Consider the following 60,948-nt stretch of genomic DNA (forward strand, 5'->3'; position numbering starts at 1 on the left):
ACGCTCCACATTCAAGTGGGAGAAAAGACACGCAGATAAGATTCTATTTGTTTCTGTGAGTCTAATGTGAAGCTAAAACGAAAAGAGCCAGAGGATGCTAATTTGGCAAGGATTGGGAACCCTGTCACCCGGGAATTTGAATTGGAACCACCTGTTGCACGCACGCCTTTGGAATCCACAGTCCCAGCCCTGGGCGTCTGCCCAATGGGGGTGTCCGCCGAGGGACACACGGAGACACACATTCCGAGGCGCGTGAGGGATTATAGTCCAAATTGGAAACTTCCCAATCGCCCATCAACCATCTAACGAATGAAGTAAATTTTGCTCCAGTCGCTCCGTAACATACTGTTTGTGAGCACAAGCACTTAACGTGAGATCCGCCACCTTAACGAATCGTAGATGGACAATACGGTATCGTTACCTGTGGGTACAACTCTATAGCCGGTCTCTGGACCTTACGCACCTGGTGTAACCGGAACTTGGTACCCGCAGCCCTGGGCAGCCCCCACTGTCCCCTCTGTCCAGCAGCTGGCCTATTTTAGATTCCTCACCCAGGGGAAGCTGTGCACTACGTGTCCTTCTCTCTGGCTCCTGGCACTTAGCCTACCGTCCACCAGTTTCATCCATGTTGCCGCAAATGGCACAATTTCCTCCTTTGAGGCTCCTTAATCCTCCATTTGTGTGTACATTGCATGGCCTTTATCCACCCGTCTCTCGAACATTTTCCGGGACAGCCCACGTTTTGGCCAAAGCCGTGTTTTAAACAGGGAAAAGCTGGTGGGGAAGGAGCCCAGATTCACCCACGGGAGCATGGGTCACTGAAACGCGTCTCCATAGTAAATACTGAACTAGTTACGTAGTCAACATGGTGCAAAGCACGTATAAAATACGGGGTAAAAATGCCGGTTGGTGACAGCACCATACGGTACGCCATTTATGTAAGTTTCCAAGGCTTCCACTGATACTATATATCGGTTCCGGTCCAATCATGTGAGGCTGGAACTTACAGACCGCAAGGTCACAGGAATGAACAACTGGGGAGATACAGGCGATGGAGAGAAAAGGAGCCTTAGCTGCTTTTGTAATTTTATTTCTCATTTTTATAAAATAATTTTGGGAATAGCTTTGGTAATATTTATATTATTTTGTATCCTTCTAAATGTATTACATGTTTTTTAAGAGCTTGGATGTCACACAGTGAACTAGAGGTGGCCTGTTAATTTTTAACAATCAAGTTGTCAAAGTCCAGAGATTTCATCATTGAAGCGTCCGGGATGAAATAATTGGTTTCCCGCAGATTTGGCCAGCCTTTCACAGCAGGAGAACAAATATTTATTTTTATGAGACGTAGAAGTCCTTCAACATTATTCCCATGGGAACAGCTCTCGAGGAAGACCTGCCGTCTTCTCCTGGAATCTTTTCTCAAAGACTTCAGCTTGGGTCACCGTGAAGTGACTTTTCCAGTCCCCAGCAGTGCCTGAAAAATGTAAAACAAGACTCAGATCAGAATAGGGGCAGGTCTCAAGTCCCCAACGCATCTGCTCGGTAGTTAATGTCGCAGAATGACCAGTGGGCCACTGGTGGGCCTCTTCCTGCCTGCAGCCACACCTGTGCGGTGCATTCCCACTTCCCTCCATCTGGAAACGATCTCCTCCATTCTCCTCTCTCCCAGCCTACCCTGCACACGCACCACTCACCGACAGTAATGCAGCTCTCATTCAGACGCATCTAGAATCTGGCCATTTCTCACCACCTCTCTTTCCACCACCACCATGGCCCACGCCAGCACCATTTCTCACCTGGACTAGGAGGGTGTTAGACTTGTAATGAGTCTCTCCGTTTAGGATCTTTCTCCTTTCTAAGTCGTTCTCAGCATGGTGGCCATCTGATTCCTCCAGAGCAACAAGTCACTTCCTGCTCAGGTTCTCCGAGGACTTCTGGGGTCAGTCGGAGAAAGTGCCACGGCTTCCAGGTGGCTTAAGGTGACTCGGTCCCTCTCATTTCTCTGACTCCGCCTCTTATGACAGTCCACTTGCTCACGCCACTCCCTCACGCTGAGTCTTCTGATTTGGCCCCCAACCTGCTAGGCACCGCTCCCTTCTCAGACGGTTTGCAGTTCCCATCCTTCTTCCTGGGGTGCGGCTCGTCCGGGAATAGCCCTGTGGTGCCCGTTGGCTTCTTCCAAGTCTTCGCTCCATTGCGGTTTTCTCAGTGGGTGGCGCGTATCTCCACTGTGTGTTTTAGGAAGTCATACACTTTGCTTTCTGAATCGCCAAAGGCTTACTGTTCCGAGGCACGGACGCACGGCGTGTACTCCAATGTTTGTTGGCAGGGTGACGGCAGAATCGGGGATGTTCTATTATTACCCCGTTGCACACACAGGTGAGGAGACGGAGGCCGTGAGAGGCTGCACAGGTAGAAAGCGATAGAGATGTGGATTTGAAGCCAAAGATTTGACACCAGAAGCCGTACTCTTAATTTATGATCATATTATTATTTTGCAGGTCCTATAAGTGAATACTTGGGCATTATATTAATATGGTAACTAATTTAACACGTTAGTTAAATTAACATACAACAGAATGATAGATACTTATATATAAATTAGGAATATAAATTATACACTTATGTGCATAGAAATAATTGAGCAGAATCTCTGATAAATAATTGCTGTCCTATACGCATGTGCTGCCACTCTCGGGCTCATCAACATCATTACTGGAACAATTCTTATTAGAATCGATTTCCTATGCTCACGTGTCCTCCATAACACGCCCGACTTGTCGTAAGCCACAAGCAGCTCTTGAGGTACCAGAATCTCGGAAAATTCAGTATGGCTGCCCCGGAGGAAACATCAGCCGAGAGAACGATTCTGGGCAGGCGAACCTGAGAAATCCAACAAGTTGTCTGCTTCCAAAATGCGATGGTATGAAAGGCACAGGGTAGACAGTCCCACTGCAAAAGGGAGAAATCAGAAAGAAGAAAGGCATCGTGGGTCCCAAGCCAATCCAATCTAGCAGGTCATAGCCCATTAAATTAAAAATTTTTTAAATTAAAGTGTAGTTAGCATGTAATATTATATTTGTTTCAGGTGTGAGACATTTATATATCTTATGGAGTGATCATGGCAAGTCCCGTAACCCTCTAGATTTCTCTTAAAGGTGTTGTTTGTGTATTTTTGGAGGGAGGGGAAGGGAGGGGGGAGGAGAGGGAAAGAAACGTCGATGGACTGGATATACCGCAGTTGCCTCTCACACGCCCCCAGCTGGGGCCTGACCTGGCCTGCAACCCAGGCGTGTGCCCTGACTGGGAATCGAACCGACCACCTTTCAGTTTGCAGGCCGCACTCAATCCACCGAGCCACACCAGCTGGGGCTCCCTCTAGATTTTAAGGATCGGGAATTCGCCTTTTTGTCCCGCTGCTCTGACCTTCTGGCCCACTGGGGTGGTGGCCCGCATCCCATCTGCCCTGAGGGGCAGCCCCCACCATTTGTGGTCTCTTGAATCATTTACATTCTTCCTTCCATGGGTCATCCTGGACGGTCTTGAATTTCAGGGCTCTGGGAATTTCAGGCTCCTCCTATCCGGTGCAGGGGACACTCTTCATTCACCTTTAGCCCAGAGGCATGGATGTGAGTAATCGCTCACCACAGTGTCTGACAGCAACACCGGCTCTCAGCTGCGTGCAAGGTCTCTCCTCTCTCCTTTGTCCAGCTGAGTCATTGTTTACACACGTCCCTGTGCAGGCTGGGACTTTGTGCTAACTCAGCAACGCGGCAGCACCAACACGACCATCCCCACTCCTGTCCTCGCCTCCCTGGTCAATCCCAGCTGGCAAGTCGGCAGGTGTGGCAAGTTCACCCGGACACTGTGTACAGCGGACACCCCCACGCCAGAATCACAGGAGACAGAATCTGAATGGCCTGCAAAGTCAGGTGACCACTCCAGGTCTAATCAACCCCCTCCAAGTGTCTGCAGGTCACACCAGTCCTTGGAAAAGAGACCCCCTGATAAGAGTATATGAAGAGCCCTGGCTGGCGTAGCTCAGTGGATTGAGCACCGGCCTGAGAAGGAAAGAATTTCTGGTTCGATCCCCAGTCAGGGCAAATGGGTTGCAGGCCGGGTCTCCAGGGAGCTCACGAGAGAGGCAACCACACATTGATGTTTCTCTCCCTCCCCTTCCTCTCTGTCTAAAAATAAATGAATAATACAATCTTTAAAACAATCACGTGAATTCTCTGGGGGGATGAGCAGTTAAAGTTGACAAGTTCAAACACTCCCTGGTCCCGACTGTTAGTGCCCTACTCTGAGCACAAGAATGCCCTGTGCGTACTCCGCTGCCTTCTGAAGGAGGGCCGTTTTCATTGGCCCTTTCGAGTAAGTGATCCCTTCTTCCCATCTAAAAGCCAATTGGGCGGGAGAAAGTAACTGGATATCTTGTTTTCCCTTCATGACCAGGAAGGGGCTATTCTTGAGGACTAAGTTAACTTCTTCTGGTTCTAATGTCTTGCCCAGGCATCGGCAGATGTTCTGTAGAGTGCTTCTTGTGTCCTGGAAGAAGAAAATGCCAAAGAGAGGGTAGGGAAGGGAAAGGGCGAAGGAAAGGAGACGGGAAGGAGAAATGGCAGGAGGAGGAGCAGAAGGAGGGAGAGGAGGAGAGGGAGAGCACAGAAGTGTGGAGTTGGACGTGACCAGGAGGGAGAAAGGGAAGAAGGGAAACAGAAAGAGAACAACTATGTAAAAGGCCGAGTCCACATGAATTTCCCAGTGTAACTGAATTCGGGACACCTTGCCAGTAAAATATAGGGCGGCGTAGGTTTTCTTACGAGACTTTTAGAACGTCGTCTGGACAAGTACGAGGTGGGTTAAGCGAGGGGAGGTTTAGGGAGGACTTGACAAAGACGTAAAGGGTTGATTTCAAATGCTGAATGTCCCATCAAGGAACATGGTTCGTCATAAGGAACATTTGAATACCAATGGAGGTTTATGAGATCTTTTTTAAAAGTATATTTTATTGATAATGTCATTAAAGTTGTCCTGACTTGTCCTCCTTGCCTCCCTCTACCCAGTGCCTCCCACTCCCTCAGGCAATCCCCCCACCATTGTTCACGTCCCTGGGTCGTGCATCGAAGTTCTTTGGCTTCTCCATTTCCTACTGCACTTTACACTCCCACTGGCTCTTCTGTAACTGCCTATCTGTTCTTAATCTCCTCACCTCTTCCCCCATTCTGCCCCTCTCACCTCACAGCTGGCAACCTTCCAGTAACTAACTTCTTTTCTCTTGCTGCTTTTAAGAGTTCCTCTTTCTCTTTAACCTTTGGTTTTGTAACTATGATGTGTCTTGGAGTGGGCCTCTTTGCATCCATCATAATTGGCACTCTCTGTGCTTCCTGGACTTGTATGTCTATTCCCTTCACCAACTTAGGGAAGCTTTCTTTCACTGTTTTTTCAGAGAGATTTCTATTTTCTTGCTCTTTCTCTTGTCTTTCTGGCACCCCTATGAGGCAAATGTTGGACCTCTTAAAGGTGTTCCAGGGGATGCTTACAGTGTCTTCAGGTTTTTTGGATTCTTTTTTTCTTCTTGTTGTTCTGATTGGTTGATTTTTGCTTCCTTATGTTCCAAATCATTGATTTGATACTTGGCTTCATCCACTCTACTGTTGTTTCCCTGTATATGGTCCTTTAGTTCAATTAGTGTATCCTTTGGTTCTGACTAGGTCTTTTTTATGCTGCTGGGGTCCTCACTGAGTTCCTGGAGAATCTTTATAAACAGCATTTCAAACTCTGCATCTTATAGATTGCTTATCTCCGTTGCCCTTAGCTCTTTTCCTGGAGGTTTGCATCTTGGGGGCAAGAGGTGGGTCAACCATGGGGGTGGGGCAGAATCCAGGAGTGCGCACAAATACCTTAGGTGTGTCTGCATACATGCGTTTTTGCTTTTCTTTTTGTTTTTGCATGTGCTAATTAAATGTGACCCTTCTCAGAAATGAGACATTACTCGCTGGCAACAACTCATCATTAGCGGTCACCTGGAGCTTTTCTCATTCTAAACAACGGAGTTAGGGAGCAAAAGTCTCCCAAGGACCCAGAACCCGCTGGAAACAGGAAGTCAGACCTCCTCCGCCAGGCGCACAGCCCAAACAGCACGCGGAAAATCTTCAGTTGTTGCTAAAAGTCCCTCTTCTCACGCCTTTTAACCGTTCATTAGTCTGGCGTTGCCAAGCATTATTTAATTGTTCTCTTGCTCCCAGACATGAATTAACTCAATGAACGCAGTTCACTGATATGTCGAAAAATGTATATTTGTGCCTGTTCCCAGTGGACAGGAATTCTCCCAGAGCAATTTTTTCTTTTGATGATAAATCTGTTGGGACAAAGATACTATCCACAGCTGATCCTTCATCCCCCCTTAACTGACTCAGGCTCCCACATCCCTGAAGAAATTCCTCCACCAGCCTACACTCCATGGATGGGAAGCGAAGGCCACTCCCTCCTCCCGCACCCCGCCGGGTCGGCACGCAACCCATTGCTCTCACCCCGATCAGCCCAGTGGACAGGAAAAGGAGCGTGACGTCCGCTTTTCCTCGGTATTGCTACATGCCCCTGCCGCAAAAGCCACCCGTTTAAAGCACGCAATTCAGAGTTTTTCAGTTCACCCGCAGAGTCTCCCATCCACCACCACCAGCAACGATAAGACGTTTCAGTCACCCCAGGTAGAAACCCAATCCAACCACACCTGTCACCAGTTACTCTCCACTTCCCCTCCCCCCAGCCTCCGGCAACCATTCCCACCCCCGCCTCTAGGGAGTTGTCCCGGGATTTTGTGCGAACAGAGCCGGACACTATACGCCCTTTTGTGGCCTGTTGGAAGGCTCGCCCGCCTTGCGGAATCGGTCAGCATTTCGTTCCTTTTCATGGCTGACTAATATTCCGTTGCACGAATACACGAGGCTTGGTTTCTCCCTTCCCCAGTTGATAGTGGTTTGGGTTTGTCTTTGCTTTTCTGGCGATTGTGAACTGTCAACTTGTCCATCCACCCACACCTTTCCTGGCCGATTACAGGGCTGCACTCCCGAATCCCCGAGGGCTTTCCCGCCCCTCCCCCCGCCCAGCCTGGTTACAGGGTCATAGGCGTGTCAACCTGTTTGACGAGAACTGGCCATGGCTTGCGGAATTTGCCAGCATAGAGCGTGAGGTAGCGGGCCAAAATTAGGAGCGAAATCTCAATGAACATGTCTGTATGTTTTATTCAGTTTGAATTTGATCTCCCGGGAGATCTGTAGCTCGCCGACGGTGAGCCTTGTGAGCCAGGCTTAGCCTGACAAAGGACCCCTAGGCCCCACCAGGGTCCTGCCACAAGATGAGGTCGCCTAGGGGTCTGGCCAGAGCAGATTCATCTCCGCTGTCTTCCTGATAGTCGTTGGCGGACGGACGCGGACAGATACCACCAGGTCCCTCGCAGAAACAACCCACCCTCCAAATATGACAGAGGGAGGTTTACTGGCGCCTCCCCACCCCCTCAGCCGCCAAGCCCAGGGTGGACCCCTCTCCTCATCTTTGCCCATCGAATCAGCACAACGTTACACTTAATCTCCTTTCGACAGCAGCGAGAGGGGGCCTCTCGTCACACGTTGCAGACCACGGAAATTGCTCGGTTTTCCCGCGTTGCCATCAGGGCCCGCCTCGGGTCTGGCGACCAGCGCGCTCCCGAGAAGCGGGAGAACCGTGGGAGGACCTAGGAAGGCCGCCCTGAGCCGGGAAGCCGCGGTTGGGCGCGGGAGGTGACCCCAACCACCAGATCGCTCCGCCGCGTCTCTCTCTGTACTTGAGCCCTAGTGAGCCGCCACTCGCACCGAGGATAGTAAAAGTCCCCAGGGGGTGAGCGCTGTGAGTTGAACTGTCTCCTGACCCGAGTCCCCAGCAGACCCTGGACAGGCGAGGAGCCCGGCCTGACGTTTCCACGCAGGTCTGCACCGCTCGCAGGGGCTGGAAGCGGTGAACAGAGACACACAGACCAGACCCGGTTCATTCGTTCACGGCCGACATCGGCTCACTGTCCACCTGGCCCCCTCGCACCGCCACCGGGGAGGAAAACCAGCCCCTACGAATTCACGCCACGGTCAGGGCCAGTGTGTCTGAACCCGGGCCTGGGGACGACCGGACACCAGCGTGGAGAAATGCCCGTGGGCTCTGGGCACCTGGGAGGAGGCTGCTGGGTGGTGGGGCAGGTGGGACGCCCAGGACTGGCCAGGGAGAGGGTGAGCCCGCGGCCCTGGCTGGACCCCGGGGGGGTCGTTTCCAGCAATGCCTACCCCCCACCAGGGAATGGTTAGGTCCCCGCCACTCCTCACCCCACCTGACCCCACCCTACCTTACTCCACCCGGTTCCGGAGCTACAGCCCCAGGCTATCTGGCCTCTCAGGTTCCAGTCCCCAAGATAGGCCCCACACACAGTAGGTCCTCAATAAAAGGATTAGTCCAGGAATGCGTCTCCTGAGGGGGCGTGGCCAAGGGTGAAGGTGGTTTCCGAGGACCCTGAGGTCCCACTCGGGGGTATTTAAAGCCCAGACCTGGAAGACAGAGCATCAAACACGGCAGACTCAGCAGCATCCAGGATGCAAAACCCAGGTCTTCGGAGGGTGAGTCTGGGTCCACCGAGGCAGGAAGGGAGAAGAGGCGGAGGGCCGAGGCTGTGCCAGCGGGCTCTTGGGCGTGCAGAAGAGGACCCCTTGTCTGGGAGGGCCTAGTGAGTTTGGGGCTGGAAGGATATTTGGGAGCAGCGTGATGAGAATAGGGCCTGGATCCTGCGGCCTCCTGCACGTGCGGGAGGCTCCCTGCAGCGAGTGGAGGGTGGTGAAGCGATTGAGGCAGGAACCCCCTGGCGCCAGGCTGCGTGAGCCTGGGTCCCCGATGCTTGTGCGGGCTGCGAGCGCTGTTCTTGCTCCCATTTTGAAGATGTGGAGACTGAGGTGTAGATGGGTGAGGGCAGGGGCAGGAAGGTGGAGGGTCTGGGCGGCTGGTCTGGATGCCAGGCTGCACCACAGCGCGGCCCCGACCTTGGCCTCGGCCCCCACTCGCATCCTCACCTGCAGTTGAGGGCTGGCCCAGGTGGGGTGGCCTGGGGACTGTCTGTGAGGCTCCTTTGACCCCGTTTTCCTCTTCTTCCAGGCTTCTCGCTGCCCCTAAAGCCCCCAAAGCGGCGGCGACAGCAGCGCTCGGTGTACAGCGTGGTACAGCGGGATGAGCTGGAGAGGTTCTTCCAGAACAACCATTACCCGTCCTACGAAGAGCGCGAGACCCTGGCGGCCAGGCTGAACCTCCAGGAACAGCAAGTGCAGGTACCTCCCGACCCAATCCCAGGGCTTGGAGACCACAGGCCGCCTGCCCTCCCTCTGGGCTGCAGGTGGGGCGGACGAGGGGCCAGAGAGCCCAGTGCTGCCCGGGGTCACCCCGGTAGCAAGGGATCACCCGTGTGGACCCAGGGCCCAGCCCCGAGCCCACCTCACCCTGTGTGGTGCAAACCGGCCAATGCAATTATCCCAAAGCGATGCCCCGGAGTCTCCCCATGCCTGGGCCTCAGGGCCTCTCTGAACCCGGGGTGCTCTGGGGCAGACCGCGTCCTGGCCCCTGGGTGTCCCCGCCTGTGGCCACTGAAACCCAGAGCCAAATGCTGGGTCTGGGGTTGGAGGGAGACGTGTGAGGCCACATGGCCCTCCTCACCTGGGCCGCCTCACCCCTGGGCACAAGTGGGTCCTCCAAGGTCCTGTCCTCTTACACCTGCTCCTGTCCCCTCTCACCCCAGGTGTGGTTCAAGAACCGCCGGGCCAAACAGACTAGGCTGCAGGGAGGAACCAGAACCAGGCAGCCAGGCTCGAAAGCCCCCACCTCGTCCCAGGGCCCAGGAGTCCCCGGGCCAGCACCTGCAGCTGTGGGTCCTGGGTTCCCAGAGGAACCGGCACTGCCCTCAGGTCCTGGGTTCACTGAGGACTTGGAGTCCCTTTGGGACCTTTTGTTTCCCGAGGATCCCGAGTCCTCCGGGGGCTCTATGCTTCCTGGGGGCTCAGGTTTCCACAACACCTTGGGAGGTGTCGCAGCAGCAGAGACCAGTGCCTCTAGCCCCCTGCAGACCTGGGGGGCTCCTGCCCAGGACGCCCAGATTCCGGTCCCCGCCGCATCCACTCCAGCTGCATCTCCAGCTCCAGTTCCAGCTCCAGCCGAGGTCCCAGTCAGTGCTGAGGACTCAAACGACGGGGATCTCTGGCAAGACCTTGATCTCATGAATCTGCTTTCCCTGTAAACGAATTGAAGGGACCCTCTTCCTCGCCTCCTCCGTCCGGGAACCCAGGAATGGACTCTGTGGAAGGGAAGGACTCCTACCCCAGGATGTCCTGGATCTGACGGGGCATCTGTCCCAGCGAAGTCCTCCAGACCCCGTGGGACCAGAAGTGACCAGGGTGTCTGTTCCAGCACCGTGGGCCCAGGCGGGTGCGGGAAGCAGGGCTCGCGGGGCTTGGTGGTGGGTTACTCTGGTGCAGCGTGAATCCACTTGTATTTCTCTAACTTTGGGAGTTAGAGATCCGCTGCTGAGATTTACAGTCTAAGTATCACATTCAGCTCTTGCTGGTGTGGCTCAGCGGTTTGAGAGCCTTCCTGCCAACTGATGGGTGGCCCGTGTGATTCAGTGTCAGGGCCCATGCCTGGGTCGAGAGCCACGTGGGGACGTACAGGAGGCAGCCCACCCGTGTTTTCTTGTACAAGGATGTATCCCTCTGGCTCCTTCTCCCTCCCTCCCCTGTGTGTATAAGCAAGTAAATAAAATCATAAAAAGAATTTAAAACCCAATCTAAGTGTATCGTTTCTTTCTTCATTAGAATTTTACAAAGGTTCCCTACAAAGTGTTTTGATTTTAATCGTCATGGGCTTAGGCACAGATTTATGTGGGTTCAGTTCTAGCGCTGGATTATTGCCTGACTTTTTGGAAGGTATTTTCAAATACGCCCTATTTATAGGACTCAGTTGACCGACTTTGTTATCAGTTGATACTATTATTTTGAGGCAGGGACCTGACTCCAATTGTTCAAGTGCTAATGGCTTATCTGGACATTGTGGGGGGATTTATGATTTGAAAATTAATAAAGTGCATGGTTACCTTGTAAACACTGTTTCCTGCAGGGACTGCGAGTTTGCCTCCTCCTCGGGTACCCCCAGTCCAGCAGGGGGGGAGCGCCCCTGACCCCTTGTCTCTGGTCCTTTGCCTCACCTCCCGCTTCCTCTGCCGCCTCCTTGTGGCCGTGCTGGCCCCTGCGTCTCCCCCAGCCGGTTCCCTGACCCGGTCCTGGTCCCACACAGCAAAGGCTCCAACCCTCTCAGGCCAGGCCAGCCTCTTCGGAGCACAGAGACAATTAGATCAGATTTTGGCGGCCGGTTTCGGGCGCACTGCGGGCGGGGAGTGCTGGGGGTGCGGGACGGGTAGGCGGACTGGCGGGATGCAACGAAAGCCCCTCCCGCTTACCGGAGAGACCCAGGTAGGGTTGCGGGCGAGCGCGCGCACGGACTCACGCGCAAGGACACACACCCACACACACACACCAGTAGAACCACAACTCCATTTAGACCCTGACATCGTAGGAGGCGCAGGAAGAAATCTAAGAATTTCCCATCTATCCCTGCAGAGGGAGCTCAGGTGGGGGAGTCCTTGGGGAAGTTCTTGGGGGCAGGAGGTAGGAGATGAGTTTCGGATTTGCACCCTAGGCAGAGGCGGGGGTGGGGGTGGGGGAGGGAGGGTAGAGCCCACAGCTGGATGCAGATAGGCAACGACCAGGCGTGGATGGAAACCGGATTAATTTTCTAAAGAATGGAGATAGAGTTTGCAGAAGTCCGGGCTGACCCAGTAGAAAGTGATTGGATTAAGTGAAACAGGGTACGTTCCCTGCTCATCTTCTCAGTTCCGTTCCACCTTCTTCCCCACCCCCCCTTGCCCTCCCACACCCTTTTTCTGGTCCCGGCATTCTACCAACTCCTAGGAAGCTCCACCCCAGCTCTCCTCACAAGCCCAGGCTGTGCCCCGACCATCCCCAATAGCAATACCTGGGCTTCTCCCTCAGTTCAGGTCTTAAGTTCCCCATAGCTGTGTCTTCCAGGGTAGTGCCAAAGCAAGAATTTCTCTTTGCCTAGCTGTAGCAAAATTAATTAAATAATTTAAAAAAATTGCTCCCTCAGTCACATGGCTATGGGCTCCCCGTTGAACTTGCTGGCGCCTACCGGGGACCCTGCGCACCACACAGGTCCGTCTGTGATGGTACCCACGGCAGTCCTTGCAGACCTATTGGTGGTCTCCATGGCATCCGTGGTAAAGATGTGAATCTGTGCGTTTTGCTGTGGAGAAAGTGAAGCTTTTAGACTCAGGGCGTATAGGAAGAGAGTTCATTGTACCTTGAACGCATGGGTGAAGTCCAAGCTTAAGGCCGTTCTGGGTGAGTGGGGTGGAGAGGGCAGTGGTGCGGGTAGAAGGGTCCTTGCCTGGTCAGACGATCAGAGAGGGGAGGAGGAAGCCAAAGGGAAATCCGAAGAGCCCAGGAATGAGGGGGCAGAAGGGGCCAGAAGGGTCTCTGAATTCAGCAGGTCCGAGTCAGCAGAAATAGCTAGGGAACAGCGTGGTATGGACTGGGACCCGGAGATAGGGGGTGTCCCACTCTCCAGGTGGAATGAATCTGGACCAGACTGTAAGAAGGCAGCCAGATCCGAGGGACTGCAGGGCCAGGCAGGCAGATGATCAGCTTCTAGCTTGTGTTTCTCGGATGCAAAGATGGCAACTGGAGAAAATTGAAGAGGCAAGCCGATTTCCAGCAGTGACAAGTGGAGTCTTTGAGTGGCGCCGAGGATAGAGAGCTATTTGAAGTAGACAGAATCACTGTTTGAAATCCAGGGGTGCTGGCTCTCATCCTGGTGAGGGGGAAGGTGTGCATTGGACACCTCATCTGGAGTCTGCTCACAGGTGCCCCTTCCAAGCAGACGTATTACCTGGCACCTCCAACTCCAGTCTGCCAGGCCCTTCCCTAGAGGACGCGCACCCCACAGGGGGACCTTCACGTTTAGCCATTTGCTTCGTCTCTGATGCCGTGGGCCTCAACTTTGTCTCCTGCCGTTTTAACATTTTTATGCCCCAGGCCGGTTCAGCAGGGTCTCTGGGAGTGAGAATGAAGGGATTCATTCCTACATGCAAACCTCAGTCACTGCTCTGCTGAGGAGCAGATGGACTCAGTAGACACAGAGCTGTCAGCATGAAGACCACACCAAGAGTGGAGTTTGTGAATAGAAAATTCAAAATTGCTGTATCTGGTTATCCTTGTGCAGAATTCACACACACACACACACACACACACACACACACCCCACAAAAAAATTTAAAAAAAGGGAGAGAGAGGCACACACACAAATTAAATGCCAAAAAAGAAAGATTTTAAAAAATGGGTCCCAGCTGGTGTGGCTCAGTGGGTTGACTCCCGGCCTGCAAACCAAAGTGTTGCTCCTTCGATTCCTAATCAGGGCACATGCCTGGGTTGTGGGCCTGGTCCCCAGTAGGGGATTTTGGAGAAGCAACCACGCATTGGTTTCTTTCCCTCTCTTTCTCCCTCACGTCCCCTCTCTCTAAAAATAAATAAATAAAATGTTTAAAAATGGCCATCGTTGTTTTTGTAGTAAATGAGTACACTATGTGCCCATAATTTTGCTTGTAAAAAGAAATTTAAACCGTTGTTTGACTCTGTACTGGAAATTCTGCTAAATAAAATGCCTAATAGAAAATAACCCTGAAGTAGTGGAATTTCAAAATTGTTGTTGCCGTGAACACATTGCGAGAGATACAGCTGGGTCAGATGAAGATGTGGTTCATTCAGGGGAACCCACAGGGCCGGGAGATACCGGGTGTCCCCATACCTGTGGTAATGCTTCTGGACCACTAGGGGGCATCGCCACACCACTGCTCCGGAGCCGGGGACCTTGGGTGGGATGGGAGAGACGCTCCACATTCAAGTGGGAGAAAAGACACGCAGATAAGATTCTATTTGTTTCTGTGAGTCTAATGTGAAGCTAAAACGAAAAGAGCCAGAGGATGCTAATTTGGCAAGGATTGGGAACCCTGTCACCCGGGAATTTGAATTGGAACCACCTGTTGCACGCACGCCTTTGGAATCCACAGTCCCAGCCCTGGGCGTCTGCCCAATGGGGGTGTCCGCCGAGGGACACACGGAGACACACATTCCGAGGCGCGTGAGGGATTATAGTCCAAATTGGAAACTTCCCAATCGCCCATCAACCATCTAACGAATGAAGTAAATTTTGCTCCAGTCGCTCCGTAACATACTGTTTGTGAGCACAAGCACTTAACGTGAGATCCGCCACCTTAACGAATCGTAGATGGACAATACGGTATCGTTACCTGTGGGTACAACTCTATAGCCGGTCTCTGGACCTTACGCACCTGGTGTAACCGGAACTTGGTACCCGCAGCCCTGGGCAGCCCCCACTGTCCCCTCTGTCCAGCAGCTGGCCTATTTTAGATTCCTCACCCAGGGGAAGCTGTGCACTACGTGTCCTTCTCTCTGGCTCCTGGCACTTAGCCTACCGTCCACCAGTTTCATCCATGTTGCCGCAAATGGCACAATTTCCTCCTTTGAGGCTCCTTAATCCTCCATTTGTGTGTACATTGCATGGCCTTTATCCACCCGTCTCTCGAACATTTTCCGGGACAGCCCACGTTTTGGCCAAAGCCGTGTTTTAAACAGGGAAAAGCTGGTGGGGAAGGAGCCCAGATTCACCCACGGGAGCATGGGTCACTGAAACGCGTCTCCATAGTAAATACTGAACTAGTTACGTAGTCAACATGGTGCAAAGCACGTATAAAATACGGGGTAAAAATGCCGGTTGGTGACAGCACCATACGGTACGCCATTTATGTAAGTTTCCAAGGCTTCCACTGATACTATATATCGGTTCCGGTCCAATCATGTGAGGCTGGAACTTACAGACCGCAAGGTCACAGGAATGAACAACTGGGGAGATACAGGCGATGGAGAGAAAAGGAGCCTTAGCTGCTTTTGTAATTTTATTTCTCATTTTTATAAAATAATTTTGGGAATAGCTTTGGTAATATTTATATTATTTTGTATCCTTCTAAATGTATTACATGTTTTTTAAGAGCTTGGATGTCACACAGCGAACTAGAGGTGGCCTGTTAATTTTTAACAATCAAGTTGTCAAAGTCCAGAGATTTCATCATTGAAGCGTCCGGGATGAAATAATTGGTTTCCCGCAGATTTGGCCAGCCTTTCACAGCAGGAGAACAAATATTTATTTTTATGAGACGTAGAAGTCCTTCAACATTATTCCCATGGGAACAGCTCTCGAGGAAGACCTGCCGTCTTCTCCTGGAATCTTTTCTCAAAGACTTCAGCTTGGGTCACCGTGAAGTGACTTTTCCAGTCCCCAGCAGTGCCTGAAAAATGTAAAACAAGACTCAGATCAGAATAGGGGCAGGTCTCAAGTCCCCAACGCATCTGCTCGGTAGCTAATGTCGCAGAATGAGCAGTGGGCCACTGGTGGGCCTCTTCCTGCCTGCAGCCACACCTGTGCGGTGCATTCCCACTTCCCTCCATCTGGAAACGATCTCCTCCATTCTCCTCTCTCCCAGCCTACCCTGCACACGCACCACTCACCGACAGTAATGCAGCTCTCATTCAGACGCATCTAGAATCTGGCCATTTCTCACCACCTCTCTTTCCACCACCACCATGGCCCACGCCAGCACCATTTCTCACCTGGACTAGGAGGGTGTTAGACTTGTAATGAGTCTCTCCGTTTAGGATCTTTCTCCTTTCTAAGTCATTCTCAGCATGGTGGCCATCTGATTCCTCCAGAGCAACAAGTCACTTCCTGCTCAGGTTCTCCGAGGACTTCTGGGGTCAGTCGGAGAAAGTGCCACGGCTTCCAGGTGGCTTAAGGTGACTCGGTCCCTCTCATTTCTCTGACTCCGCCTCTTATGACAGTCCACTTGCTCACGCCACTCCCTCACGCTGAGTCTTCTGATTTGGCCCCCAACCTGCTAGGCACCGCTCCCTTCTCAGACGGTTTGCAGTTCCCATCCTTCTTCCTGGGGTGCGGCTCGTCCGGGAATAGCCCTGTGGTGCCCGTTGGCTTCTTCCAAGTCTTCGCTCCATTGCGGTTTTCTCAGTGGGTGGCGCGTATCTCCACTGTGTGTTTTAGGAAGTCATACACTTTGCTTTCTGAATCGCCAAAGGCTTACTGTTCCGAGGCACGGACGCACGGCGTGTACTCCAATGTTTGTTGGCAGGGTGACGGCAGAATCGGGGATGTTCTATTATTACCCCGTTGCACACACAGGTGAGGAGACGGAGGCCGTGAGAGGCTGCACAGGTAGAAAGCGATAGAGATGTGGATTTGAAGCCAAAGATTTGACACCAGAAGCCGTACTCTTAATTTATGATCATATTATTATTTTGCAGGTCCTATAAGTGAATACTTGGGCATTATATTAATATGGTAACTAATTTAACACGTTAGTTAAATTAACATACAACAGAATGATAGATACTTATATATAAATTAGGAATATAAATTATACACTTATGTGCATAGAAATAATTGAGCAGAATCTCTGATAAATAATTGCTGTCCTATACGCATGTGCTGCCACTCTCGGGCTCATCAACATCATTACTGGAACAATTCTTATTAGAATCGATTTCCTATGCTCACGTGTCCTCCATAACACGCCCGACTTGTCGTAAGCCACAAGCAGCTCTTGAGGTACCAGAATCTCGGAAAATTCAGTATGGCTGCCCCGGAGGAAACATCAGCCGAGAGAACGATTCTGGGCAGGCGAACCTGAGAAATCCAACAAGTTGTCTGCTTCCAAAATGCGATGGTATGAAAGGCACAGGGTAGACAGTCCCACTGCAAAAGGGAGAAATCAGAAAGAAGAAAGGCATCGTGGGTCCCAAGCCAATCCAATCTAGCAGGTCATAGCCCATTAAATTAAAAATTTTTTAAATTAAAGTGTAGTTAGCATGTAATATTATATTTGTTTCAGGTGTGAGACATTTATATATCTTATGGAGTGATCATGGTAAGTCCCGTAACCCTCTAGATTTCTCTTAAAGGTGTTGTTTGTGTATTTTTGGAGGGAGGGGAAGGGAGGGGGGAGGAGAGGGAAAGAAACGTCGATGGACTGGATATACCGCAGTTGCCTCTCACACGCCCCCAGCTGGGGCCTGACCTGGCCTGCAACCCAGGCGTGTGCCCTGACTGGGAATCGAACCGACGACCTTTCAGTTTGCAGGCCGCACTCAATCCACCGAGCCACACCAGCTGGGGCTCCCTCTAGATTTTAAGGATCGGGAATTCGCCTTTTTGTCCCGCTGCTCTGACCTTCTGGCCCACTGGGGTGGTGGCCCGCATCCCATCTGCCCTGAGGGGCAGCCCCCACCATTTGTGGTCTCTTGAATCATTTACATTCTTCCTTCCATGGGTCATCCTGGACGGTCTTGAATTTCAGGGCTCTGGGAATTTCAGGCTCCTCCTATCCGGTGCAGGGGACACTCTTCATTCACCTTTAGCCCAGAGGTATGGATGTGAGTAATCGCTCACCACAGTGTCTGACAGCAACACCGGCTCTCAGCTGCGTGCAAGGTCTCTCCTCTCTCCTTTGTCCAGCTGAGTCATTGTTTACACACGTCCCTGTGCAGGCTGGGACTTTGTGCTAACTCAGCAACGCGGCAGCACCAACACGACCATCCCCACTCCTGTCCTCGCCTCCCTGGTCAATCCCAGCTGGCAAGTCGGCAGGTGTGGCAAGTTCACCCGGACACTGTGTACAGCGGACACCCCCACGCCAGAATCACAGGAGACAGAATCTGAATGGCCTGCAAAGTCAGGTGACCACTCCAGGTCTAATCAACCCCCTCCAAGTGTCTGCAGGTCACACCAGTCCTTGGAAAAGAGACCCCCTGATAAGAGTATATGAAGAGCCCTGGCTGGCGTAGCTCAGTGGATTGAGCACCGGCCTGAGAAGGAAAGAATTTCTGGTTCGATCCCCAGTCAGGGCAAATGGGTTGCAGGCCGGGTCTCCAGGGAGCTCACGAGAGAGGCAACCACACATTGATGTTTCTCTCCCTCCCCTTCCTCTCTGTCTAAAAATAAATGAATAATACAATCTTTAAAACAATCACGTGAATTCTCTGGGGGGATGAGCAGTTAAAGTTGACAAGTTCAAACACTCCCTGGTCCCGACTGTTAGTGCCCTACTCTGAGCACAAGAATGCCCTGTGCGTACTCCGCTGCCTTCTGAAGGAGGGCCGTTTTCATTGGCCTTTTCGAGTAAGTGATCCCTTCTTCCCATCTAAAAGCCAATTGGGCGGGAGAAAGTAACTGGATATCTTGTTTTTCCTTCATGACCAGGAAGGGGCTATTCTTGAGGACTAAGTTAACTTCTTCTGGTTCTAATGTCTTGCCCAGGCATCGGCAGATGTTCTGTAGAGTGCTTCTTGTGTCCTGGAAGAAGAAAATGCCAAAGAGAGGGTAGGGAAGGGAAAGGGCGAAGGAAAGGAGACGGGAAGGAGAAATGGCAGGAGGAGGAGCAGAAGGAGGGAGAGGAGGAGAGGGAGAGCACAGAAGTGTGGAGTTGGACGTGACCAGGAGGGAGAAAGGGAAGAAGGGAAACAGAAAGAGAACAACTATGTAAAAGGCCGAGTCCACATGAATTTCCCAGTGTAACTGAATTCGGGACACCTTGCCAGTAAAATATAGGGTGGCGTAGGTTTTCTTACGAGACTTTTAGAACGTCGTCTGGACAAGTACGAGGTGGGTTAAGCGAGGGGAGGTTTAGGGAGGACTTGACAAAGACGTAAAGGGTTGATTTCAAATGCTGAATGTCCCATCAAGGAACATGGTTCGTCATAAGGAACATTGGAATACCAATGGAGGTTTATGAGATCTTTTTTAAAAGTATATTTTATTGATAATGTCATTAAAGTTGTCCTGACTTGTCCTCCTTGCCTCCCTCTACCCAGTGCCTCCCACTCCCTCAGGCAATCCCCCCACCATTGTTCACGTCCCTGGGTCGTGCATCGAAGTTCTTTGGATTCTCCATTTCCTACTGCACTTTACACTCCCACTGGCTCTTCTGTAACTACCTATCTGTTCTTAATCTCCTCACCTCTTCCCCCATTCTGCCCCTTCCCCCTCACAGCTGGCAACCTTCCAGTAACTAACTTCTTTTCTCTTGCTGCTTTTAAGAGTTCCTCTTTCTCTTTAACCTTTGGTTTTGTAACTATGATGTGTCTTGGAGTGGGCCTCTTTGCATCCATCATAATTGGCACTCTCTGTGCTTCCTGGACTTGTATGTCTATTCCCTTCACCAACTTAGGGAAGCTTTCTTTCACTGTTTTTTTCAGAGAGATTTCTAATTTCTTGCCCTTTCTCTTCCTTTTCTGGCACTCCTATGAGGCAAATGTTGGACCTCTTAAAGGTGTCCCAGGGGCTGCTTACACTGTCCTCATTTTTTTTTTTTTTTTTTTGGATTCTTTTTTTCTTCTTGTTGTTCTGATTGGTTGATTTTTTTTCTTCCTTATGTTCCAAATCATTGATTTGATACTTGGCTTCATCCACTCTACTGTTGTTTCCCTGTAAATGGTCCTTTAGTTCAATTAGTGTATCCTTGGGTTCTGACTAGGTCTTTTTTATGCTGCTGGGGTCCTCACTGAGTTCCTGGAGAATCTTTATAAACAGCGTTTCAAACTCTGCATCTGATAGATTGCTTATCTCCGTTGCCCTTAGCTCTTTTCCTGGAGGTTTGCATCTTGGGGGCAAGAGGTGGGTCAACCATGGGGGTGGGGCAGAATCCAGGAGTGCGCACAAATACCTTAGGTGTGTCTGCATACATGCGTTTTTGCTTTTCTTTTTGTTTTTGCATGTGCTAATTAAATGTGTCCCTTCTCAGAAATGAGACATTACTCGCTGGCAACAACTCATCATTAGCGGTCACCTGGAGCTTTTCTCATTCTAAACAACGGAGTTAGGGAGCAAAAGTCTCCCAAGGACCCAGAACCCGCTGGAAACAGGAAGTCAGACCTCCTCCGCCAGGCGCACAGCCCGAACAGCACGCGGAAAATCTTCAGTTGTTGCTAAAAGTCCCTCTTCTCACGCCTTTTAACCGTTCATTAGTCTGGCGTTGCCAAGCATGATTTAATTTTTCTCTTGCTCCCGGACATGAATTAATTCAATGAACGCAGTTCACTGATATGTCGAAAAATGTATATTTGTGCCTGTTCCCAGTGGACAGGAATTCTCCCAGAGCAATTTTTTCTTTTGACGATAAATCTGTTGGGGCAAAGATACTATCCAGGGCTGATCCCTCAACCCACCTTACCGACGCAGGCTCCCACATCCCTGAAAAAATTCCTCCACCAGCCTACACTCCATGGATGGGAAGCGAAGGCCACTCCCTCCTCCCGCACCCCACCGGGTCTGCAGGCAACCCATTGCTTTCGCCCGGATCAGCCCAGTGGACAAGAAAACGAGCGTGACGTCTGCTTTTCCTCGGTATTGCTACATGCCCCTGCCGCAAAAGCCACCCGTTTAAAGCAGGCAATTCAGAGTTTTTCAGTTCACCCGCAGAGTCTCCCATCCACCACCACCACCAGCAACCGGAGGACATTTCCATCACCCCAGGTAGAAACCCAACCCAACCACACCTGTCTCCAGTTACTCCCGACTACCCCTCCCCCCCCAGCCGCTCCCGCCACTAGGGAGTTGTCCCGGGATTTTTTGCTAAATGAGGCCGACACTATACGCCCTTTTGTGGCCTGTTGGAAGGCTCCCCCGCGTTGCGGCATCGGTCAGCATTTCGTTCCTTTTCGTGGCTGAATAATATTCCGTTGCACGAATACACGAGGCTTGGTTTCTCCCTTCCCCAGTTGATAGTGGTTTGGGTTTGTCTTTGCTTTTCTGGCGATTGTGAACTGTCAACTTGTCCATCCACCCACACCTTTCCTGGCCGATTACAGGGCTGCACTCCCGAATCCCCGAGGGCTTTCCCGCCCCTCCCCCCGCCCCAGCCTGGTTACAGGGTCATAGGCGTGTCAACCTGTTTGACGAGCACTGGCCATGGCTTGCGGCATTTGCCAGCATAGAGCGTGAGGTAGCGGGCCAAAATTAGGAGCGAAATCTCAATGAACATGTCTGTATGGTTTATTCAGTTTGAATTTGATCTCCCGAGAAATTTGTAGCTCGCCGACGGTGAGCCTTGTGAGCCAGGCTTTAGCCTGACAAAGGACCCCTAGGCCCCACCAGGGTCCTGCCACAAGATGAGGTCGCCTAGGGGTCTGGCCAGAACAGATTCATCTCCGCTGTCTTCCTGATAGTCGTTGGCGGAGGGACGCGGACAGATACCACCGAGTCCCTCGCAGAAACAACCCACCCTCCAAATATGACAGAGGGAGGTTTACTGGCGCCTCCCCACCCCCTCAGCCGCCAAGCCCAGGGTGGACCCCTCTCCTCATCTTTGCCCATCGAATCAGCACAACGTTACACTTAATCTCCTTTCGACAGCAGCGAGAGGGGGCCTCTCGTCACACGTTGCAGACCACGGAAATTGCTCGGTTTTCCCGCGTTGCCATCAGGGCCCGCCTCGGGTCTGGCGACCAGCGCGCTCCCGAGAAGCGGGAGAACCGTGGGAGGACCTAGGAAAGCCGCCCTGAGCCGGGAAGCCGCGGTTGGGCGCGGGAGGTGACCCCAGCCACCAGATCGCTCCGCCGCGTCTCTCTCGGTACTTGAGCCCTAGTGAGCCGCCACTCGCACCGAGGATAATAAAAGTCCCCAGGGGGTGAGCGCTGTGAGTTGAACTGTCTCCTGACCCGAGTCCCCAGCAGACCCTGGACAGGAGAGGAGCCCGGCCTGACGTTTCCACGCGGGTCTGCACCGCTCGCAAGGGCTGGATGCAGTGACCAGGGACACACAGAGCAGACCCGGTTCATTCGTTCACGGCCGACATCGGCTCACTGTCCACCTGGCCCCCTCGCACCACCACCGGGGAGGAAAACCAGCCCCTACGAATTCACGCCACGGTCAGGGCCAGTGTGTCTGAACCCTGCCCGTCTCCCGGGCCTGGGGACCACCGGACAACAGCGTGGAGAAATGCCCGTGGGCTCTGGGCACCTGGGAGGAGGCTGCTGGGTGGTGGGGCAGGTGGGACGCCCAGGACTGGCCAGGGAGAGGGTGGGCCCGCGGCACTGGCTGGACCCGGGGAGGGACGTTTCCAGCAATGCCTACCCCCCACCAAGGAATGGTTAAGTCCCCGCGACTCCTCACCCCACGTGACCCCACCCTACCTTACTCCACCCCCTTCCCGAGCTACAGCCCCAGGCTATCTGGCCTCTCAGGTTCCATTCCCCAAGATAGGCCCCACACACAGTAGGTCCTCAATAAAAGGATTAGTCCAGGAATGCGTCTCCTGAGGGGGCGTGGCCAAGGGTGAAGGTGGTTTCCGAGGACCCTGAGGTCCCACTCGGGGGTATTTAAAGCCCAGACCTGGAAGACAGAGCATCAAACACGGCAGACTCAGCAGCATCCAGGATGCAAGAACCCAGGTCTTGGGAGGGTGAGTCTGGACCCACCGAGGCAGGAAGGGAGAAGAGGCGGAGGGCCGAGGCTGTGCCAGCGGGCTCTTGGGCGTGCAGAAGAGGACCCCTTGTCTGGGAGGGCCTAGTGAGTTTGGGGCTGGAAGGATATTTGGGAGCAGCGTGATGAGAATAGGGCCTGGCACCCGCAGCCTCCTGCAAGTGCGGGTGGCTCCCTGCAGCGAGTGGAGGGTGGTGAAGCAGGTGAGGCGGGAACCACCTGGCGCCAGGCTGCGTGAGCCTGGGTCCCCGCATGCTTGTGCGGGCTGTGGGCGCTGTTCTTGTGCCCATTTTGAAGATGTGGAGACTGAGGCGTAGACGGGTGAGGGGCCGGGTCAGGAAGGTGGAGGGTCTGGGCGGCTGGTCTGGATGCCAGGCTGCACCCACAGCGCGGCCCCGACCTTGGCCTCGGCCCCCACTCCCATCCTCACCTGCTGTCAAGGGCCTGGCCCAGGTGGGGTTACCTGGGGACTGTCTGTGAGGCTCTTTTGACACCATTTTCCTCTTCCTCCAGGCTTCTCGCTGCCCCTAAGGCCCCCAAAGCGGCAGCGACGGCAGCGCTCGGTGTACAGCGTGGTACAGCGGGATGAGCTGGAGAGGTTCTTCCAGAACAACCATTACCCGTCCTACGAAGAGCGCGAGACCCTGGCGGCCAGGCTGAACCTCCAGGAACAGCAAGTGCAGGTACCTCCCAACCCAATCCCACGGCTTGGAGACCACAGGCCGCCTGCCCTCCCTCTGGGCTGCAGGTGGGGCGGACGAGGGGCCAGAGAGCCCAGTGCTGCCCGGGGTCACCCCGATAGCAAGGGATCACCCGTGTGGACCCAGGGCCCAGCCCCGAGCCCACCTCACCCTGTGTGGTGCAAACCGGCCAACGCAATTATCCCCAAAGCGATGCCCCGGAGTCTCCCCATGCCTGGGCCTCAGGGCCTCTCTGAACCCGGGGTGCTCTGGGGCAGACCGCGTCCTGGCCCCTGGGTGTCCCCGCCTGTGGCCACTGAACCCAGGAGCCAAAAGCTGGGTTGTGGGGGGAGGGAGATGTGTGAGGCCACGTGGCCCTCCTCACCTGGGCCGCCTCACCCCTGGGCAAAAGTGGGTGCTGCAAGCTCCTGTCCTCTTACACTTGCTCCCGTCCCCTCTCACCCCAGGTGTGGTTCAAGAACCGCCGGGCCAAACAGACTAGGCTGCAGGGAGGAACCAGAACCAGGCAGCCTGGCTCGAAAGCCCGTGCCTCGTCCCTGGGCCCAGGAGTCCACAGGGCCGCACCTGCTGCAGTGGGACCTGGGTTGCTAGACGAGCTGGTACTGCCCTCGCCTCCTTGGTTCACTGAGGACCCAGTACAGCCCTCGGGTCCTGGTTTCGTCGAGGACCCGGTATTGTCCTTGGGTCCTGGGTTCGCCGAGGACCCGGTATTGCCCTCGGGTCCTGGGTTCACTGAGGACTTGGAGTCCCTTTGGGACCTATTGTTTCCCGAGGATCCCGAGTCCTCCGGCAGCTCTATGCTTCCTGGGGGCTCAGGTTTCCACAACCCCTTGGGAGGCATTGCAGCAGCGGAATCCAGTGCCTCCAGCCCCCTGCAGGCCTGGGGGGCTCCTGCCCAGGACGCCCAGAATCCGGTCCCCGGCGCAGCCGCTCCAGCTGCATCTCCAGCTCCAGTTCCAGCTCCAGCCGAGGTCCCAGTCAGTCTTGAGGACTCAAACGACGGGGATCTCTGGCCAGACATTGATCTCCTGGATCTGCTGTCCCTGTGAGACCCGTTAGAGGGACCCTCCTCCTCGCCTCCTCCATCTGGGAACCAAGGAATGGACTCTGTGGATGGGAAGGACTCTGACCCCAGGATGTCCCTGGGTCTAACGGGGCATCTGTCCCAGCGAAGTCCTCCAGACCCCGTGGGACCAGAGGCGACCAGGGTGTCTGTTCCAGCACCGTGGGCCCAGGCGGGTGCGGGAAGCAGGGCTGGCGGGGCTTGGTGGTGGGTTACTCTGGTGCAGCGTGAATCCACTTGTATTTCTCTAACTTTGGGAGTTAGAGGTCCGCTGCTGAGATTTACAGTCTAAGTATCACACTCAGCTCTTGCTGGTTGTTGCTCAGTGGATTGAGAGCCTGCCTGGGAACTGATGGGTGGCCCGTTTGATTCGCAGTCAGGGCCCATGCCTGGGTCGAGGGCCACGTGGGGGCGTACAGGAGGCAGCCCACCCGTGTTTCTCTTGTACAAGGATGTATCCCTCTGGCTCCTTCTCCCTCCCTCACCCTGTGTGTAAAACCAAGTAAATGAAATAATTAAAAAAAATTAAAATCCAATCTAAGTCTATCGTTTCTTTCTTCATGAGAATTTTACAAAGGTTCCCTACAAAGTGTTTTGATTTTAATCGTCATGGGCTTAGGCACAGATTTATGTGGGTTCAGTTCTAGCGCTGGATTATTGCCTGACTTTTTGGAAGGTATTTTCAAATACGCCCTATTTATAGGACTCAGTTGACCGACTTTGTTATCAGTTGATACTATTATTTTGAGGCAGGGACCTGACTCCAATTGTTCAAGTGCTAATGGCTTACCTGGACATTGCGGGGGGATTTATGATTTGAAAATTAATAAAGTGCATGGTTACCTTGTAAACACTGTTTCCTGCAGGGACTGCGAGTTTGCCTCCTCCTCGGGTACCCCCAGTCCAGCAGGGGGGGAGCGCCCCTGACCCCTTCTCTCTGCTCCTTTGCCTCACCTCCGGCTTCCTCTGCCGCCCCCTTGTGGCCGTGCTGGCCCCTGCGTCTCCCCCAGCCGGTTCCCTGACCGGATCCTGGTCCCACACAGCAAACGCTCCAACCCTCTCAGGCCAGGCCAGCCTCTTCGGAGCACAGAGACAATTAGATCAGATTTGGCGGCCGGTCTCGGGCGCACTGCCGGCGGGGAGTGCTGGGGGTGCGGGAGGGACAGGCGGACTGGCGGGATGCAATGAAAGCCCCTCCCGCTTCCCGGAGAGACCCAGGTAGGGTTGCGCGCCAGCGCGCGAACGGACGCACGCGCAAGGACGCACCGCACACCCCCACACCACTGGAACCAAAACTCCATTTAGACCCTAACATCGTAGGAACTGCAGGAAGAAATCCAAGAATTTCCCACCTATCCCTGCAGAGGGAGCTCAGGTGGGGGAGACCTTGGGGAAGTTCTTGAGGGCAGGAGGTAGGAGATGAGTTTCGGATTCGCACCCTAGGCAGAGGCGGGGGTGGGGGTGGGGGTGGGGGGAGGGAGGGCAGAGCCCACGTCGCGCTGCAGATACGCAAGGACCTGGCGTGAATGGAAACCGGATTCATTTTCTAAAGAATGGAGACAGAGTTTGCACAAGTCCGGACTGACCGAGTAGAAAGTGAGTGGATTAAGTGACACAGGGTACGTCCCTTGCTCATCTTCTCAGTTCCTTTCCACCTCCTTCCCCAACCCTCCTCCCCACCACACACCCTTTTTCTGCACGCGGGATAATACCAACTCCTAGGAAGCTCCACCCTAGGTCTCCTCACAAGCCCAGGCTGTGCCCCGACCATCCCCAATAGCAATGCCTGGGCTTCTCCCTCAGTTCAGGTCTTAAGTTCCCCATAGCTGTGTCTTCCAGGGTAGTGCCAGAGCAAGAATTTCTCTTTGCCTAGCTGTAGCAAAATTAATTAATTAATTTAAAAAAATTGCGCCCTCAGTCACATGGCTATGGGCTCCCTGTTGAAGTTGCTGACGCCTACCGGGGACCCTGCGCACCACACAGGTCCGTCTGTGATGGTACCCACGGCAGTCCTTGCAGACCTATTGGTGGTCTCCATGGCATCCGTGGTAAAGATGTGAATCTGTGCGTTTTGCTGTGGAGAAAGTGAAGCTTTTAGACTCAGGGCGTATAGGAAGAGAGTTCATTGTACCTTGAACGCACGGGTGAAGTTCAAGCTTAAGGCCGTTCTGGGTGAGTGGGGTGGAGAGGGCAGTGGTGCGGGTAGAAGGGTCCTTGCCTGGTCAGACGATCAGAGAGGGGAGGAGGAAGCCAAAGGGAAATCCGGAGAGCCCAGGAATGAGGGGGCAGAAGGGGCCAGAAGGGTCTCTGAATTCAGCAGGTCCGAGTCAGCAGAAATAGCTAGGGAACAGCGTGGTATGGACTGGGACCCGGAGATAGGGGGTGTCCCACTCTCCAGGTGGAATGAATCTGGACCAGACTGTAAGAAGGCAGCCAGATCCGAGGGACTGCAGGGCCAGGCAGGCAGATGATCAGCTTCTAGCTTGTGTTTCTCGGATGCAAAGATGGCAACTGGAGAAAATTGAAGAGGCAAGCCGATTTCCAGCAGTGACAAGTGGAGTCTTTGAGTGGCGCCGAGGATAGAGAGCTATTTGAAGTAGACAGAATCACTGTTTGAAATCCAGGGGTGCTGGCTCTCATCCTGGCGAGGGGGAAGGTGGGCATTGGACACCTCACCTGGAATCTGCTCTCTGTTGCCCCTTCCACGCAGACGTATTACCTGGCACCTCCAACTCCAGTCTGCCAGGCCCTTCCCTAGAGGACGCGCACCCCACAGGGGGACCTTCACGTTTAGCCATTTGCTTCGTCTCAGATGCCGTGGGCCTCAACTTTGTCTCCTGCCGTTTTAACATTTTTATGCAGCAGGGTCTCTGGGAGTGAGAATGAAGGGATTCATTCCTACATGCAAACCTCAGTCACTGCTCTGCTGAGGAGCAGATGGACTCAGTAGACACAGAGCTGTCAGCATGAAGACCACACCAAGAGTGGAGTTTGTGAATAGAAAATTCAAAATTGCTGTATCTGGTTATCCTTGTGCAGAATTCACACACACACACACACACACACACACACACACACACACCCCACAAAAAAATTTAAAAAAAGGGAGAGAGAGGCACACACACAAATTAAATGCCAAAAAAGAAAGATTTTAAAAAATGGGTCCCAGCTGGTGTGGCTCAGTGGGTTGACTCCCGGCCTGCAAACCAAAGTGTTGCTCCTTCGATTCCTAATCAGGGCACATGCCTGGGTTGTGGGCCTGGTCCCCAGTAGGGGATTTTGGAGAAGCAACCACGCATTGGTTTCTTTCCCTCTCTTTCTCCCTCACGTCCCCTCTCTCTAAAAATAAATAAATAAAATGTTTAAAAATGGCCATCGTTGTTTTTGTAGTAAATGAGTACACTATGTGCCCATAATTTTGCTTGTAAAAAGAAATTTAAACCGTTGTTTGACTCTGTACTGGAAATTCTGCTAAATAAAATGCCTAATAGAAAATAACCCTGAAGTAGTGGAATTTCAAAATTGTTGTTGCCGTGAACACATTGCGAGAGATACAGCTGGGTCAGATGAAGATGTGGTTCATTCAGGGGAACCCACAGGGCCAGGAGATACCGGGTGTCCCCATACCTGTGGTAATGCTTCTGGACCACTAGGGGGCATCGCCACACCACTGCTCCGGAGCCGGGGACCTTGGGTGGGATGGGAGAGACGCTCCACATTCAAGTGGGAGAAAAGACACGCAGATAAGATTCTATTTGTTTCTGTGAGTCTAATGTGAAGCTAAAACGAAAAGAGCCAGAGGATGCTAATTTGGCAAGGATTGGGAACCCTGTCACCCGGGAATTTGAATTGGAACCACCTGTTGCACGCACGCCTTTGGAATCCACAGTCCCAGCCCTGGGCGTCTGCCCAATGGGGGTGTCCGCCGAGGGACACACGGAGACACACATTCCGAGGCGCGTGAGGGATTATAGTCCAAATTGGAAACTTCCCAATCGCCCATCAACCATCTAACGAATGAAGTAAATTTTGCTCCAGTCGCTCCGTAACATACTGTTTGTGAGCACAAGCACTTAACGTGAGATCCGCCACCTTAACGAATCGTAGATGGACAATACGGTATCGTTACCTGTGGGTACAACTCTATAGCCGGTCTCTGGACCTTACGCACCTGGTGTAACCGGAACTTGGTACCCGCAGCCCTGGGCAGCCCCCACTGTCCCCTCTGTCCAGCAGCTGGCCTATTTTAGATTCCTCACCCAGGGGAAGCTGTGCACTACGTGTCCTTCTCTCTGGCTCCTGGCACTTAGCCTACCGTCCACCAGTTTCATCCATGTTGCCGCAAATGGCACAATTTCCTCCTTTGAGGCTCCTTAATCCTCCATTTGTGTGTACATTGCATGGCCTTTATCCACCCGTCTCTCGAACATTTTCCGGGACAGCCCACGTTTTGGCCAAAGCCGTGTTTTAAACAGGGAAAAGCTGGTGGGGAAGGAGCCCAGATTCACCCACGGGAGCATGGGTCACTGAAACGCGTCTCCATAGTAAATACTGAACTAGTTACGTAGTCAACATGGTGCAAAGCACGTATAAAATACGGGGTAAAAATGCCGGTTGGTGACAGCACCATACGGTACGCCATTTATGTAAGTTTCCAAGGCTTCCACTGATACTATATATCGGTTCCGGTCCAATCATGTGAGGCTGGAACTTACAGACCGCAAGGTCACAGGAATGAACAACTGGGGAGATACAGGCGATGGAGAGAAAAGGAGCCTTAGCTGCTTTTGTAATTTTATTTCTCATTTTTATAAAATAATTTTGGGAATAGCTTTGGTAATATTTATATTATTTTGTATCCTTCTAAATGTATTACATGTTTTTTAAGAGCTTGGATGTCACACAGTGAACTAGAGGTGGCCTGTTAATTTTTAACAATCAAGTTGTCAAAGTCCAGAGATTTCATCATTGAAGCCTCCGGGATGAAATAATTGGTTTCCCGCAGATTTGGCCAGCCTTTCACAGCAGGAGAACAAATATTTATTTTTATGAGACGTAGAAGTCCTTCAACATTATTCCCATGGGAACAGCTCTCGAGGAAGACCTGCCGTCTTCTCCTGGAATCTTTTCTCAAAGACTTCAGCTTGGGTCACCGTGAAGTGACTTTTCCAGTCCCCAGCAGTGCCTGAAAAATGTAAAACAAGACTCAGATCAGAATAGGGGCAGGTCTCAAGTCCCCAACGCATCTGCTCGGTAGTTAATGTCGCAGAATGACCAGTGGGCCACTGGTGGGCCTCTTCCTGCCTGCAGCCACACCTGTGCGGTGCATTCCCACTTCCCTCCATCTGGAAACGATCTCCTCCATTCTCCTCTCTCCCAGCCTACCCTGCACACGCACCACTCACCGACAGTAATGCAGCTCTCATTCAGACGCATCTAGAATCTGGCCATTTCTCACCACCTCTCTTTCCACCACCACCATGGCCCACGCCAGCACCATTTCTCACCTGGACTAGGAGGGTGTTAGACTTGTAATGAGTCTCTCCGTTTAGGATCTTTCTCCTTTCTAAGTCGTTCTCAGCATGGTGGCCATCTGATTCCTCCAGAGCAACAAGTCACTTCCTGCTCAGGTTCTCCGAGGACTTCTGGGGTCAGTCGGAGAAAGTGCCACGGCTTCCAGGTGGCTTAAGGTGACTCGGTCCCTCTCATTTCTCTGACTCCGCCTCTTATGACAGTCCACTTGCTCACGCCACTCCCTCACGCTGAGTCTTCTGATTTGGCCCCCAACCTGCTAGGCACCGCTCCCTTCTCAGACGGTTTGCAGTTCCCATCCTTCTTCCTGGGGTGCGGCTCGTCCGGGAATAGCCCTGTGGTGCCCGTTGGCTTCTTCCAAGTCTTCGCTCCATTGCGGTTTTCTCAGTGGGTGGCGCGTATCTCCACTGTGTGTTTTAGGAAGTCATACACTTTGCTTTCTGAATCGCCAAAGGCTTACTGTTCCGAGGCACGGACGCACGGCGTGTACTCCAATGTTTGTTGGCAGGGTGACGGCAGAATCGGGGATGTTCTATTATTACCCCGTTGCACACACAGGTGAGGAGACGGAGGCCGTGAGAGGCTGCACAGGTAGAAAGCGATAGAGATGTGGATTTGAAGCCAAAGATTTGACACCAGAAGCCGTACTCTTAATTTATGATCATATTATTATTTTGCAGGTCCTATAAGTGAATACTTGGGCATTATATTAATATGGTAACTAATTTAACACGTTAGTTAAATTAACATACAACAGAATGATAGATACTTATATATAAATTAGGAATATAAATTATACACTTATGTGCATAGAAATAATTGAGCAGAATCTCTGATAAATAATTGCTGTCCTATACGCATGTGCTGCCACTCTCGGGCTCATCAACATCATTACTGGAACAATTCTTATTAGAATCGATTTCCTATGCTCACGTGTCCTCCATAACACGCCCGACTTGTCGTAAGCCACAAGCAGCTCTTGAGGTACCAGAATCTCGGAAAATTCAGTATGGCTGCCCCGGAGGAAACATCAGCCGAGAGAACGATTCTGGGCAGGCGAACCTGAGAAATCCAACAAGTTGTCTGCTTCCAAAATGCGATGGTATGAAAGGCACAGGGTAGACAGTCCCACTGCAAAAGGGAGAAATCAGAAAGAAGAAAGGCATCGTGGGTCCCAAGCCAATCCAATCTAGCAGGTCATAGCCCATTAAATTAAAAATTTTTTAAATTAAAGTGTAGTTAGCATGTAATATTATATTTGTTTCAGGTGTGAGACATTTATATATCTTATGGAGTGATCATGGTAAGTCCCGTAACCCTCTAGATTTCTCTTAAAGGTGTTGTTTGTGTATTTTTGGAGGGAGGGGAAGGGAGGGGGGAGGAGAGGGAAAGAAACGTCGATGGACTGGATATACCGCAGTTGCCTCTCACACGCCCCCAGCTGGGGCCTGACCTGGCCTGCAACCCAGGCGTGTGCCCTGACTGGGAATCGAACCGACGACCTTTCAGTTTGCAGGCCGCACTCAATCCACCGAGCCACACCAGCTGGGGCTCCCTCTAGATTTTAAGGATCGGGAATTCGCCTTTTTGTCCCGCTGCTCTGACCTTCTGGCCCACTGGGGTGGTGGCCCGCATCCCATCTGCCCTGAGGGGCAGCCCCCACCATTTGTGGTCTCTTGAATCATTTACATTCTTCCTTCCATGGGTCATCCTGGACGGTCTTGAATTTCAGGGCTCTGGGAATTTCAGGCTCCTCCTATCCGGTGCAGGGGACACTCTTCATTCACCTTTAGCCCAGAGGCATGGATGTGAGTAATCGCTCACCACAGTGTCTGACAGCAACACCGGCTCTCAGCTGCGTGCAAGGTCTCTCCTCTCTCCTTTGTCCAGCTGAGTCATTGTTTACACACGTCCCTGTGCAGGCTGGGACTTTGTGCTAACTCAGCAACGCGGCAGCACCAACACGACCATCCCAACTCCTGTCCTCGCCTCCCTGGTCAATCCCAGCTGGCAAGTCGGCAGGTGTGGCAAGTTCACCCGGACACTGTGTACAGCGGACACCCCCACGCCAGAATCACAGGAGACAGAATCTGAATGGCCTGCAAAGTCAGGTGACCACTCCAGGTCTAATCAACCCCCTCCAAGTGTCTGCAGGTCACACCAGTCCTTGGAAAAGAGACCCCCTGATAAGAGTATATGAAGAGCCCTGGCTGGCGTAGCTCAGTGGATTGAGCACCGGCCTGAGAAGGAAAGAATTTCTGGTTCGATCCCCAGTCAGGGCAAATGGGTTGCAGGCCGGGTCTCCAGGGAGCTCACGAGAGAGGCAACCACACATTGATGTTTCTCTCCCTCCCCTTCCTCTCTGTCTAAAAATAAATGAATAATACAATCTTTAAAACAATCACGTGAATTCTCTGGGGGGATGAGCAGTTAAAGTTGACAAGTTCAAACACTCCCTGGTCCCGACTGTTAGTGCCCTACTCTGAGCACAAGAATGCCCTGTGCGTACTCCGCTGCCTTCTGAAGGAGGGCCGTTTTCATTGGCCTTTTCGAGTAAGTGATCCCTTCTTCCCATCTAAAAGCCAATTGGGCGGGAGAAAGTAACTGGATATCTTGTTTTCCCTTCATGACCAGGAAGGGGCTATTCTTGAGGACTAAGTTAACTTCTTCTGGTTCTAATGTCTTGCCCAGGCATCGGCAGATGTTCTGTAGAGTGCTTCTTGTGTCCTGGAAGAAGAAAATGCCAAAGAGAGGGTAGGGAAGGGAAAGGGCGAAGGAAAGGAGACGGGAAGGAGAAATGGCAGGAGGAGGAGCAGAAGGAGGGAGAGGAGGAGAGGGAGAGCACAGAAGTGTGGAGTTGGACGTGACCAGGGGGGAGAAAGGGAAGAAGGGAAACAGAAAGAGAACAACTATGGAAAAGGCCGAGTCCACATGAATTTCCCAGTGTAACTGAATTCGGGACACCTTGCCAGTAAAATATAGGGCGGCGTAGGTTTTCTTACGAGACTTTTAGAACGTCGTCTGGACAAGTACGAGGTGGGTTAAGCGAGGGGAGGTTTAGGGAGGACTTGACAAAGACGTAAAGGGTTGATTTCAAATGCTGAATGTCCCATCAAGGAACATGGTTCGTCATAAGGAACATTGGAATACCAATGGAGGTTTATGAGATCTTTTTTAAAAGTATATTTTATTGATAATGTCATTAAAGTTGTCCTGACTTGTCCTCCTTGCCTCCCTCTACCCAGTGCCTCCCACTCCCTCAGGCAATCCCCCCACCATTGTTCACGTCCCTGGGTCGTGCATCGAAGTTCTTTGGCTTCTCCATTTCCTACTGCACTTTACACTCCCACTGGCTCTTCTGTAACTGCCTATCTGTTCTTAATCTCCTCACCTCTTCCCCCATTCTGCCCCTTCCCCCTCACAGCTGGCAACCTTCCAGTAACTAACTTCTTTTCTCTTGCTGCTTTTAAGAGTTCCTCTTTCTCTTTAACCTTTGGTTTTGTAACTATGATGTGTCTTGGAGTGGGCCTCTTTGCATCCATCATAATTGGCACTCTCTGTGCTTCCTGGACTTGTATGTCTATTCCCTTCACCAACTTAGGGAAGCTTTCTTTCACTGTTTTTTTCAGAGAGATTTCTAATTTCTTGCCCTTTCTCTTCCTTTTCTGGCACTCCTATGAGGCAAATGTTGGACCTCTTAAAGGTGTCCCAGGGGCTGCTTACACTGTCCTCATTTTTTTTTTTTTTTTTTGGATTCTTTTTTTCTTCTTGTTGTTCTGATTGGTTGATTTTTTTTCTTCCTTATGTTCCAAATCATTGATTTGATACTTGGCTTCATCCACTCTACTGTTGTTTCCCTGTAAATGGTCCTTTAGTTCAATTAGTGTATCCTTGGGTTCTGACTAGGTCTTTTTTATGCTGCTGGGGTCCTCACTGAGTTCCTGGAGAATCTTTATAAACAGCGTTTCAAACTCTGCATCTGATAGATTGCTTATCTCCGTTGCCCTTAGCTCTTTTCCTGGAGGTTTGCATCTTGGGGGCAAGAGGTGGGTCAACCATGGGGGTGGGGCAGAATCCAGGAGTGCGCACAAATACCTTAGGTGTGTCTGCATACATGCGTTTTTGCTTTTCTTTTTGTTTTTGCATGTGCTAATTAAATGTGTCCCTTCTCAGAAATGAGACATTACTCGCTGGCAACAACTCATCATTAGCGGTCACCTGGAGCTTTTCTCATTCTAAACAACGGAGTTAGGGAGCAAAAGTCTCCCAAGGACCCAGAACCCGCTGGAAACAGGAAGTCAGACCTCCTCCGCCAGGCGCACAGCCCGAACAGCACGCGGAAAATCTTCAGTTGTTGCTAAAAGTCCCTCCTCTCACGCCTTTTAACCGTTCATTAGTCTGGCGTTGCCAAGCATGATTTAATTTTTCTCTTGCTCCCGGACATGAATTAATTCAATGAACGCAGTTCACTGATATGTCGAAAAATGTATATTTGTGCCTGTTCCCAGTGGACAGGAATTCTCCCAGAGCAATTTTTTCTTTTGACGATAAATCTGTTGGGGCAAAGATACTATCCAGGGCTGATCCCTCAACCCACCTTACCGACGCAGGCTCCCACATCCCTGAAAAAATTCCTCCACCAGCCTACACTCCATGGATGGGAAGCGAAGGCCACTCCCTCCTCCCGCACCCCACCGGGTCTGCAGGCAACCCATTGCTTTCGCCCGGATCAGCCCAGTGGACAAGAAAACGAGCGTGACGTCTGCTTTTCCTCGGTATTGCTACATGCCCCTGCCGCAAAAGCCACCCGTTTAAAGCAGGCAATTCAGAGTTTTTCAGTTCACCCGCAGAGTCTCCCATCCACCACCACCACCAGCAACCGGAGGACATTTCCATCACCCCAGGTAGAAACCCAACCCAACCACACCTGTCTCCAGTTACTCCCGACTACCCCTCCCCCCCCAGCCGCCCCCGCCACTAGGGAGTTGTCCCGGGATTTTTTGCTAAATGAGGCCGACACTATACGCCCTTTTGTGGCCTGTTGGAAGGCTCCCCCGCGTTGCGGCATCGGTCAGCATTTCGTTCCTTTTCGTGGCTGAATAATATTCCGTTGCACGAATACACGAGGCTTGGTTTCTCCCTTCCCCAGTTGATAGTGGTTTGGGTTTGTCTTTGCTTTTCTGGCGATTGTGAACTGTCAACTTGTCCATCCACCCACACCTTTCCTGGCCGATTACAGGGCTGCACTCCCGAATCCCCGAGGGCTTTCCCGCCCCTCCCCCCGCCCCAGCCTGGTTACAGGGTCATAGGCGTGTCAACCTGTTTGACGAGCACTGGCCATGGCTTGCGGCATTTGCCAGCATAGAGCGTGAGGTAGCGGGCCAAAATTAGGAGCGAAATCTCAATGAACATGTCTGTATGGTTTATTCAGTTTGAATTTGATCTCCCGAGAAATTTGTAGCTCGCCGACGGTGAGCCTTGTGAGCCAGGCTTTAGCCTGACAAAGGACCCCTAGGCCCCACCAGGGTCCTGCCACAAGATGAGGTCGCCTAGGGGTCTGGCCAGAACAGATTCATCTCCGCTGTCTTCCTGATAGTCGTTGGCGGAGGGACGCGGACAGATACCACCGAGTCCCTCGCAGAAACAACCCACCCTCCAAATATGACAGAGGGAGGTTTACTGGCGCCTCCCCACCCCCTCAGCCGCCAAGCCCAGGGTGGACCCCTCTCCTCATCTTTGCCCATCGAATCAGCACAACGTTACACTTAATCTCCTTTCGACAGCAGCGAGAGGGGGCCTCTCGTCACACGTTGCAGACCACGGAAATTGCTCGGTTTTCCCGCGTTGCCATCAGGGCCCGCCTCGGGTCTGGCGACCAGCGCGCTCCCGAGAAGCGGGAGAACCGTGGGAGGACCTAGGAAAGCCGCCCTGAGCCGGGAAGCCGCGGTTGGGCGCGGGAGGTGACCCCAGCCACCAGATCGCTCCGCCGCGTCTCTCTCGGTACTTGAGCCCTAGTGAGCCGCCACTCGCACCGAGGATAGTAAAAGTCCCCAGGGGGTGAGCGCTGTGAGTTGAACTGCCTCCTGACCCGAGTCCCCAGCAGACCCTGGACAGGAGAGGAGCCCGGCCTGACGTTTCCACGCGGGTCTGCACCGCTCGCAAGGGCTGGATGCAGTGACCAGGGACACACAGAGCAGACCCGGTTCATTCGTTCACGGCCGACATCGGCTCACTGTCCACCTGGCCCCCTCGCACCACCACCGGGGAGGAAAACCAGCCCCTACGAATTCACGCCACGGTCAGGGCCAGTGTGTCTGAACCCTGCCCGTCTCCCGGGCCTGGGGACCACCGGACAACAGCGTGGAGAAATGCCCGTGGGCTCTGGGCACCTGGGAGGAGGCTGCTGGGTGGTGGGGCAGGTGGGACGCCCAGGACTGGCCAGGGAGAGGGTGGGCCCGCGGCACTGGCTGGACCCGGGGAGGGACGTTTCCAGCAATGCCTACCCCCCACCAAGGAATGGTTAAGTCCCCGCGACTCCTCACCCCACGTGACCCCACCCTACCTTACTCCACCCCCTTCCCGAGCTACAGCCCCAGGCTATCTGGCCTCTCAGGTTCCATTCCCCAAGATAGGCCCCACACACAGTAGGTCCTCAATAAAAGGATTAGTCCAGGAATGCGTCTCCTGAGGGGGCGTGGCCAAGGGTGAAGGTGGTTTCCGAGGACCCTGAGGTCCCACTCGGGGGTATTTAAAGCCCAGACCTGGAAGACAGAGCATCAAACACGGCAGACTCAGCAGCATCCAGGATGCAAGAACCCAGGTCTTGGGAGGGTGAGTCTGGACCCACCGAGGCAGGAAGGGAGAAGAGGCGGAGGGCCGAGGCTGTGCCAGCGGGCTCTTGGGCGTGCAGAAGAGGACCCCTTGTCTGGGAGGGCCTAGTGAGTTTGGGGCTGGAAGGATATTTGGGAGCAGCGTGATGAGAATAGGGCCTGGCACCCGCAGCCTCCTGCAAGTGCGGGTGGCTCCCTGCAGCGAGTGGAGGGTGGTGAAGCAGGTGAGGCGGGAACCACCTGGCGCCAGGCTGCGTGAGCCTGGGTCCCCGCATGCTTGTGCGGGCTGCGGGCGCTGTTCTTGTGCCCATTTTGAAGATGTGGAGACTGAGGCGTAGACGGGTGAGGGGCCGGGTCAGGAAGGTGGAGGGTCTGGGCGGCTGGTCTGGATGCCAGGCTGCACCCACAGCGCGGCCCCGACCTTGGCCTCGGCCCCCACTCCCATCCTCACCTGCTGTCAAGGGCCTGGCCCAGGTGGGGTTACCTGGGGACTGTCTGTGAGGCTCTTTTGACACCATTTTCCTCTTCCTCCAGGCTTCTCGCTGCCCCTAAGGCCCCCAAAGCGGCAGCGACGGCAGCGCTCGGTGTACAGCGTGGTACAGCGGGATGAGCTGGAGAGGTTCTTCCAGAACAACCATTACCCGTCCTACGAAGAGCGCGAGACCCTGGCGGCCAGGCTGAACCTCCAGGAACAGCAAGTGCAGGTACCTCCCAACCCAATCCCACGGCTTGGAGACCACAGGCCGCCTGCCCTCCCTCTGGGCCGCAGGTGGGGCGGATGAGGGGCCAGAGAGCCCAGTGCTGCCCGGGGTCACCCCGATAGCAAGGGATCACCCGTGTGGACCCAGGGCCCAGCCCCGAGCCCACCTCACCCTGTGTGGTGCAAACCGGCCAACGCAATTATCCCCAAAGCGATGCCCCGGAGTCTCCCCATGCCTGGGCCTCAGGGCCTCTCTGAACCCGGGGTGCTCTGGGGCAGACCGCGTCCTGGCCCCTGGGTGTCCCCGCCTGTGGCCACTGAACCCAGGAGCCAAAAGCTGGGTTGTGGGGGGAGGGAGATGTGTGAGGCCACGTGGCCCTCCTCACCTGGGCCGCCTCACCCCTGGGCAAAAGTGGGTGCTGCAAGCTCCTGTCCTCTTACACTTGCTCCCGTCCCCTCTCACCCCAGGTGTGGTTCAAGAACCGCCGGGCCAAACAGACTAGGCTGCAGGGAGGAACCAGAACCAGGCAGCCTGGCTCGAAAGCCCGTGCCTCGTCCCTGGGCCCAGGAGTCCACAGGGCCGCACCTGCTGCAGTGGGACCTGGGTTGCTAGACGAGCTGGTACTGCCCTCGCCTCCTTGGTTCACTGAGGACCCAGTACAGCCCTCGGGTCCTGGTTTCGTCGAGGACCCGGTATTGTCCTTGGGTCCTGGGTTCGCCGAGGACCCGGTATTGCCCTCGGGTCCTGGGTTCACTGAGGACTTGGAGTCCCTTTGGGACCTATTGTTTCCCGAGGATCCCGAGTCCTCCGGCAGCTCTATGCTTCCTGGGGGCTCAGGTTTCCACAACCCCTTGGGAGGCATTGCAGCAGCGGAATCCAGTGCCTCCAGCCCCCTGCAGGCCTGGGGGGCTCCTGCCCAGGACGCCCAGAATCCGGTCCCCGGCGCAGCCGCTCCAGCTGCATCTCCAGCTCCGGTTCCAGCTCCAGCCGAGGTCCCAGTCAGTCTTGAGGACTCAAACGACGGGGATCTCTGGCCAGACATTGATCTCCTGGATCTGCTGTCCCTGTGAGACCCGTTAGAGGGACCCTCCTCCTCGCCTCCTCCATCTGGGAACCAAGGAATGGACTCTGTGGATGGGAAGGACTCTGACCCCAGGATGTCCCTGGGTCTAACGGGGCATCTGTCCCAGCGAAGTCCTCCAGACCCCGTGGGACCAGAGGCGACCAGGGTGTCTGTTCCAGCACCGTGGGCCCAGGCGGGTGCGGGAAGCAGGGCTGGCGGGGCTTGGTGGTGGGTTACTCTGGTGCAGCGTGAATCCACTTGTATTTCTCTAACTTTGGGAGTTAGAGGTCCGCTGCTGAGATTTACAGTCTAAGTATCACACTCAGCTCTTGCTGGTTGTTGCTCAGTGGATTGAGAGCCTGCCTGGGAACTGATGGGTGGCCCGTTTGATTCGCAGTCAGGGCCCATGCCTGGGTCGAGGGCCACGTGGGGGCGTACAGGAGGCAGCCCACCCGTGTTTCTCTTGTACAAGGATGTATCCCTCTGGCTCCTTCTCCCTCCCTCACCCTGTGTGTAAAACCAAGTAAATGAAATAATTAAAAAAAATTAAAATCCAATCTAAGTCTATCGTTTCTTTCTTCATGAGAATTTTACAAAGGTTCCCTACAAAGTGTTTTGATTTTAATCGTCATGGGCTTAGGCACAGATTTATGTGGGTTCAGTTCTAGCGCTGGATTATTGCCTGACTTTTTGGAAGGTATTTTCAAATACGCCCTATTTATAGGACTCAGTTGACCGACTTTGTTATCAGTTGATACTATTATTTTGAGGCAGGGACCTGACTCCAATTGTTCAAGTGCTAATGGCTTACCTGGACATTGCGGGGGGATTTATGATTTGAAAATTAATAAAGTGCATGGTTACCTTGTAAACACTGTTTCCTGCAGGGACTGCGAGTTTGCCTCCTCCTCGGGTACCCCCAGTCCAGCAGGGGGGGAGCGCCCCTGACCCCTTCTCTCTGCTCCTTTGCCTCACCTCCGGCTTCCTCTGCCGCCCCCTTGTGGCCGTGCTGGCCCCTGCGTCTCCCCCAGCCGGTTCCCTGACCGGATCCTGGTCCCACACAGCAAACGCTCCAACCCTCTCAGGCCAGGCCAGCCTCTTCGGAGCACAGAGACAATTAGATCAGATTTGGCGGCCGGTCTCGGGCGCACTGCCGGCGGGGAGTGCTGGGGGTGCGGGAGGGACAGGCGGACTGGCGGGATGCAATGAAAGCCCCTCCCGCTTCCCGGAGAGACCCAGGTAGGGTTGCGCGCCAGCGCGCGAACGGACGCACGCGCAAGGACGCACCGCACACCCCCACACCACTGGAACCAAAACTCCATTTAGACCCTAACATCGTAGGAACTGCAGGAAGAAATCCAAGAATTTCCCACCTATCCCTGCAGAGGGAGCTCAGGTGGGGGAGACCTTGGGGAAGTTCTTGAGGGCAGGAGGTAGGAGATGAGTTTCGGATTCGCACCCTAGGCAGAGGCGGGGGTGGGGGTGGGGGTGGGGGGAGGGAGGGCAGAGCCCACGTCGCGCTGCAGATACGCAAGGACCTGGCGTGAATGGAAACCGGATTCATTTTCTAAAGAATGGAGACAGAGTTTGCACAAGTCCGGACTGACCGAGTAGAAAGTGAGTGGATTAAGTGACACAGGGTACGTCCCTTGCTCATCTTCTCAGTTCCTTTCCACCTCCTTCCCCAACCCTCCTCCCCACCACACACCCTTTTTCTGCACGCGGGATAATACCAACTCCTAGGAAGCTCCACCCTAGGTCTCCTCACAAGCCCAGGCTGTGCCCCGACCATCCCCAATAGCAATGCCTGGGCTTCTCCCTCAGTTCAGGTCTTAAGTTCCCCATAGCTGTGTCTTCCAGGGTAGTGCCAGAGCAAGAATTTCTCTTTGCCTAGCTGTAGCAAAATTAATTAATTAATTTAAAAAAATTGCGCCCTCAGTCACATGGCTATGGGCTCCCTGTTGAAGTTGCTGACGCCTACCGGGGACCCTGCGCACCACACAGGTCCGTCTGTGATGGTACCCACGGCAGTCCTTGCAGACCTATTGGTGGTCTCCATGGCATCCGTGGTAAAGATGTGAATCTGTGCGTTTTGCTGTGGAGAAAGTGAAGCTTTTAGACTCAGGGCGTATAGGAAGAGAGTTCATTGTACCTTGAACGCACGGGTGAAGTTCAAGCTTAAGGCCGTTCTGGGTGAGTGGGGTGGAGAGGGCAGTGGTGCGGGTAGAAGGGTCCTTGCCTGGTCAGACGATCAGAGAGGGGAGGAGGAAGCCAAAGGGAAATCCGGAGAGCCCAGGAATGAGGGGGCAGAAGGGGCCAGAAGGGTCTCTGAATTCAGCAGGTCCGAGTCAGCAGAAATAGCTAGGGAACAGCGTGGTATGGACTGGGACCCGGAGATAGGGGGTGTCCCACTCTCCAGGTGGAATGAATCTGGACCAGACTGTAAGAAGGCAGCCAGATCCGAGGGACTGCAGGGCCAGGCAGGCAGATGATCAGCTTCTAGCTTGTGTTTCTCGGATGCAAAGATGGCAACTGGAGAAAATTGAAGAGGCAAGCCGATTTCCAGCAGTGACAAGTGGAGTCTTTGAGTGGCGCCGAGGATAGAGAGCTATTTGAAGTAGACAGAATCACTGTTTGAAATCCAGGGGTGCTGGCTCTCATCCTGGCGAGGGGGAAGGTGGGCATTGGACACCTCACCTGGAATCTGCTCTCTGTTGCCCCTTCCACGCAGACGTATTACCTGGCACCTCCAACTCCAGTCTGCCAGGCCCTTCCCTAGAGGACGCGCACCCCACAGGGGGACCTTCACGTTTAGCCATTTGCTTCGTCTCAGATGCCGTGGGCCTCAACTTTGTCTCCTGCCGTTTTAACATTTTTATGCAGCAGGGTCTCTGGGAGTGAGAATGAAGGGATTCATTCCTACATGCAAACCTCAGTCACTGCTCTGCTGAGGAGCAGATGGACTCAGTAGACACAGAGCTGTCAGCATGAAGACCACACCAAGAGTGGAGTTTGTGAATAGAAAATTCAAAATTGCTGTATCTGGTTATCCTTGTGCAGAATTCACACACACACACACACACACACACACACACACACACACACACACACCCCACAAAAAAATTTAAAAAAAGGGAGAGAGAGGCACACACACAAATTAAATGCCAAAAAAGAAAGATTTTAAAAAATGGGTCCCAGCTGGTGTGGCTCAGTGGGTTGACTCCCGGCCTGCAAACCAAAGTGTTGCTCCTTCGATTCCTAATCAGGGCACATGCCTGGGTTGTGGGCCTGGTCCCCAGTAGGGGATTTTGGAGAAGCAACCACGCATTGGTTTCTTTCCCTCTCTTTCTCCCTCACGTCCCCTCTCTCTAAAAATAAATAAATAAAATGTTTAAAAATGGCCATCGTTGTTTTTGTAGTAAATGAGTACACTATGTGCCCATAATTTTGCTTGTAAAAAGAAATTTAAACCGTTGTTTGACTCTGTACTGGAAATTCTGCTAAATAAAATGCCTAATAGAAAATAACCCTGAAGTAGTGGAATTTCAAAATTGTTGTTGCCGTGAACACATTGCGAGAGATACAGCTGGGTCAGATGAAGATGTGGTTCATTCAGGGGAACCCACAGGGCCGGGAGATACCGGGTGTCCCCATACCTGTGGTAATGCTTCTGGACCACTAGGGGGCATCGCCACACCACTGCTCCGGAGCCGGGGACCTTGGGTGGGATGGGAGAGACGCTCCACATTCAAGTGGGAGAAAAGACACGCAGATAAGATTCTATTTGTTTCTGTGAGTCTAATGTGAAGCTAAAACGAAAAGAGCCAGAGGATGCTAATTTGGCAAGGATTGGGAACCCTGTCACCCGGGAATTTGAATTGGAACCACCTGTTGCACGCACGCCTTTGGAATCCACAGTCCCAGCCCTGGGCGTCTGCCCAATGGGGGTGTCCGCCGAGGGACACACGGAGACACACATTCCGAGGCGCGTGAGGGATTATAGTCCAAATTGGAAACTTCCCAATCGCCCATCAACCATCTAACGAATGAAGTAAATTTTGCTCCAGTCGCTCCGTAACATACTGTTTGTGAGCACAAGCACTTAACGTGAGATCCGCCACCTTAACGAATCGTAGATGGACAATACGGTATCGTTACCTGTGGGTACAACTCTATAGCCGGTCTCTGGACCTTACGCACCTGGTGTAACCGGAACTTGGTACCCGCAGCCCTGGGCAGCCCCCACTGTCCCCTCTGTCCAGCAGCTGGCCTATTTTAGATTCCTCACCCAGGGGAAGCTGTGCACTACGTGTCCTTCTCTCTGGCTCCTGGCACTTAGCCTACCGTCCACCAGTTTCATCCATGTTGCCGCAAATGGCACAATTTCCTCCTTTGAGGCTCCTTAATCCTCCATTTGTGTGTACATTGCATGGCCTTTATCCACCCGTCTCTCGAACATTTTCCGGGACAGCCCACGTTTTGGCCAAAGCCGTGTTTTAAACAGGGAAAAGCTGGTGGGGAAGGAGCCCAGATTCACCCACGGGAGCATGGGTCACTGAAACGCGTCTCCATAGTAAATACTGAACTAGTTACGTAGTCAACATGGTGCAAAGCACGTATAAAATACGGGGTAAAAATGCCGGTTGGTGACAGCACCATACGGTACGCCATTTATGTAAGTTTCCAAGGCTTCCACTGATACTATATATCGGTTCCGGTCCAATCATGTGAGGCTGGAACTTACAGACCGCAAGGTCACAGGAATGAACAACTGGGGAGATACAGGCGATGGAGAGAAAAGGAGCCTTAGCTGCTTTTGTAATTTTATTTCTCATTTTTATAAAATAATTTTGGGAATAGCTTTGGTAATATTTATATTATTTTGTATCCTTCTAAATGTATTACATGTTTTTTAAGAGCTTGGATGTCACACAGTGAACTAGAGGTGGCCTGTTAATTTTTAACAATCAAGTTGTCAAAGTCCAGAGATTTCATCATTGAAGCCTCCGGGATGAAATAATTGGTTTCCCGCAGATTTGGCCAGCCTTTCACAGCAGGAGAACAAATATTTATTTTTATGAGACGTAGAAGTCCTTCAACATTATTCCCATGGGAACAGCTCTCGAGGAAGACCTGCCGTCTTCTCCTGGAATCTTTTCTCAAAGACTTCAGCTTGGGTCACCGTGAAGTGACTTTTCCAGTCCCCAGCAGTGCCTGAAAAATGTAAAACAAGACTCAGATCAGAATAGGGGCAGGTCTCAAGTCCCCAACGCATCTGCTCGGTAGTTAATGTCGCAGAATGACCAGTGGGCCACTGGTGGGCCTCTTCCTGCCTGCAGCCACACCTGTGCGGTGCATTCCCACTTCCCTCCATCTGGAAACGATCTCCTCCATTCTCCTCTCTCCCAGCCTACCCTGCACACGCACCACTCACCGACAGTAATGCAGCTCTCATTCAGACGCATCTAGAATCTGGCCATTTCTCACCACCTCTCTTTCCACCACCACCATGGCCCACGCCAGCACCATTTCTCACCTGGACTAGGAGGGTGTTAGACTTGTAATGAGTCTCTCCGTTTAGGATCTTTCTCCTTTCTAAGTCGTTCTCAGCATGGTGGCCATCTGATTCCTCCAGAGCAACAAGTCACTTCCTGCTCAGGTTCTCCGAGGACTTCTGGGGTCAGTCGGAGAAAGTGCCACGGCTTCCAGGTGGCTTAAGGTGACTCGGTCCCTCTCATTTCTCTGACTCCGCCTCTTATGACAGTCCACTTGCTCACGCCACTCCCTCACGCTGAGTCTTCTGATTTGGCCCCCAACCTGCTAGGCACCGCTCCCTTCTCAGACGGTTTGCAGTTCCCATCCTTCTTCCTGGGGTGCGGCTCGTCCGGGAATAGCCCTGTGGTGCCCGTTGGCTTCTTCCAAGTCTTCGCTCCATTGCGGTTTTCTCAGTGGGTGGCGCGTATCTCCACTGTGTGTTTTAGGAAGTCATACACTTTGCTTTCTGAATCGCCAAAGGCTTACTGTTCCGAGGCACGGACGCACGGCGTGTACTCCAATGTTTGTTGGCAGGGTGACGGCAGAATCGGGGATGTTCTATTATTACCCCGTTGCACACACAGGTGAGGAGACGGAGGCCGTGAGAGGCTGCACAGGTAGAAAGCGATAGAGATGTGGATTTGAAGCCAAAGATTTGACACCAGAAGCCGTACTCTTAATTTATGATCATATTATTATTTTGCAGGTCCTATAAGTGAATACTTGGGCATTATATTAATATGGTAACTAATTTAACACGTTAGTTAAATTAACATACAACAGAATGATAGATACTTATATATAAATTAGGAATATAAATTATACACTTATGTGCATAGAAATAATTGAGCAGAATCTCTGATAAATAATTGCTGTCCTATACGCATGTGCTGCCACTCTCGGGCTCATCAACATCATTACTGGAACAATTCTTATTAGAATCGATTTCCTATGCTCACGTGTCCTCCATAACACGCCCGACTTGTCGTAAGCCACAAGCAGCTCTTGAGGTACCAGAATCTCGGAAAATTCAGTATGGCTGCCCCGGAGGAAACATCAGCCGAGAGAACGATTCTGGGCAGGCGAACCTGAGAAATCCAACAAGTTGTCTGCTTCCAAAATGCGATGGTATGAAAGGCACAGGGTAGACAGTCCCACTGCAAAAGGGAGAAATCAGAAAGAAGAAAGGCATCGTGGGTCCCAAGCCAATCCAATCTAGCAGGTCATAGCCCATTAAATTAAAAATTTTTTAAATTAAAGTGTAGTTAGCATGTAATATTATATTTGTTTCAGGTGTGAGACATTTATATATCTTATGGAGTGATCATGGCAAGTCCCGTAACCCTCTAGATTTCTCTTAAAGGTGTTGTTTGTGTATTTTTGGAGGGAGGGGAAGGGAGGGGGGAGGAGAGGGAAAGAAACGTCGATGGACTGGATATACCGCAGTTGCCTCTCACACGCCCCCAGCTGGGGCCTGACCTGGCCTGCAACCCAGGCGTGTGCCCTGACTGGGAATCGAACCGACCACCTTTCAGTTTGCAGGCCGCACTCAATCCACCGAGCCACACCAGCTGGGGCTCCCTCTAGATTTTAAGGATCGGGAATTCGCCTTTTTGTCCCGCTGCTCTGACCTTCTGGCCCACTGGGGTGGTGGCCCGCATCCCATCTGCCCTGAGGGGCAGCCCCCACCATTTGTGGTCTCTTGAATCATTTACATTCTTCCTTCCATGGGTCATCCTGGACGGTCTTGAATTTCAGGGCTCTGGGAATTTCAGGCTCCTCCTATCCGGTGCAGGGGACACTCTTCATTCACCTTTAGCCCAGAGGCATGGATGTGAGTAATCGCTCACCACAGTGTCTGACAGCAACACCGGCTCTCAGCTGCGTGCAAGGTCTCTCCTCTCTCCTTTGTCCAGCTGAGTCATTGTTTACACACGTCCCTGTGCAGGCTGGGACTTTGTGCTAACTCAGCAACGCGGCAGCACCAACACGACCATCCCCACTCCTGTCCTCGCCTCCCTGGTCAATCCCAGCTGGCAAGTCGGCAGGTGTGGCAAGTTCACCCGGACACTGTGTACAGCGGACACCCCCACGCCAGAATCACAGGAGACAGAATCTGAATGGCCTGCAAAGTCAGGTGACCACTCCAGGTCTAATCAACCCCCTCCAAGTGTCTGCAGGTCACACCAGTCCTTGGAAAAGAGACCCCCTGATAAGAGTATATGAAGAGCCCTGGCTGGCGTAGCTCAGTGGATTGAGCACCGGCCTGAGAAGGAAAGAATTTCTGGTTCGATCCCCAGTCAGGGCAAATGGGTTGCAGGCCGGGTCTCCAGGGAGCTCACGAGAGAGGCAACCACACATTGATGTTTCTCTCCCTCCCCTTCCTCTCTGTCTAAAAATAAATGAATAATACAATCTTTAAAACAATCACGTGAATTCTCTGGGGGGATGAGCAGTTAAAGTTGACAAGTTCAAACACTCCCTGGTCCCGACTGTTAGTGCCCTACTCTGAGCACAAGAATGCCCTGTGCGTACTCCGCTGCCTTCTGAAGGAGGGCCGTTTTCATTGGCCTTTTCGAGTAAGTGATCCCTTCTTCCCATCTAAAAGCCAATTGGGTGGGAGAAAGTAACTGGATATCTTGTTTTCCCTTCATGACCAGGAAGGGGCTATTCTTGAGGACTAAGTTAACTTCTTCTGGTTCTAATGTCTTGCCCAGGCATCGGCAGATGTTCTGTAGAGTGCTTCTTGTGTCCTGGAAGAAGAAAATGCCAAAGAGAGGGTAGGGAAGGGAAAGGGCGAAGGAAAGGAGACGGGAAGGAGAAATGGCAGGAGGAGGAGCAGAAGGAGGGAGAGGAGGAGAGGGAGAGCACAGAAGTGTGGAGTTGGACGTGACCAGGAGGGAGAAAGGGAAGAAGGGAAACAGAAAGAGAACAACTATGTAAAAGGCCGAGTCCACATGAATTTCCCAGTGTAACTGAATTCGGGACACCTTGCCAGTAAAATATAGGGCGGCGTAGGTTTTCTTACGAGACTTTTAGAACGTCGTCTGGACAAGTACGAGGTGGGTTAAGCGAGGGGAGGTTTAGGGAGGACTTGACAAAGACGTAAAGGGTTGATTTCAAATGCTGAATGTCCCATCAAGGAACATGGTTCGTCATAAGGAACATTGGAATACCAATGGAGGTTTATGAGATCTTTTTTAAAAGTATATTTTATTGATAATGTCATTAAAGTTGTCCTGACTTGTCCTCCTTGCCTCCCTCTACCCAGTGCCTCCCACTCCCTCAGGCAATCCCCCCACCATTGTTCACGTCCCTGGGTCGTGCATCGAAGTTCTTTGGCTTCTCCATTTCCTACTGCACTTTACACTCCCACTGGCTCTTCTGTAACTGCCTATCTGTTCTTAATCTCCTCACCTCTTCCCCCATTCTGCCCCTCTCACCTCACAGCTGGCAACCTTCCAGTAACTAACTTCTTTTCTCTTGCTGCTTTTAAGAGTTCCTCTTTCTCTTTAACCTTTGGTTTTGTAACTATGATGTGTCTTGGAGTGGGCCTCTTTGCATCCATCATAATTGGCACTCTCTGTGCTTCCTGGACTTGTATGTCTATTCCCTTCACCAACTTAGGGAAGCTTTCTTTCACTGTTTTTTTCAGAGAGATTTCTAATTTCTTGCCCTTTCTCTTCCTTTTCTGGCACTCCTATGAGGCAAATGTTGGACCTCTTAAAGGTGTCCCAGGGGCTGCTTACACTGTCCTCATTTTTTTTTTTTTGGATTCTTTTTTTCTTCTTGTTGTTCTGATTGGTTGATTTTTTTTCTTCCTTATGTTCCAAATCATTGATTTGATACTTGGCTTCATCCACTCTACTGTTGTTTCCCTGTAAATGGTCCTTTAGTTCAATTAGTGTATCCTTGGGTTCTGACTAGGTCTTTTTTATGCTGCTGGGGTCCTCACTGAGTTCCTGGAGAATCTTTATAAACAGCGTTTCAAACTCTGCATCTGATAGATTGCTTATCTCCGTTGCCCTTAGCTCTTTTCCTGGAGGTTTGCATCTTGGGGGCAAGAGGTGGGTCAACCATGGGGGTGGGGCAGAATCCAGGAGTGCGCACAAATACCTTAGGTGTGTCTGCATACATGCGTTTTTGCTTTTCTTTTTGTTTTTGCATGTGCTAATTAAATGTGTCCCTTCTCAGAAATGAGACATTACTCGCTGGCAACAACTCATCATTAGCGGTCACCTGGAGCTTTTCTCATTCTAAACAACGGAGTTAGGGAGCAAAAGTCTCCCAAGGACCCAGAACCCGCTGGAAACAGGAAGTCAGACCTCCTCCGCCAGGCGCACAGCCCGAACAGCACGCGGAAAATCTTCAGTTGTTGCTAAAAGTCCCTCCTCTCACGCCTTTTAACCGTTCATTAGTCTGGCGTTGCCAAGCATGATTTAATTTTTCTCTTGCTCCCGGACATGAATTAATTCAATGAACGCAGTTCACTGATATGTCGAAAAATGTATATTTGTGCCTGTTCCCAGTGGACAGGAATTCTCCCAGAGCAATTTTTTCTTTTGACGATAAATCTGTTGGGGCAAAGATACTATCCAGGGCTGATCCCTCAACCCACCTTACCGACGCAGGCTCCCACATCCCTGAAAAAATTCCTCCACCAGCCTACACTCCATGGATGGGAAGCGAAGGCCACTCCCTCCTCCCGCACCCCACCGGGTCTGCAGGCAACCCATTGCTTTCGCCCGGATCAGCCCAGTGGACAAGAAAACGAGCGTGACGTCTGCTTTTCCTCGGTATTGCTACATGCCCCTGCCGCAAAAGCCACCCGTTTAAAGCAGGCAATTCAGAGTTTTTCAGTTCACCCGCAGAGTCTCCCATCCACCACCACCACCAGCAACCGGAGGACATTTCCATCACCCCAGGTAGAAACCCAACCCAACCACACCTGTCTCCAGTTACTCCCGACTACCCCTCCCCCCCCAGCCGCCCCCGCCACTAGGGAGTTGTCCCGGGATTTTTTGCTAAATGAGGCCGACACTATACGCCCTTTTGTGGCCTGTTGGAAGGCTCCCCCGCGTTGCGGCATCGGTCAGCATTTCGTTCCTTTTCGTGGCTGAATAATATTCCGTTGCACGAATACACGAGGCTTGGTTTCTCCCTTCCCCAGTTGATAGTGGTTTGGGTTTGTCTTTGCTTTTCTGGCGATTGTGAACTGTCAACTTGTCCATCCACCCACACCTTTCCTGGCCGATTACAGGGCTGCACTCCCGAATCCCCGAGGGCTTTCCCGCCCCTCCCCCCGCCCCAGCCTGGTTACAGGGTCATAGGCGTGTCAACCTGTTTGACGAGCACTGGCCATGGCTTGCGGCATTTGCCAGCATAGAGCGTGAGGTAGCGGGCCAAAATTAGGAGCGAAATCTCAATGAACATGTCTGTATGGTTTATTCAGTTTGAATTTGATCTCCCGAGAAATTTGTAGCTCGCCGACGGTGAGCCTTGTGAGCCAGGCTTTAGCCTGACAAAGGACCCCTAGGCCCCACCAGGGTCCTGCCACAAGATGAGGTCGCCTAGGGGTCTGGCCAGAACAGATTCATCTCCGCTGTCTTCCTGATAGTCGTTGGCGGAGGGACGCGGACAGATACCACCGAGTCCCTCGCAGAAACAACCCACCCTCCAAATATGACAGAGGGAGGTTTACTGGCGCCTCCCCACCCCCTCAGCCGCCAAGCCCAGGGTGGACCCCTCTCCTCATCTTTGCCCATCGAATCAGCACAACGTTACACTTAATCTCCTTTCGACAGCAGCGAGAGGGGGCCTCTCGTCACACGTTGCAGACCACGGAAATTGCTCGGTTTTCCCGCGTTGCCATCAGGGCCCGCCTCGGGTCTGGCGACCAGCGCGCTCCCGAGAAGCGGGAGAACCGTGGGAGGACCTAGGAAAGCCGCCCTGAGCCGGGAAGCCGCGGTTGGGCGCGGGAGGTGACCCCAGCCACCAGATCGCTCCGCCGCGTCTCTCTCGGTACTTGAGCCCTAGTGAGCCGCCACTCGCACCGAGGATAGTAAAAGTCCCCAGGGGGTGAGCGCTGTGAGTTGAACTGTCTCCTGACCCGAGTCCCCAGCAGACCCTGGACAGGAGAGGAGCCCGGCCTGACGTTTCCACGCGGGTCTGCACCGCTCGCAAGGGCTGGATGCAGTGACCAGGGACACACAGAGCAGACCCGGTTCATTCGTTCACGGCCGACATCGGCTCACTGTCCACCTGGCCCCCTCGCACCACCACCGGGGAGGAAAACCAGCCCCTACGAATTCACGCCACGGTCAGGGCCAGTGTGTCTGAACCCTGCCCGTCTCCCGGGCCTGGGGACCACCGGACAACAGCGTGGAGAAATGCCCGTGGGCTCTGGGCACCTGGGAGGAGGCTGCTGGGTGGTGGGGCAGGTGGGACGCCCAGGACTGGCCAGGGAGAGGGTGGGCCCGCGGCACTGGCTGGACCCGGGGAGGGACGTTTCCAGCAATGCCTACCCCCCACCAAGGAATGGTTAAGTCCCCGCGACTCCTCACCCCACGTGACCCCACCCTACCTTACTCCACCCCCTTCCCGAGCTACAGCCCCAGGCTATCTGGCCTCTCAGGTTCCATTCCCCAAGATAGGCCCCACACACAGTAGGTCCTCAATAAAAGGATTAGTCCAGGAATGCGTCTCCTGAGGGGGCGTGGCCAAGGGTGAAGGTGGTTTCCGAGGACCCTGAGGTCCCACTCGGGGGTATTTAAAGCCCAGACCTGGAAGACAGAGCATCAAACACGGCAGACTCAGCAGCATCCAGGATGCAAGAACCCAGGTCTTGGGAGGGTGAGTCTGGACCCACCGAGGCAGGAAGGGAGAAGAGGCGGAGGGCCGAGGCTGTGCCAGCGGGCTCTTGGGCGTGCAGAAGAGGACCCCTTGTCTGGGAGGGCCTAGTGAGTTTGGGGCTGGAAGGATATTTGGGAGCAGCGTGATGAGAATAGGGCCTGGCACCCGCAGCCTCCTGCAAGTGCGGGTGGCTCCCTGCAGCGAGTGGAGGGTGGTGAAGCAGGTGAGGCGGGAACCACCTGGCGCCAGGCTGCGTGAGCCTGGGTCCCCGCATGCTTGTGCGGGCTGCGGGCGCTGTTCTTGTGCCCATTTTGAAGATGTGGAGACTGAGGCGTAGACGGGTGAGGGGCCGGGTCAGGAAGGTGGAGGGTCTGGGCGGCTGGTCTGGATGCCAGGCTGCACCCACAGCGCGGCCCCGACCTTGGCCTCGGCCCCCACTCCCATCCTCACCTGCTGTCAAGGGCCTGGCCCAGGTGGGGTTACCTGGGGACTGTCTGTGAGGCTCTTTTGACACCATTTTCCTCTTCCTCCAGGCTTCTCGCTGCCCCTAAGGCCCCCAAAGCGGCAGCGACGGCAGCGCTCGGTGTACAGCGTGGTACAGCGGGATGAGCTGGAGAGGTTCTTCCAGAACAACCATTACCCGTCCTACGAAGAGCGCGAGACCCTGGCGGCCAGGCTGAACCTCCAGGAACAGCAAGTGCAGGTACCTCCCAACCCAATCCCACGGCTTGGAGACCACAGGCCGCCTGCCCTCCCTCTGGGCCGCAGGTGGGGCGGATGAGGGGCCAGAGAGCCCAGTGCTGCCCGGGGTCACCCCGATAGCAAGGGATCACCCGTGTGGACCCAGGGCCCAGCCCCGAGCCCACCTCACCCTGTGTGGTGCAAACCGGCCAACGCAATTATCCCCAAAGCGATGCCCCGGAGTCTCCCCATGCCTGGGCCTCAGGGCCTCTCTGAACCCGGGGTGCTCTGGGGCAGACCGCGTCCTGGCCCCTGGGTGTCCCCGCCTGTGGCCACTGAACCCAGGAGCCAAAAGCTGGGTTGTGGGGGGAGGGAGATGTGTGAGGCCACGTGGCCCTCCTCACCTGGGCCGCCTCACCCCTGGGCAAAAGTGGGTGCTGCAAGCTCCTGTCCTCTTACACTTGCTCCCGTCCCCTCTCACCCCAGGTGTGGTTCAAGAACCGCCGGGCCAAACAGACTAGGCTGCAGGGAGGAACCAGAACCAGGCAGCCTGGCTCGAAAGCCCGTGCCTCGTCCCTGAGCCCAGGAGAACACAGGGCCGCACCTGCTGCAGTGGGACCTGGGTTGCTAGATGAGCTGGTACTGCCCTCGCCACCTTGGTTCACTGAGGACCCAGTACAGCCCTCGGGTCCTGGTTTCGTCGAGGACCCGGTATTGTCCTTGGGTCCTGGGTTCGCCGAGGACCCGGTATTGCCCTCGGGTCCTGGGTTCACTGAGGACTTGGAGTCCCTTTGGGACCTATTGTTTCCCGAGGATCCCGAGTCCTCCGGCAGCTCTATGCTTCCTGGGGGCTCAGGTTTCCACAACCCCTTGGGAGGCATTGCAGCAGCGGAATCCAGTGCCTCCAGCCCCCTGCAGGCCTGGGGGGCTCCTGCCCAGGACGCCCAGAATCCGGTCCCCGGCGCAGCCGCTCCAGCTGCATCTCCAGCTCCAGTTCCAGCTCCAGCCGAGGTCCCAGTCAGTCTTGAGGACTCAAACGACGGGGATCTCTGGCCAGACATTGATCTCCTGGATCTGCTGTCCCTGTGAGACCCGTTAGAGGGACCCTCCTCCTCGCCTCCTCCATCTGGGAACCAAGGAATGGACTCTGTGGATGGGAAGGACTCTGACCCCAGGATGTCCCTGGGTCTAACGGGGCATCTGTCCCAGCGAAGTCCTCCAGACCCCGTGGGACCAGAGGCGACCAGGGTGTCTGTTCCAGCACCGTGGGCCCAGGCGGGTGCGGGAAGCAGGGCTGGCGGGGCTTGGTGGTGGGTTACTCTGGTGCAGCGTGAATCCACTTGTATTTCTCTAACTTTGGGAGTTAGAGGTCCGCTGCTGAGATTTACAGTCTAAGTATCACACTCAGCTCTTGCTGGTTGTTGCTCAGTGGATTGAGAGCCTGCCTGGGAACTGATGGGTGGCCCGTTTGATTCGCAGTCAGGGCCCATGCCTGGGTCGAGGGCCACGTGGGGGCGTACAGGAGGCAGCCCACCCGTGTTTCTCTTGTACAAGGATGTATCCCTCTGGCTCCTTCTCCCTCCCTCACCCTGTGTGTAAAACCAAGTAAATGAAATAATTAAAAAAAATTAAAATCCAATCTAAGTCTATCGTTTCTTTCTTCATGAGAATTTTACAAAGGTTCCCTACAAAGTGTTTTGATTTTAATCGTCATGGGCTTAGGCACAGATTTATGTGGGTTCAGTTCTAGCGCTGGATTATTGCCTGACTTTTTGGAAGGTATTTTCAAATACGCCCTATTTATAGGACTCAGTTGACCGACTTTGTTATCAGTTGATACTATTATTTTGAGGCAGGGACCTGACTCCAATTGTTCAAGTGCTAATGGCTTACCTGGACATTGCGGGGGGATTTATGATTTGAAAATTAATAAAGTGCATGGTTACCTTGTAAACACTGTTTCCTGCAGGGACTGCGAGTTTGCCTCCTCCTCGGGTACCCCCAGTCCAGCAGGGGGGGAGCGCCCCTGACCCCTTCTCTCTGCTCCTTTGCCTCACCTCCGGCTTCCTCTGCCGCCCCCTTGTGGCCGTGCTGGCCCCTGCGTCTCCCCCAGCCGGTTCCCTGACCGGATCCTGGTCCCACACAGCAAACGCTCCAACCCTCTCAGGCCAGGCCAGCCTCTTCGGAGCACAGAGACAATTAGATCAGATTTGGCGGCCGGTCTCGGGCGCACTGCCGGCGGGGAGTGCTGGGGGTGCGGGAGGGACAGGCGGACTGGCGGGATGCAATGAAAGCCCCTCCCGCTTCCCGGAGAGACCCAGGTAGGGTTGCGCGCCAGCGCGCGAACGGACGCACGCGCAAGGACGCACCGCACACCCCCACACCACTGGAACCAAAACTCCATTTAGACCCTAACATCGTAGGAACTGCAGGAAGAAATCCAAGAATTTCCCACCTATCCCTGCAGAGGGAGCTCAGGTGGGGGAGACCTTGGGGAAGTTCTTGAGGGCAGGAGGTAGGAGATGAGTTTCGGATTCGCACCCTAGGCAGAGGCGGGGGTGGGGGTGGGGGTGGGGGGAGGGAGGGCAGAGCCCACGTCGCGCTGCAGATACGCAAGGACCTGGCGTGAATGGAAACCGGATTCATTTTCTAAAGAATGGAGACAGAGTTTGCACAAGTCCGGACTGACCGAGTAGAAAGTGAGTGGATTAAGTGACACAGGGTACGTCCCTTGCTCATCTTCTCAGTTCCTTTCCACCTCCTTCCCCAACCCTCCTCCCCACCACACACCCTTTTTCTGCACGCGGGATAATACCAACTCCTAGGAAGCTCCACCCTAGGTCTCCTCACAAGCCCAGGCTGTGCCCCGACCATCCCCAATAGCAATGCCTGGGCTTCTCCCTCAGTTCAGGTCTTAAGTTCCCCATAGCTGTGTCTTCCAGGGTAGTGCCAGAGCAAGAATTTCTCTTTGCCTAGCTGTAGCAAAATTAATTAATTAATTTAAAAAAATTGCGCCCTCAGTCACATGGCTATGGGCTCCCTGTTGAAGTTGCTGACGCCTACCGGGGACCCTGCGCACCACACAGGTCCGTCTGTGATGGTACCCACGGCAGTCCTTGCAGACCTATTGGTGGTCTCCATGGCATCCGTGGTAAAGATGTGAATCTGTGCGTTTTGCTGTGGAGAAAGTGAAGCTTTTAGACTCAGGGCGTATAGGAAGAGAGTTCATTGTACCTTGAACGCACGGGTGAAGTTCAAGCTTAAGGCCGTTCTGGGTGAGTGGGGTGGAGAGGGCAGTGGTGCGGGTAGAAGGGTCCTTGCCTGGTCAGACGATCAGAGAGGGGAGGAGGAAGCCAAAGGGAAATCCGGAGAGCCCAGGAATGAGGGGGCAGAAGGGGCCAGAAGGGTCTCTGAATTCAGCAGGTCCGAGTCAGCAGAAATAGCTAGGGAACAGCGTGGTATGGACTGGGACCCGGAGATAGGGGGTGTCCCACTCTCCAGGTGGAATGAATCTGGACCAGACTGTAAGAAGGCAGCCAGATCCAAGGGACTGCAGGGCCAGGCAGGCAGATGATCAGCTTCTAGCTTGTGTTTCTCGGATGCAAAGATGGCAACTGGAGAAAATTGAAGAGGCAAGCCGATTTCCAGCAGTGACAAGTGGAGTCTTTGAGTGGCGCCGAGGATAGAGAGCTATTTGAAGTAGACAGAATCACTGTTTGAAATCCAGGGGTGCTGGCTCTCATCCTGGCGAGGGGGAAGGTGGGCATTGGACACCTCACCTGGAATCTGCTCTCTGTTGCCCCTTCCACGCAGACGTATTACCTGGCACCTCCAACTCCAGTCTGCCAGGCCCTTCCCTAGAGGACGCGCACCCCACAGGGGGACCTTCACGTTTAGCCATTTGCTTCGTCTCAGATGCCGTGGGCCTCAACTTTGTCTCCTGCCGTTTTAACATTTTTATGCAGCAGGGTCTCTGGGAGTGAGAATGAAGGGATTCATTCCTACATGCAAACCTCAGTCACTGCTCTGCTGAGGAGCAGATGGACTCAGTAGACACAGAGCTGTCAGCATGAAGACCACACCAAGAGTGGAGTTTGTGAATAGAAAATTCAAAATTGCTGTATCTGGTTATCCTTGTGCAGAATTCACACACACACACACACACACACACACACACACACACACACACCCCCCACAAAAAAATTTTAAAAAAGGGAGAGAGAGGCACACACACAAATTAAATGCCAAAAAAGAAAGATTTTAAAAAATGGGTCCCAGCTGGTGTGGCTCAGTGGGTTGACTCCCGGCCTGCAAACCAAAGTGTTGCTCCTTCGATTCCTAATCAGGGCACATGCCTGGGTTGTGGGCCTGGTCCCCAGTAGGGGATTTTGGAGAAGCAACCACGCATTGGTTTCTTTCCCTCTCTTTCTCCCTCACGTCCCCTCTCTCTAAAAATAAATAAATAAAATGTTTAAAAATGGCCATCGTTGTTTTTGTAGTAAATGAGTACACTATGTGCCCATAATTTTGCTTGTAAAAAGAAATTTAAACCGTTGTTTGACTCTGTACTGGAAATTCTGCTAAATAAAATGCCTAATAGAAAATAACCCTGAAGTAGTGGAATTTCAAAATTGTTGTTGCCGTGAACACATTGCGAGAGATACAGCTGGGTCAGATGAAGATGTGGTTCATTCAGGGGAACCCACAGGGCCGGGAGATACCGGGTGTCCCCATACCTGTGGTAATGCTTCTGGACCACTAGGGGGCATCGCCACACCACTGCTCCGGAGCCGGGGACCTTGGGTGGGATGGGAGAGACGCTCCACATTCAAGTGGGAGAAAAGACACGCAGATAAGATTCTATTTGTTTCTGTGAGTCTAATGTGAAGCTAAAACGAAAAGAGCCAGAGGATGCTAATTTGGCAAGGATTGGGAACCCTGTCACCCGGGAATTTGAATTGGAACCACCTGTTGCACGCACGCCTTTGGAATCCACAGTCCCAGCCCTGGGCGTCTGCCCAATGGGGGTGTCCGCCGAGGGACACACGGAGACACACATTCCGAGGCGCGTGAGGGATTATAGTCCAAATTGGAAACTTCCCAATCGCCCATCAACCATCTAACGAATGAAGTAAATTTTGCTCCAGTCGCTCCGTAACATACTGTTTGTGAGCACAAGCACTTAACGTGAGATCCGCCACCTTAACGAATCGTAGATGGACAATACGGTATCGTTACCTGTGGGTACAACTCTATAGCCGGTCTCTGGACCTTACGCACCTGGTGTAACCGGAACTTGGTACCCGCAGCCCTGGGCAGCCCCCACTGTCCCCTCTGTCCAGCAGCTGGCCTATTTTAGATTCCTCACCCAGGGGAAGCTGTGCACTACGTGTCCTTCTCTCTGGCTCCTGGCACTTAGCCTACCGTCCACCAGTTTCATCCATGTTGCCGCAAATGGCACAATTTCCTCCTTTGAGGCTCCTTAATCCTCCATTTGTGTGTACATTGCATGGCCTTTATCCACCCGTCTCTCGAACATTTTCCGGGACAGCCCACGTTTTGGCCAAAGCCGTGTTTTAAACAGGGAAAAGCTGGTGGGGAAGGAGCCCAGATTCACCCACGGGAGCATGGGTCACTGAAACGCGTCTCCATAGTAAATACTGAACTAGTTACGTAGTCAACATGGTGCAAAGCACGTATAAAATACGGGGTAAAAATGCCGGTTGGTGACAGCACCATACGGTACGCCATTTATGTAAGTTTCCAAGGCTTCCACTGATACTATATATCGGTTCCGGTCCAATCATGTGAGGCTGGAACTTACAGACCGCAAGGTCACAGGAATGAACAACTGGGGAGATACAGGCGATGGAGAGAAAAGGAGCCTTAGCTGCTTTTGTAATTTTATTTCTCATTTTTATAAAATAATTTTGGGAATAGCTTTGGTAATATTTATATTATTTTGTATCCTTCTAAATGTATTACATGTTTTTTAAGAGCTTGGATGTCACACAGTGAACTAGAGGTGGCCTGTTAATTTTTAACAATCAAGTTGTCAAAGTCCAGAGATTTCATCATTGAAGCCTCCGGGATGAAATAATTGGTTTCCCGCAGATTTGGCCAGCCTTTCACAGCAGGAGAACAAATATTTATTTTTATGAGACGTAGAAGTCCTTCAACATTATTCCCATGGGAACAGCTCTCGAGGAAGACCTGCCGTCTTCTCCTGGAATCTTTTCTCAAAGACTTCAGCTTGGGTCACCGTGAAGTGACTTTTCCAGTCCCCAGAAGTGCCTGAAAAATGTAAAACAAGACTCAGATCAGAATAGGGGCAGGTCTCAAGTCCCCAACGCATCTGCTCGGTAGTTAATGTCGCAGAATGACCAGTGGGCCACTGGTGGGCCTCTTCCTGCCTGCAGCCACACCTGTGCGGTGCATTCCCACTTCCCTCCATCTGGAAACGATCTCCTCCATTCTCCTCTCTCCCAGCCTACCCTGCACACGCACCACTCACCGACAGTAATGCAGCTCTCATTCAGACGCATCTAGAATCTGGCCATTTCTCACCACCTCTCTTTCCACCACCACCATGGCCCACGCCAGCACCATTTCTCACCTGGACTAGGAGGGTGTTAGACTTGTAATGAGTCTCTCCGTTTAGGATCTTTCTCCTTTCTAAGTCGTTCTCAGCATGGTGGCCATCTGATTCCTCCAGAGCAACAAGTCACTTCCTGCTCAGGTTCTCCGAGGACTTCTGGGGTCAGTCGGAGAAAGTGCCACGGCTTCCAGGTGGCTTAAGGTGACTCGGTCCCTCTCATTTCTCTGACTCCGCCTCTTATGACAGTCCACTTGCTCACGCCACTCCCTCACGCTGAGTCTTCTGATTTGGCCCCCAACCTGCTAGGCACCGCTCCCTTCTCAGACGGTTTGCAGTTCCCATCCTTCTTCCTGGGGTGCGGCTCGTCCGGGAATAGCCCTGTGGTGCCCGTTGGCTTCTTCCAAGTCTTCGCTCCATTGCGGTTTTCTCAGTGGGTGGCGCGTATCTCCACTGTGTGTTTTAGGAAGTCATACACTTTGCTTTCTGAATCGCCAAAGGCTTACTGTTCCGAGGCACGGACGCACGGCGTGTACTCCAATGTTTGTTGGCAGGGTGACGGCAGAATCGGGGATGTTCTATTATTACCCCGTTGCACACACAGGTGAGGAGACGGAGGCCGTGAGAGGCTGCACAGGTAGAAAGCGATAGAGATGTGGATTTGAAGCCAAAGATTTGACACCAGAAGCCGTACTCTTAATTTATGATCATATTATTATTTTGCAGGTCCTATAAGTGAATACTTGGGCATTATATTAATATGGTAACTAATTTAACACGTTAGTTAAATTAACATACAACAGAATGATAGATACTTATATATAAATTAGGAATATAAATTATACACTTATGTGCATAGAAATAATTGAGCAGAATCTCTGATAAATAATTGCTGTCCTATACGCATGTGCTGCCACTCTCGGGCTCATCAACATCATTACTGGAACAATTCTTATTAGAATCGATTTCCTATGCTCACGTGTCCTCCATAACACGCCCGACTTGTCGTAAGCCACAAGCAGCTCTTGAGGTACCAGAATCTCGGAAAATTCAGTATGGCTGCCCCGGAGGAAACATCAGCCGAGAGAACGATTCTGGGCAGGCGAACCTGAGAAATCCAACAAGTTGTCTGCTTCCAAAATGCGATGGTATGAAAGGCACAGGGTAGACAGTCCCACTGCAAAAGGGAGAAATCAGAAAGAAGAAAGGCATCGTGGGTCCCAAGCCAATCCAATCTAGCAGGTCATAGCCCATTAAATTAAAAATTTTTTAAATTAAAGTGTAGTTAGCATGTAATATTATATTTGTTTCAGGTGTGAGACATTTATATATCTTATGGAGTGATCATGGTAAGTCCCGTAACCCTCTAGATTTCTCTTAAAGGTGTTGTTTGTGTATTTTTGGAGGGAGGGGAAGGGAGGGGGGAGGAGAGGGAAAGAAACGTCGATGGACTGGATATACCGCAGTTGCCTCTCACACGCCCCCAGCTGGGGCCTGACCTGGCCTGCAACCCAGGCGTGTGCCCTGACTGGGAATCGAACCGACGACCTTTCAGTTTGCAGGCCGCACTCAATCCACCGAGCCACACCAGCTGGGGCTCCCTCTAGATTTTAAGGATCAGGAATTCGCCTTTTTGTCCCGCTGCTCTGACCTTCTGGCCCACTGGGGTGGTGGCCCGCATCCCATCTGCCCTGAGGGGCAGCCCCCACCATTTGTGGTCTCTTGAATCATTTACATTCTTCCTTCCATGGGTCATCCTGGACGGTCTTGAATTTCAGGGCTCTGGGAATTTCAGGCTCCTCCTATCCGGTGCAGGGGACACTCTTCATTCACCTTTAGCCCAGAGGCATGGATGTGAGTAATCGCTCACCACAGTGTCTGACAGCAACACCGGCTCTCAGCTGCGTGCAAGGTCTCTCCTCTCTCCTTTGTCCAGCTGAGTCATTGTTTACACACGTCCCTGTGCAGGCTGGGACTTTGTGCTAACTCAGCAACGCGGCAGCACCAACACGACCATCCCCACTCCTGTCCTCGCCTCCCTGGTCAATCCCAGCTGGCAAGTCGGCAGGTGTGGCAAGTTCACCCGGACACTGTGTACAGCGGACACCCCCACGCCAGAATCACAGGAGACAGAATCTGAATGGCCTGCAAAGTCAGGTGACCACTCCAGGTCTAATCAACCCCCTCCAAGTGTCTGCAGGTCACACCAGTCCTTGGAAAAGAGACCCCCTGATAAGAGTATATGAAGAGCCCTGGCTGGCGTAGCTCAGTGGATTGAGCACCGGCCTGAGAAGGAAAGAATTTCTGGTTCGATCCCCAGTCAGGGCAAATGGGTTGCAGGCCGGGTCTCCAGGGAGCTCACGAGAGAGGCAACCACACATTGATGTTTCTCTCCCTCCCCTTCCTCTCTGTCTAAAAATAAATGAATAATACAATCTTTAAAACAATCACGTGAATTCTCTGGGGGGATGAGCAGTTAAAGTTGACAAGTTCAAACACTCCCTGGTCCCGACTGTTAGTGCCCTACTCTGAGCACAAGAATGCCCTGTGCGTACTCCGCTGCCTTCTGAAGGAGGGCCGTTTTCATTGGCCTTTTCGAGTAAGTGATCCCTTCTTCCCATCTAAAAGCCAATTGGGCGGGAGAAAGTAACTGGATATCTTGTTTTTCCTTCATGACCAGGAAGGGGCTATTCTTGAGGACTA

At 52.9% G+C, this 60,948-nt stretch overlaps 4 protein-coding genes across 4 annotated transcripts; all 4 read left to right on the plus strand.

Moving 5' to 3' along the window:
* Window positions 1-9,158: 9,158 nt before the first annotated feature.
* LOC128780176 (tetrapeptide repeat homeobox protein 2-like) lies at window positions 9,159-10,297 on the plus strand (the record flags this gene model as incomplete). Its single annotated transcript, XM_053917985.1, has 2 exons — window positions 9,159-9,338; window positions 9,803-10,297. Coding segments are annotated over 2 exons (675 nt in total), but the record flags the coding sequence as incomplete, so codon positions are not given.
* A 12,520-nt stretch (window positions 10,298-22,817) lies between these two features.
* LOC139440652 (tetrapeptide repeat homeobox protein 2-like) lies at window positions 22,818-24,442 on the plus strand. The gene is made up of 3 exons (XM_071220509.1): window positions 22,818-22,926; window positions 23,206-23,375; window positions 23,840-24,442. The coding sequence occupies exons 1-3, from the start codon at window positions 22,818-22,820 to the stop codon at window positions 24,440-24,442; spliced, it is 882 nt and encodes a 293-aa protein (XP_071076610.1).
* A 12,522-nt stretch (window positions 24,443-36,964) lies between these two features.
* Window positions 36,965-38,589, plus strand: LOC139440653 (tetrapeptide repeat homeobox protein 2-like). The gene is made up of 3 exons (XM_071220510.1): window positions 36,965-37,073; window positions 37,353-37,522; window positions 37,987-38,589. Exons 1-3 carry the CDS (start codon window positions 36,965-36,967, stop codon window positions 38,587-38,589), a joined length of 882 nt encoding a protein of 293 aa, XP_071076611.1.
* A 12,525-nt stretch (window positions 38,590-51,114) lies between these two features.
* Window positions 51,115-52,739, plus strand: LOC139440654 (tetrapeptide repeat homeobox protein 2-like). Its single transcript, XM_071220511.1, has 3 exons — window positions 51,115-51,223; window positions 51,503-51,672; window positions 52,137-52,739. Exons 1-3 carry the CDS (start codon window positions 51,115-51,117, stop codon window positions 52,737-52,739), a joined length of 882 nt encoding a protein of 293 aa, XP_071076612.1.
* The last annotated feature ends 8,209 nt before the right edge of the window (window positions 52,740-60,948 follow it).

Source organism: Desmodus rotundus, unplaced genomic scaffold, assembly GCF_022682495.2.
Source record: "Desmodus rotundus isolate HL8 unplaced genomic scaffold, HLdesRot8A.1 manual_scaffold_91, whole genome shotgun sequence".
NCBI lineage: Eukaryota > Metazoa > Chordata > Mammalia > Chiroptera > Phyllostomidae > Desmodus > Desmodus rotundus.

Coding starts and splice junctions, on each gene's coding strand:
- LOC139440652 (XM_071220509.1), top strand. CDS start 22,818: ATGAGAATAGGGCCTGGCACCCGCAGCCTCCTGCAAGTGCGGGTGGCT. Junction 22,927..23,205: donor ACCACCTGGCGCCAGGCTGC/GTGAGCCTGGGT, acceptor CTCTTCCTCCAG/GCTTCTCGCTGCCCCTAAGG. Junction 23,376..23,839: donor TCCAGGAACAGCAAGTGCAG/GTACCTCCCAAC, acceptor CTCTCACCCCAG/GTGTGGTTCAAGAACCGCCG.
- LOC139440653 (XM_071220510.1), top strand. CDS start 36,965: ATGAGAATAGGGCCTGGCACCCGCAGCCTCCTGCAAGTGCGGGTGGCT. Junction 37,074..37,352: donor ACCACCTGGCGCCAGGCTGC/GTGAGCCTGGGT, acceptor CTCTTCCTCCAG/GCTTCTCGCTGCCCCTAAGG. Junction 37,523..37,986: donor TCCAGGAACAGCAAGTGCAG/GTACCTCCCAAC, acceptor CTCTCACCCCAG/GTGTGGTTCAAGAACCGCCG.
- LOC139440654 (XM_071220511.1), top strand. CDS start 51,115: ATGAGAATAGGGCCTGGCACCCGCAGCCTCCTGCAAGTGCGGGTGGCT. Junction 51,224..51,502: donor ACCACCTGGCGCCAGGCTGC/GTGAGCCTGGGT, acceptor CTCTTCCTCCAG/GCTTCTCGCTGCCCCTAAGG. Junction 51,673..52,136: donor TCCAGGAACAGCAAGTGCAG/GTACCTCCCAAC, acceptor CTCTCACCCCAG/GTGTGGTTCAAGAACCGCCG.